Source organism: Balaenoptera physalus (genome assembly GCF_965194825.1).
Source record: "Balaenoptera physalus genome assembly, chromosome: 10".
NCBI lineage: Eukaryota > Metazoa > Chordata > Mammalia > Artiodactyla > Balaenopteridae > Balaenoptera > Balaenoptera physalus.
Window position 1 is genome coordinate 11,948,777 of NC_138889.1, and position 72,089 is coordinate 12,020,865.

The 72,089-nt window shown below is 40.0% G+C and overlaps 2 long non-coding RNA genes across 2 annotated transcripts; both read right to left on the bottom strand.

The window, feature by feature from the left end:
* Positions 1–7,454: 7,454 nt before the first annotated feature.
* LOC309637025 lies at positions 7,455–26,844 on the bottom strand. The gene is made up of 2 exons (XR_014250376.1): positions 21,657–26,844; positions 7,455–21,573 (listed from the first exon to the last, which is right to left on the bottom strand). It is a non-coding gene; the product is annotated as an uncharacterized lncRNA (long non-coding RNA).
* Positions 26,845–26,850: 6 nt separating this feature from the next.
* Positions 26,851–59,456, bottom strand: LOC309637027. Its single transcript, XR_014250378.1, has 3 exons — positions 53,532–59,456; positions 44,152–53,084; positions 26,851–28,258 (listed from the first exon to the last, which is right to left on the bottom strand). It is a non-coding gene; the product is annotated as an uncharacterized lncRNA (long non-coding RNA).
* Positions 59,457–72,089: the final 12,633 nt, after the last annotated feature.

Below are 72,089 nucleotides of genomic sequence, written 5' to 3' on the forward strand. Positions count from 1 at the left end.
TCCCTAGGTCTGAAGTGGGTCTCTTGTAGGCAGCATAGACATGGGTCTTGCTTTTGTATCCATTCAGCCAGTCTGTGTCTTTTGGTTGGAGCATTTAATCCATTTACATTCAAGGTGATTATCGATATGTATGTTCATATTACCAGTTTCTTAATTGTTTTGGGTTTGTTTTTGTGTGTCTTTTTCTTCTCTTGTGTTTCCTACCTAGAGAGGTTCCTTTAGCATTTGTTGTAAAGTTGGCTTTGTGGTGCTGAATTCTCTTAGCTTTTGCTTGTCTGTAAAGCTTTTGATTTCTCTGTTGAATCTGAATGAGATATTTGCCGGGTAGACTAATCTTGGTTGTAGTTTCTTCCCTTTCATCACTTTAAATATATCGTGCCACTCCCTTTTGGCTTGCAGAGTTTCTGCTGGAAAATCAGCTGATGACCTTATGGGGATTCCCTTGTATGTTTTTCCCTTGCTGCTTTTAATGTTTTTTCTTTGAATTTAATTTTTGTTAGTTTGATTAATATGTGTCTTGGTGTGTTTCTCCTAGGATTTATCCTGTATGGGATTCTCTCTCCTTCCTGGACTTGAGTGACTATTTCCTTTCCCATTGTTAGGGAAGTTTCCCACTATAATCTCTTCAAATATTTTCTCAGACCCTTTCTCTTTTTCTTTTTCTTCTGGGACCCCTATAATTCGAATGTTGGTGCGTTTAGTGTTGTCCCAGAGGTCTCTGAGATTGTCTTTGGTTCTTCTCATTCCTTTTTCTTTATTCTGCTCCTCAGCAGTTATTTCCACCATTTTGTCTTCCAGCTCACTTATACGTTCTTCTGCCTCAGTTATCCTATTATTGATTCCTTCTAGTGTATTTTTCATTTCAGTTATTGTGTTGTTCATCTCTGTTTGTTCTTTTGTTCTTCTAGATCTTTGTTAAACATTTCTTGTATTTTCTCAGTCCATGCCTCCATTCTATTTCCACGATTCTGGATCATATTTACTATCATTACTCTGAATTCTTTTTTGGTCTTGTAGGTTTTTACCTTGCTCCTTCATCTGTGACATATTTTTTTTTGCTGTCGCTCTCTTTTTTTTTTTTTTTTTTATGATTGGGATTGTGTTCCTGTCTTACTGGTTGTTTGGTGTGAGGTTTCCAACACTGCAGTTTGTAGGCTGTTGGGGATAGCTGGGTCTTGGTGCTGAGATGAGGACCTCCAGGAGACTTCACTCTGATGAATATTCCCTGGGGTCTGAGTTTCCCTGTTAGTCCAGTGGTGCATACTCAGAGCTCCCACTGCGGGAGCTTTGACCTGACCCCCGGCTCATGAACCAAGATCCTGCAAGCTGCACGGGGTGGCAAAACAACAACAATAACAACAAAATAAACAAACCAGTAACGAAGTAAAAAATAAAATTAAGCTAGGAAACACTAACAGATGTATTAGAAAGAATATAAGAATAAAAATATAGATGAAACAATAACCAGAAGGTAAAACAGAACCACAATAGTAAAAGAGGAGGAGAAAAAAAAAGAAAAAGGTGGAAAAGACCTTGGCTGTGGAGGGTGGGGCCTAAGCAGGGGTGGGGTTTGGGCAGTTAGTGGGGCCTATTCTTAGGACCAACAGGACTGGAAAAAGCCCTGGGTGGTATGTGGGGTGGGGCTTAGGCTCAACGGGGCCCAGGCTTGCCTCCCACCTCTGGTCTCAGAGGGCAGTGGACCCCACCTGGGAGCTCAGCAGGCTTCCCAGGCCTGAGTGGGTGGGGCAAATGCCCTCTGTTCCTTCTCCTTCTCAGGTCCTGGAGGGCCCCTCCCGCCTGCCTCTCCTGTTCTCCCCTGGTCTCTCTCCTATGCCCCCAGGACCAACGTGGCCAGGAGGGGGCCTCTGAAGGCATAGGACCCAGCCCAAGAGCCAGGCAGACTTCCCTGGCCGATTGGGCAGGGGAAACGCTGGGCATGCTGCCCCCTGATCCAAGCCCCCAAGGGTCCCTCCAGGCATGGGAACCCCTCCCCCTTCTCAGCCACCCCTCAGGGGTCCCGGTCCTGTCTGTGATCCAATTCTTCTCTGCCTTTCAGTCCCCCCATGTTATACTGGTTTGCTTGGGAGTTTCTCCTGTCTCCTTGGGCATCAAGGTCCCCCACCAGCATCTGGCAAGCACCCTAGTTGTGGGGAGACACGAACTCTGAAGCTTCCTGCACCGCCATCTTGACTCCGCCCCCCAGATATTGTATTTTTCAACTCCAGAATTTCTATTTGGTTCTTTAAATAACGTTTATCTCTTCATTGATATTCTCTATTTGATAAACCATAATTCTCATATTTTCCTTTCACTCTTTAGACATTTTTTTTTTTTTAGTTCTTTGAACATTTTAAAAATGGATGATTTAAAATCTATGTCTGCTAAGTCCAACATCTGGACCTCCTCAGCAGTATCTATTGACTGCTTTTTTCCCTGGGTATGAGCCATACTTAATTGTTTCTTTCCGTGTCTCATAAATTTTTATTGAAAACTGCACATTTTAAATAATAGAGTATGGCAACTCTGGAAATCAGATTTTCCTTTCTCCAGGGCTTGTTGTTGTTTCTGCTTGTTGTAGTTGTTTGTTTACATACTGTTCTGAACTAATTTTATAAACTATTATTTTTTATGTGTGGCAATTGAAGTCTCTACATGGCTAGCTTAGAGGTCACCTAATAATCGGATAGAGATGTCCGTAAAAGCTGTCTGTTAGTTTTGTATGGTTGTATAAAAAGTTACCACAAACTAGGTGGCTTAAAACAACACACATTTAATCTGTTATAGTTGTGGATGTTATAATTGAAATAATTTTCAGTGGGCTGAAATCAAGGTGTTAACAGGGAACAGGGTTGCAATCTCTCCAGAAGGTCAAGGGAAGAATCTGTTTCTCTGTAATTTCCAAATTCTAGAGTTGCATTCCTTGGCTCATGAACCTTTACCCTATCTTCAAAGCCAGGAGTGTAGCCTATTGCCTTAGTCTTCACATTGCCCTTTCCTTCTGTGTCAAATCTCCCTTGATCTCCCTCATATAAGGGCACTTTTGATTGCAAAATCAAGGCCCATTCAGGTAACCTCCCCATCTCAGTATCCTTAGCTTAACAACATCAGTAATTCTCTTTTGCCAGGTATGCTAACATTCGAAGGTTCCAGAGATTAGGACTTGGACATCTTTGATAGCCATTATTCAGCCTACCACAGCCAGGAACCCATAAATGTCCTAGTCTTTGCCAAAAGACTGTGTGTGTGTGTGTTGAGGAACACCTGCAACACTTGACAACTCTGCCTTAGCCTTCACTTCCTGCCAAGCAAACTCTCTTACCCCAGGTTTTCCTTTTAAGACTTTTGATTTATCTGTTGTTTGCCCCAATCATTGTCCCCCACTTCATGCCGCTACAAAGTTAAAACACCTATCAGTGACTTTTTGACAAGGGCTCCCTAGAGAGAAAGCTTTTCATATTGGACAAGTTCTATGTTAAATAAAATACAGGTGACCTTTTCCCTTTCTTCTAGGGAATCACCATATAGGTCAAATAATAGTAATGCTTTGTGCATGAGGTTCTGCAAGAGCTTTGGCTTTATTCTGCTCCTTACAGTGGCTGCCAGGCTGCACTAGGAATGCAGGCTATTATTTTTCAAAGTTACTACATAGTTGGTGAATAGGACACGGGAATAGGGCAAGTTAAAAATGTTATAAAACTTACTGTTCTTACCAAGATTCAGCTGTTTTTTTTGATTAGATGTTCCCTGGATTGCTGCAAGCATCTGGGTAACTCCCAGAGTTCCTAAAATGTGAGTCTGACCACTTTTGCCAGTTTTGTTCATTGTTTTTATGGAAAATAACATTTTTGAGGTACTCCATTATTTTTGTTGATGTAACTCATCAAACTGTTTTTTTTTTAAATGGTTGTACCATTTTCTGTTCCCATCAGCAGTGTTTGACAGTTGCAGTGCTTTTGTATTATGTATTCTGTATGATCGTGCTTTTGTTTTAGATATTCTAATAGGTGTGTACTGATATCTCTTTGAGGTTTTAATTTGTGTTTTCCTAATAAGTGGTATGCTGAATGTCTTTTCAGATATTTATTTTCCATCTGCTTATCTTCTTTGGTAAAACGTCCTTTCAAATATCTTGTCCCTTTTTTCCATTGCTTGTTTATTTTCTTATTATTGAACTTTGCAGGTTCTTTCTATATTCTGGGAACAAGTCCTTAATCAGAAATGTGATTTGCAGGTATTTCCTAATGTGTGTCTTTTTATTCTTTTAACAATGTCCTTTGAAGAGCAGAAGTTCTTAATTTTAATGAAGTCCACTTTATCAATTTTTTACAGTATGGATGATGCATTTGGTGTCATATATCACAAATCTTTGCCTAATCCAGTGTTCTAATTTTTTTTCTTTTAGAATTTTTATAGTATTGGGCTCTTACAGTTTTTTTAATGTATAATTTTAGATTTTTATTGAAGTCTATGATCATTTGAGTTAATTTTTGTTTATACAAGATATGAATTGAAGGTTTGTTTCTTTGCTTGCTTGCTTACCTACCTGCATAGGGATATATGATTCTTCCAGAACCTTTTGTCAGAAATACTGTTATTTTTCTACTGCCTTGTCTTGCACCTTTGTCTAAAATCAGTTGACCAATTTAGGCATTTCAGGACTCCCTCTTTGTTCCATTTATCTATTTTTAGGCTATCTTTATAGCAAAACATTCTTTTGATTCTTGTCGATTCAATTTTGGACTCAAGTAATGTAAGCCTTCCCACTTTATGCTTTTTTTAAAGTTATGCTATTTTAAAGTTGTCATGGCTATTCTAAGTCATTTATATTTCCATACAAAATTTAGAATCAATTTGAAAATTTCTATAAAACATATATTTTGGGAGAATTAATTTCTTAGCAATATTGATTGTCCTAATCTATGAAGACAATCTATTTCAGTTATTTTCTAATTTTTGATATATGTTTATAGTCTAGAATATCTCTTTTGGTGAATATTTGATGTATTCTTTAAAATGAATGAATATTCTGTTGTTTGGGTAAAAGCGTCTATAAATATCACTTAGGTCAAGTTAGTTGTTCAGGTCTTGTATTTCCTTACTGATTTACTTCTATATCCTTACTGAGAGAGGAGTGTTGATTTCTCCAACTATACCTGTGGATTTGTCTATTTTTCCTCTAAGTACTATCAATTCTTGTTTTATGTATTTTGCAGTGTTCTTGTATTATCAAATAGTATAATCTTTAATATCATGTAATATCTGTCTTTATCTGTAATAATAGTCCTTGTCCTGAAGTCTCCTTTGTCTCTTGTCTTGTATTAATAAAGCCATTCTAGCTTTTTAAAAACTGTTTAAATTAGTAATTGCACGAGATATATCTTTCGTCCTTTTACTTTTAACCTATCTATGTTTTTATATCTTAAATGAATTTCTTATAGATAGCACATAGTTGAATCTTGTGTTTTTAGCCAATATGACCATCTCTCCCTCTTAATTGAAGTGATTAGAACATTGATATTTACTCACTGCTATGATTCAGTTTAAATCTAATACCTTGCCAAATTTCTATTTGTTGCACATTTTTTGTTGTTCCATTTTCCTCTTTTCCTGCTTTCTTTTTTTATTAATTGAGTTTGATTCCTTTTTATTTCCATCATTGGCTTATTAGTTATAGCTCATTTTTTTTTAAAGAAAATTAGTTATTGCTTTAGAGAAGTGGTTCTCAACAGCGGGAAATTTTGCCTTATAGGGGACATTTGTCTGGACACATTTTTAATTGTCACAACTGTGAGGATTCTTATGGCATCTAGTGGGCAGAGGTCCAGAATACAGTTAAATATCCTACAATATGCAGGGTTGGTCCTTCACAGCAAATAATTATCTGTCCCCCAAAGTCAGTAGTATCTAGGTTCAGAAATGCTGTTCTAGGATTTACAGTATACATATTTAAAGTACAGTAGTCCACCTTCAAATAATATTCTATCACTTCAGGTATAACTTAAGACTCCTAGAGTGGTTTACTTCAACTTTCTCCTTCCCATACTTCATGTTATTGTGTATTAGAGTCTGGCTCCATCTTCAGTGTCTGACTACTGACAACTTTCAAGCCTCACCACTTCCCTTTCTCTTTCTACCCCACCCTGGGTGTGTTGATGAGAAAGCCCAGGTGCTCTCTTCTTTGACACCAGTGTGCATTTCAAATTATGCAAGCCTTGGTCTCTATATAGAAATTCCCACCCCAGTCCCATCCCCTAAACACCATAAAACCTAAGCAGGTCTCTTTTTCCCACTTTCCTAAACCAATTCAGGTCAGCTTAAGAGCCCTCCATGCCCTCCTTATAAAGTTTCAATATGTGAGTAATAAGCTTTTTTAAACCCTCCCAGTATGTGACAGGTGTCATTGGTCTCAACATCCAAACCAAATTTTTGACTTCTCTATCTCTTGACAATGGGTCATATTTTCCTTGTTGTTGTTTGTCTCATAATTTTTTGTTGAATGCCAGGCATTATGTGTAGAAGAACAGGAAATATAGAGGTAAATAGCATTTATGTCCAGAAATGGTCATGTCTCTACTGTCAAGACATTCGTATGTGTCTATAAAGGTGTTTTATCTCAAGGTTGTCAGTAATTGGACTGGGTTTGTATTTCGCTATTGCTAGCATAATCCTCAGCACATGACAGGCTTCACATTCCCCTGGTTGTGGGCTTCTGTTGGTTTGTGGGACCTGTGCATGCGTTTTTCTCAGTGTTCCAATTCCACCCTTAGCTTTCAGCTATCCTCATGTCTATGCCATAGAGGAGGTCTCTTTCCATGTTTTTGCCCCATCTCCAGGGTAAACTACCATTGTGTTACTGCTAGCTCATGGTGGGGTAAGGGGTTGGTCTTCAGTTCTGGTTCTGACTATTGTATTTTGGCAGTCTTGTTTAACATCTATGACTAAGATTATTTGATTTGACTGTTCTTAAACCTATCAAGATGAGAAAATAAGTCAAGGAATTTCATAATATTAAACAAATTTCAGTAAACCCCACTCAGTCATTGACATTATTTAAAAATTTTTCCACCAGCTTCTTACAAATATTTTACTTCGAATATTTGAAAAACTATTTGTAAAGGATATTGGTTTGTAATTTTTCAATGCAGCATTTGTCCAGATTTGCTTGAAAAATAACTTGAAAGTTAGTATTTAGCTTCATAAGTTAATTTGCAAGATTTCCTTTTTTCCCCATTCTTTGGAATAGTTTAAATAGCATTGGAATTACATGCTTTTTAAAGTTTTGACAACATTCTTCTGTAAAACATGCTAGGTCTGGTACTTTTTTTTATGGATGGGTCTTTTCAGGGGAAATTTATTCACTTAGACTTTTTATTTCTTCTAGGGTCAGGATTGGCAAATCATAGTTTCCTAAAATGTACTTGCATAAAATTGAACAAAGCCCTTTCTTAAGAGTATTTTAAATTTTTCTGCTTATGTGATTTTTTTTTTTTTTTGGTTTTTGCTTTGTTTTCCATTTACACTTTCTCCCTGTTTTCACTGATTAGGTTAAATTGTATTTTAATTTTTTAATGAAAGTGCTGTTTTTTTTAATGTATTAACTTGTTTTCTGTTTTCCTGTTTTCTAACCCCTTAATATCTAGTTTTATCTTTTAAAATTCCATTCTTCTGCTTATGTTAAGTTTATTTTATGGTGCTTAATTAGTTTGCTTTAAATCATGTTTCATTTTTATGTTTTATGAACTATTCTATATTTCTGTAGTGTTTATTCTTCATTGTGCTTCTTATAATTTTGATTTTGTGTGATGAAAATTTTCCCTTTATTCTTAAGTTCTGTTAGCTCATATTTCATCTCCTCCTGTTGTCTCTTCTCTGGATTCTTTTATCTCTGCCTTGGGGTCTCCCTTTTAAAGGCAGTAGTTCCTTTAAGTTGTTTTGTCTCTTTTAATTCATGGCCACATGCTTCATCTGCTCTGTTGCAGCATTGGCTGATGAGCGTTCTTTGTCTGTTGGCAAAGTCTTTTGTTTTTTAGATATATGATCCATCTTAAATTTATTTTTGTGTGTAGTCTAAGGTAGAGTTCCAGTATCATGTTTATTTTTATTTTTTACATATGTTTATCCAGTTGTAACAGCAAAATTTGTTGAAAAGACTTCATTTCCCCATTGAATTGCCTTAGCACCACTGTCAAAAACAATAGACTATATATATGTGAGTCTCTTTCTGGACTCTATTCTGTTCCATCAGTTTCTGTGCTCATTATTATGCCAGTGCTACACTATCTTGATTATTATAGCTGACTATTAAGTCTTAAATTAAATAGTACAATCCTCTAGCCTTTTCCTTTTTCTTGAGATTGGCTTGTTTATTCTTGGTTCTTTGCATTTCCATATTAATTTTAGAATCAGCTTGTTGATTTCTGCAAAAAATACTGCTGGGATTTTTATTAGGATGTGTTCAATTAATAGATCAATTGGAAGAGACCAAGAAATTTGAGTTCTCCAGTCCACAAACATGGCATATCTCTCCATTCACATAGGTTTGTGTTTTTTATAATAGGTTTATGTTTTTTGTGGGTAAGCCTTGGTATTTTCCCCATAGATTTTTATTATAGCATCGTTCTCTCAATGGTCTTCCAGTTTCTTTATTATTATGTATTATTGCATGGGTTGGATTTTCCTAGACCTGCTCTTTGAAGGAGTTTCCTGTAGAGGGAAAGATGATAGGGGAGCCTTATAACTGGTACAGAAACAGATTGGTTCCTACAGGTATGATTGATTGTTTTATTCTTTATATAGCCCTGACTTTTCTGTTTAGTTTGTTTGTATTTTAGTTATATTGGCTTCAACCAGCAAGACAGCCCACCCTAGTTTCTGACCCTATTTGGGTAAACAATGGAGCTGGTCTCTCCCCTTTGAGAAGTATATTTTCACAACCCTTTTTTCCTGAGATTTGCCACTCCTGGGCTACTCTTTCTATGCTTTTTTTCATGGCTTCATCCCAATATTAGCACCTGTTGGCAGCAGTCCTTACACAATTTTTCCTATCTGTATATTATATTTCAATATAGTTTCATTTAGAATGGAGTTTCAGAGATTTTCTTGGTGGTTTTGTATGAATTCTAGGGGGAAAAAAGGGAAAAGATACTCAGTTATGTAGCTATGTTAATGTAAGAGGTCCAAATTTTAATTTTCAAAAATGACATTTAAAACAATATATCAAACTTCCTAAACAAACTTATAAAGTAAATTCTCTATGTAATAAAATTAGGAATTATCTCATAATCTTCTCAGTGTAGAAGGAATTCTGGATTTCCATCACTTAACCAAGAAATATCCATTTCCAAAATATATTTCTTTAACTATAAAGGCCTATATTATTACAAAGGATTAAAACTAAATCTGAGCAATTAGCTAAAGCAAAACTCCTTCAATATTTTCATTTCTCTAAGACTCTTTTTAAGCTCTGTTCTCTTAGATTCATAGGATTTTAGAATTTTAGAGCTGGCAGAGATATTAGAGTTAATTTGGCAGGAAATTGAAATTAAGGGCCTTGATCTAGATGCCATTGCTGAGTGGCAGAACCGTAGCATTTGTATAATCCAACTCTCAGCCATTGGTCCTTACTCTGGTTCCTACAGGCCCTTTTACTACTTATTTCTGGTGAATTTATCTCTTAAACATTTATTTCTAATAAATTATCAAAGACAATTTTCTTTCATGTAGATGTGAGAGAACAGATTTGAGTTGGATAAGTCTGTATACTTTTGTTAATAACAAAACTAGGACTAGAACCCAGGTCCACTAAAGTAAGCATCTCAATTATTCAGAGAGCCAAGTATTAGAATAATCAATGGAAATCCCTATTTCCTCCCAATATATACATTTATTTCTTCTTTGAGAGAGCTATTTCAGAATAGCTGCAATTGCTTTGGTTTTGAAACCCTAGGAAACAAGAACCTGAGTGTGCAATGCATTAAAAATGACCCAACAAGCCATCTCATTGGTAGCTGCTCTAAGAGTGCTTTCTAATGGTTTTCACCATCAACAGATCATGCTGAGAATAGTGTATGCTTTGGTGCTCCACCTTCCTTTTCTTCCTTCCTGACTCTCCTTGCCACCTTCCTCGGGTATCCAGCTTCACACAAGACCAGGAGCAGTTGATGCTCCCAAAAAAGCAGTTGCAAGCCAAGACTACAGGAGGTAGGACGAAGTGAAAGACATTACATAAGGACAAGGCAGGAGTAGGAAAGACAAAGGGGGTCGTAGGAACTGGGAATTAAGAGAAAACTGGGGATGCAGAAACAAGAGACTCACAGAGCCTGCATATAGTCCAAGGCTGGGAAGATCAGGAACCAGGCAGGCGGCAAGCATAGCAAACCCAAAGCACTAGCAGCAAAAAATGCTTGAAACTGAAGTAGATACCAGTCTTAAGGAGGAACTAGCTTGGAGCCTGTGGGCCGCCATTTTGTACAACTCCAGGGAGCAGCATTCTTATTACCTGCTGTGAAGAGCAAGTCAGCTACGTTAGGGAACTGGCCAGTGTCTTTAAAAGGTTAAAGATGAAAGATGGGATATAAGTCCCTTCCTGTGACATCTACTATCGAATACACTCTGTAGAAAAAGACTGAAATTCACCTAAGGTTCTGTCTCCCCAGGACAGTTTGGACATTAGCAAAATCAAAGTAATAAGCTAAAGGACTAAACCTTCAAGTGAGGGGAATGTTACGGGCAGGGGGTGATCTGGGCCATTCCTGGGCTCCCTGACAGCCCTGAGTGGGTGACCTGCTGCCTGGGAGCCTCGGTACCAAGTCTGGTAATTGCAGAGTCCTTGGGAGGGCACCCGCACGCAGCGCCTCAGTTCAATACACATGCCTTTAATTTGGTGTTTTTTAATTCAGCTCCAAGGCTGTCGTCAGCCATTTCTCCCTCTTTCCTTTAACACTGACCACCTTGTTCCCTTTTATACCCTGAACAGAGCCAAGCAGTGTGCATTGAAATCCAACATCCTTTGTGCTGTTTGAGAAATCTGAGGCTGACATCTCCGGGGCTTTTTTGTTTCTCTTGCCTCTCTCTGCCGTGACCTGCCAACTCCTTTTGGCTCTCCTGGGCTTTCGTCATGTCCCGTATCGATTGCGACCCTTTTCTTTGTTTGTGGGATGCTAAGGATGAACCCTGCAGCACAGTGACGCTGGCTTCGGACATGGTCAGGTCAGCCTCCAACCCCGGGCATATAGGTCCAGTGATATTTCACCAGACCAGGGTTGTTGTTGCATCAGCAGCTCATAAAGGAGCCAATTGATTTTTTTTTTTTTTTTCAGACTGCTATTCTGAATTCACAAGGTCTTTTCTGGGATTTCACTCTGCTGCTTTAAATGCTCTTTTTTCTGCTTCTTTCCCATCTTAGACCTTGTGATCCTCAGGTACCCGGTTTGCTAATTACCCCCAGTGCTGGCACCTGACAGCAGGTGGCCACAGTTCTGTTAATTATGTCCCCAGGCTGAGGAACTCTCTTGCAATGACATCCAATCATCTACCTCTGACTCGTGGGCTGAAAGCAGGTTGCAGACATGCTTCTCTTCCCCTGAGCCCTTAAAATCTATTCTTCTGGCCTAGCACCTTAAGATTCATATGCTGTGCCTTGAAGGTATATGACAGAATAGCCAGCTCCATGCCTTCTATGGCATCCAGTGCAGCACAGGTATTGTAGGCTCACGTGAAGGGGGATTCCAGACCCAGCCTGCACCTCACCATTTACCAGTCGCACAGACTAGCTGGGAAAGTGTTAGCAGAGGCATTCTGGGTAGACCTGTAGTAGATTAAGGCCCTTAAGGCCCTTCTCTTGTCTTCTTCCATGCCCCTGACCCCAATGTAAACTGTCCTTTAGCCCAGAAATTACTGTTTTCCATAAAGAGTGTAATAAAGATTAAAGGGGGCCATGGTGAATTCCTTCCTATGGAAATGACAAAGACTATGGTATAGGATATAAGAAGCCTGGGTTTCCAGAGAAGTAGATTCTAATCAGTTATAACATTCATTCCATGAGTGACTGGGACTCTGTTTTTCATCCCCAAAATGGGGGAAATATCTAGTCCTTCTCTGGAAGTGAAGTTGGAAGTGCGGCCAAGAGCATTAATTGTGCAATATTTCCAGAAGGCTTGGTTTTCCACGGAGACAGGTGCTGTGTGCATACATGTAAACACACAAAGATATGTAGATATAGAGATGATTCCTCACTGATTATTTCAAGATACTGGAAGAAATGAATTGTGGGTAAGGAGAACTGTTGAGCAGGGAGTTTTAATCAATGTGTAGGTACTTTAAAGCAATTGCGATGGATGTGGGAAAAGAAATCAATGGAGAACTATCAATAGGGATTTCACTGTAAATACAATATCCTAACAGCCTAACTAGTCATCAGAAATACTGCCTATCTGTAATGTGGGCAAATTAAAAAGGTCAAATAAGATCTTTGCATATAAGTCATAAAAATAAAACAAAACGTGCACTTTGCTTCACACATGATGAGGCAAATATGGGGCGAAACAGATAAAGTTGGTCCTGGTCCAGGTCAGAGATGCCTTATCCGGTCTACAGTTACAATCGCAATTTTCATTTGCATAAAAGACTTTTATGTGTTGTTGCAATTGACTCTCATAAATAAGAGAGTAGGTCAGGTTCCCTTTTTATATATGAGGAAACTGGCTCAGAGAGCTCACCCAGGATCACAGGATGTACACACAGGAATGTTCAGACTTAATCCCAGGTCATTCTTCCCGAGCTAGGGCGCTTTCCACTCGTCCACACTTGCTCTGGCAATTAAGTATTTTCTTTGAGGCCTCAGTTCTGTCCTAATACACTGTTCTCTCTCTTCAGAGAATCTTCTTCTCATTGATCTTTCTTCAATGACTTGGTAACGTAAGCCCACTTAATGCCTGTTCTCTGGAAATAAGACCTTCCTCTTGAGTCAGCAGATGCCCTTGGGTTGCCCCGAATGCCCCGATGTATCATTTGGCCCTGGCGGGTCTCCAAACCCTCTCTTCAGCTGATTCTACCTGAGCAGCCTCCCAGCCTGGAATTTCTGGTCATTGCCTAGTCAAAGGTAAGCCCACAGAAAGACGGTGATAAGAAGGAAGTAACTGGGGAAGCTCCCTAAACAAATGCACCCTACAATTCCTGGCAACTCTGTAGTCTCCCCTTCCAACTACGGGCCGGCCCCGCTTCCAAATATTTTTGATTTTTCTGCACTGATAAAATAACTCTCAAGAGGAATTTTTAATTTGCGCTCAGTTTGGTTGGGTCTCTTCTTTCATGCGTCCATCTCTAGTTATTGAACTCTTTGCTCTCTCTCTTTCTCTCAGGTTGTTTGAAATCCTCTCAATCAATGAATTCCCCCTCTCCTACTTGCCAATATCTTTGGGAGCTTTGACTCTCAGACAGATCAGGGAGGCACATGAAGGATGCTGTTAAATGTGCAGGCCAGTAAATACACCTATATGATGACCATTGTGTCCATTCTTTGTATTCAGTTGGCCAACCCAATACTATGGTTAGATCTAGGGAAAAACTGTCACCATGTTAGGTTCCGTCCATCCCATACCCATCATAATTTTTCCTGACCCCTTGGAGACTGAGAAAAGGTAGCAGTGATAAGGATTTATTGCTCTTCCTTGATATGTGTGAATAAATTGCACCCTTCCAATGAGATCTGGACTCATACAACAGACTCTCCCTGCCGGCTTGGCTGTGTTCTCTGTTCTGCAGACAACAAAGGATGACAGGTTGTTAAGTTTCAGCATCAGAAGAGAGCAACTGGCTTCCGTTGGCAACCTCACTTGTTAACTGGCAGCTCCGAGAAACAAGACTCCCTGGGTCATCTAAGGACAGGCAGAGGTTGATGAGTTGTAGAAGTGGCAGCAAAGAAGGGGGAAGGGGTTGATGATGATTCTGTAGCACAGCAGTGCCTTGGTCCCCCTCTCCCCCTTCCCTTTCCTCCTCTCCAGAGCTCTCATCCCATCTCTCAGCCCCACCCTGGTAGTAGGGTCAGATTGTAAGAAATATAATAAGAAGCACCCCCATTTCCTGAATAGGCTTCATGGAAAGGACCTCAGCCCAGCCTTTGTGACTACAAAAGTTGTCTCCCCAGTAAATGCCTTTCTATACTCCACAGCAAACCTAGCCAGCTGGAGAGCATCTGATCCTAGTAAGGAGTAAAGTAAACCTGTCTGATATTTTTTCACTGGAAGACTCCCAAATGCTTAATTTTCATTCAATATTCTAAACCCTGTTAGGTCATAAAATATTTTTAATAAATGTTCTGTCAAAAAACACTTCATTTTGGAATAATTTTAGATTTACAGAAAAGTTGCAAAGATAATACTGAGTTCCCATATGCCCTTCACTCAGTTTCTAGGAGACCAATTTTAATACTTAACTACATTTAGTACTTAACTAATGCTTTAAATAGGACCAAACTGGACTTTTAGAACCTTTTAGGCCCGTCTAATTTGCAGCAACATCTCTCTTCCTCATAACTGGAGTCCTTAACTCCCACCTACTGCCTCGGTCCCTTCTTGGGCTCTGGGCTAAGCCTGACCAGCATAGGAGGAATTTGCACAGACCCAGCCACGTATTCTGGCCCTCAGCTATAAGTTGACCTTGTGGACAGGCCAGCCAGCCCTTGGGTCCCAGATGTGAGCAAGCTGCACATTGAACATTTACCTCATTCACAGGAGGAGTGTCCCCATTAAGCCTCCATCAGGATCCCCGAGTCAAGAACCATGTGCTTACCTCCCAGCTTAAGGAATAACACAATCCCTTGTCCTTTCTATGGCTTCCGAGGCCCTGTCCAGCTCCTGCTACTTGTCTGTAGTTATTCTGATGCTGTCTGTGGGCCTGGGTCACTACGTACTTAAAATCAGGTCGCACTTTTCAGATTTTGTGTCGTGGCTCCTGGATGCTGGACTAAGCCTTCTCTTGACCCCTGCTCTCTCTAATGAACTAATCTAGGCCCACACCCACACTCTTCTGGGGCTTCTTCAATCTACTGAAACTGACCAGGCCATGCTTGATTACATCATGAGTTATGGTACTACTCACCTTATTCAGTCATTTTTGTGCAAACACTTACAGCCTGTCATTTTTTAGGCTCCATTACTGAGGTTTATGGAGATGAATAATAAAACCTTACTTTCAAAGAGCTCATAATCTAGCAGAAGGGACAGGCGAGAAGAGTGAGGACTGCCGTAGAGCAGAGTCGTTGCTATGAGAAAGCTAGCCCAGGGTAAGTGAATAGGTAGGACTCAGTTCCATACAAAGGGACACATAGGAAGGGACACATAGAATAGCAGGTTTGAAGAGAACAATCAACAGTGTCATTTTGGGTATATTATATTTGAAATAACAACAGGACACCCAGCTGAAGATGTCCATTATGCATTGGAAATAGAAGGCTGGGAGAGGAGAGACATGTGGGCTGAGCTTTTGGGGTTATCAGAATACAAAGGCAAATTGAATTCTAAGACCACTCAGAGATCATGGATAGAAGGAAAAAGGTGCTAAAAAGGGGACCTGGAAGATATCAATACTTAAGGGATAAGAGGGACAATATCAAGCATTTTCAAAAAGCATCCCTCTAACTTGAAGCCTTCAAGGCATGGGGGAAGGGTGTTTATTCACATCCTCTCTTCCCTGCACCTTAGCTCTCTTCCTGTTGTGTAATCTACCCAGGCAGGCAGCCACTGGATATTACTGTCTACTGTTGCTGCAACAAAGAGCAAGAAAGCCAAGTGTCATGGCCTCTGCTATTAAGACATCAGAATACTTATTCCTCTCCAAGTTGTTCTGGATATTGGTGAAGTTGGAGAAGAAGCCGGGGAAAAACTGGGTACATCCACAGTCCCTGAATAGATTTCACTATTCTTGTCTATAATGTGGGGATAAGACATGGGTCATTAAGTGGCATTCTGAGAAAGGCATTCTGTGCTCCTGAGACAGAGATTGCCTAGGAGTGATTGGAACCAAAGAGTGATTGGAACTGGTAAATGTTCAGGTTCCCAAAGAGCTTCCAATATAATAAGGACCCCAAAAGAGCCTAATGAGTAAAGGATAAACTCTGGAGTCTGTACTTGGGAACTAGAGAATCAGGTATATGAACTCTGTATCCAGCAAGACAAAAACAAGATGAAAATACATAATTGTAATGATAGTGCCCAGAAGTGTAACAAACACATTGAAGCATCCAACTTACTACTTGTGTTGAATTAACTGATCTATGATTAATAGTGAACATTGTTTTCAAGCTCCGGATTATGGAAAAAGTAGCATTATTATTATTGTACTGTGGATCCTGTTGGCTCCCTGTTTTCAAAGTGAGTCTACAATATATATGTGAACCCTGGTTGTTTCCCTGAGAAATTTGAGAACACAATGTGGGTTCCTCTGGGATCTCCTATCTGAAAACATTTCTTTAAAATCTCTTAAGTCTCCAGCAACAGATCAGTTTTTCTCACTGGGCTCTCAGGCCACTTCTGTCCATCTGACCTGGAGGAGGTTCTCATAGAGGTATTTTTAAGTAGCACAGATGAGTTATTGTCTGGTACCGGGGTATCTAAAAACTGCAAGTGAAGTCTATCCTTATCCCAGAGCCTTGATAAGGCAGCCTGTGTCTATGTGACTAGATATCCTGAAACAAGTTCACCTAGAGACAAAGTACAGGAACAGGCCAATTCCTGCTAACAATGGGACCCACTGATGCTGCAGATTGTGGGGAGAAAGCTGGAAACTGGTACGAAGTCTGAGAACTGTATGCAAGAATACCCCTTCTGGAGTGCAAACTTTTTCTCACCAGTCTGGAGAGCTGCCACATTATTTGTCCTAAAACGCTTCTGCAATCTTGTGCCCTTAAGGAAAGAAGATTCATTATCTAATTTGATCTTCTTAGCATTCCTATGGAACAGATATCAACGTGCCCAATTTTCAGAAGGGAAAGCAGAAACTTGATTTTTTTATCTAGCAAATATCTACTGAGCACCATTAAGTATCAACATCTACCGTGTGATGAGTATAAGATATGATATTTGCTCTTATGCAGATTGCAAATCTGAGAGAGGGAGAAATAAGCAAATAAACGAAATTTCAAAATTTTAATCATGCTAAAGGTGAATGGACATTGTAGATTCTATTATTTTTTCAAATTCTTTGCTGTCCCTCTTTCTTGTGATTTCCTAGGGGACACCTCCCTGATGCTTTCCCTGTAGGAAGTGTATTCTTACCTCACTGAGATCAAGCTTGGATGTATGATGTGCTTTGACCAATGAACCGTGAGTGGAAGTGATCTATTTCACATTCAGGCAAAAGTTTAAAGAACCTCTCTTGGTTTTGCCATTGCTTGCTTCTCTCTGCCTCAAGAATTGAGTGTCGCAGATAGAGACTGCCTTTTCTGCCATTCCCTAAATGAAGACAGCACATGGAAGAGAACCTCAGCCTTGAAACAGCCAATGTGAGTGAGACAAGAATGAGAAATGAACTCTTTGTTTCTGGAAGCCACTAAGATTTGAGGACTGCTTGTTACTACAGCATAACCTAGTGAAATCTGATTAGTACAATGAGTATGTTCATGGGTTGGGGCAAGAGACAGAAGGAGGCTTTGGGGATGGTCTCTGAAAGTTTGCTCAGGACCCAACATTTTTTTGATGGGTCTGAGGTCACTGTGTACCCAACATAGTAACTAGGTTTCTCCAAGTCTGTTTAGGCCACTTCTCCGCAAATGACACGGTGCAAAAGGGCTGGATTCTGAGCGAAATTCACAGAGCACATAATGGAAAGATGCATAACTGAATTTCTGTGCAGATTTATGAAAATTTCAAACAATTTCTCAAACATTTATGTTTAGATTAAGTCTAAAGCATGTTTTGCCTCAAACTCCTTGTTCCTTAATTTTAAATCTGTATGGACCTTCAGGAAAATGGAACCCATATGGTTCTCATTCATTTACCCTGACCTCATCAAAATACAGTTTGAAAGAATCACTTGATGTTTTAAGCTCTTGAAATCATATTTTCCTTCCCAAATTGGGAAGCTGCCTTTCCTGTGGTCGGCACCTCAAAGGAAGAAAATATGTTCATCCTTTTGGGGTGTGGCGAGGTCCCCAGGTCAGACTACTTCTCTCTGTTGGCCAGAGTGAAAAGTCCTGCAAATGTGGCCTCTATTATCATCACTACATGGTAATCTGGCAAACTAAATCACAGTGTCCAGCCATTGGAACAAGACATATTTCTCTCAAGAAGGTGAAATATTCAAAGCCAAGAGTCCAATGTGTCTCCAGGCATCTACTCTTTTCGTTGACACAATCCTTTTCTTTGCAACCAGGTCAACGTCAATACTTTATATCTTATTTCTAGCTAGTAAGAAAAGTAATTTTGGAATTTCCCTTCTTTACTATTTAAGAAACTTTAAACATTTTTAGCATGGCATAACTAGCCCTTTGTCCTTTATCCTACCTTGTTATTTTAATCTCTCTCCCTCAACATCAAGCCGCTTGTAATTCCCCAAACAAGACCTGTTTCTGCTGCTGTACATATGCTGTTCTCACTAACTGGGATGCCATTATCTCCCTGGTCCACCAGGTGCCTTCCTACTCTTCCTTCCAGATTCTGCTGAAAAGTGTCTTGCCCTGTGATCTCCGTGCAATTTCGTGCTTCATCTCTAGTGCTCTCACATGGCCATACACATACTTCCATTAACGTTTATCTCATGGTGTTATAATTATTTATATGCAGAATAATCTCCTCCAATAGATTTTGTCCTATTTGAGGGCAGGGAACAGGTTTTATTTGCTTTGTTTCCACGGCATTGCCAGAATAAGAGGCCTCAATCACTGTGCACTGGTTGAATATAGGGTTAAATATATTCTGGGTTGGGGAAGTGGGATTCAACATCTCACCATAATAAAAAAATCAGAATTTAGTATTTTTTCAAATTATTACAAAAAAAAAGAATACATCTGCTGAAATGAAAAAGTAGAAAGAGAAGAAGAGAGCCAGCCAATTATCCGGAGAACTCAGACAGTGTAGCCTGGAGAGGGTGGGCACTCAGTTCTCTGCAGCTTTCTAGGTCTGCAATATTCCACATTAATTATGCTTTTATAATATTTCTGAGGTTGTTTTTTGTTTTTCTCTCCCCTGCTTCTCTAGGCCTTGCTGCTATGTTTCAGAAAGTGCTGAATTTTCAACAATTGAAGGCAGAGTTTCTGGGGGAAAGTAAGGGGAAGAGCAGGCAGATTTTTTCAGGACTCTTCATATTAAATTATATCTATATCTGGGACTGCCCTGGCAGTCCAGTGGTTAACACTTTGCCTTCTGATGCAGGGTGTGCGGGTTCGATCCCTGGCTGGGGAGCTAAGATCCCAAATGCCTCGCGACCAAAAAACCAAAACATAAAACAGAAGCAATATTGTAACAAATTCAATAAAGACCTTAAAAAGGGTCCACATCAAAAAAAAATTTTTTAAATTATATCTATATCTATATCCATATGCATGTGAGATATATCTATATCTAGATATACTTATATCTGTGTCACATGTATATATAGGTATACATCATATGTATATATAGATATATCTCACATGTATATGTACACACATAAAAATATATATATTTTATATATGTGGCTATACGTATATAAAGAGAGAAAGAGAAAGATGTAATACGTGTGTTTCTGCATGTGTGTCCATATTCATTTGACCTTGGATGTGAATATATTTTCAGGCCAATTTAAATCCCAACTGCCTAATTACCATGTTGCCTTAAAGGAAAATTCTAGATTCACATTGTGTGGAAGACAAAAAGTATTTCATGAATTAAGTACCCATTATTACAATAATAAGAAGCACAGTAAAAGCTGGTTGGATTCTGGCCTTAATATTTTGAGCAGCAGAAAGAAGAAACAGATGATGAGAAGCTAAGCAAATAATTCAAGTAAAATGCGTGTGTCTCTTCTTGAAACAATGAAAAGACTCAATCGAAAACTTCCTTCCCCACCTCTCCTTGCCTTAAACCTCTGAGAATCTCTTGCAGAATGTGTTTGTTTTGTTAAAACCATGGATTGAGGAGCAGTCAGGGGAGAACTAGGGGGATAAACTTCATTGAGTATTTCAGAGTCGGAAAATCTTGACTCACATTAAAACTGTGGGCACTGGGAAGTATGAAACAGTGATTCTTATCTCCTAAAGAGTTTTACCGTCATCAATGCCCAGAGTAAGCTGATGAGCTGAGAGTGGGTGACCTTAATAGACATAACTGTGTATGGGTTCATTGTACCATGAAATTAAATTTTAAATCTGAATTGATGAACAAAAATGCTGGTTTGATATTTCTGAACAATAGTTTTAATAGTTTTGTAACTCTTTCCCTTCCATGAGAATTGATCTGAATTTGGGACTGTGCAAGGAAGCTTCTTGTTTCTAAAGACTATATCTGAGTTCTACCACTAATTGGTGAATTATAATTATTCAAGTAAATTGGCAAATCCAGTGGCCTCTTCCCAGCCCTCTAGCTACCTACTCTCTCTTGGAATTGGCCATTGTTAACCATTCTCTTCTTCTTGAGTATCTCCTCTCTGGCTTCAGGACAGAGGCTCCTCCTACTCTTTGGTTGACTCCTTTTTCCAATTTGCTGTTTCCCCCATGTTACCCAAGTAGCCCTGATCTTACTCCACCACACCCCCTTTATCCCCTCAGCAGTCTCATCCTTACCCCTGGCTTTCACCATCACTGCTTCACATGACTCTCAAATCTATACTTTCTGTTTGGCTTCTCATCTGAGCATTCACCCCATATTCTTATTTACCTTCTAGACATTTCCACATGGATGTCTTCTTAGCATCTCAGATCAGCATGATTAAAACCCAAATCATCACCAATTTCTGTGTATTTCTTTTTTAATAATTTTTATTAGAGTATAGTTGATTTACAAGGTTGTGTTAGTTTCAGGTGTACAGCAAAGTGAATCAGTTATACATATACATATATCCACTCTTTTTTAGATTCTTTTCCCATGCAGGCCATTACAGAGTATTAAGAAGAGTTCCCTGTGCTATACAGTAGGTCCTCATTAGCTATCTACTTTACATGTAGTAGTGTGTATATGTCAATCCCACTCTCTCAATCAATCCGTCCCCCTCTTACTCCCCGGTAACCATAAGTTTGTTTTCTACCTCTGTGACTCAATTTTTTGTTTTATAGATAAGTTCATTTGTACCCTTTTTTTAGATTCCACATTATTATATGATATTTGTCTTTCTCGGTCTGACTTAAATAAGACATAGTCTCTGACTTCAAGGAATTTCATAGTAAGAGACAAAAATTGCATAAAACTTTCCAGATGCTAATAGAAACATTTGAAATTTGGGATACCAAGTAGGAGATGGTCAGTATCATTGAAGGGAGATAAGTTCAGGAAGTCTTCAAAAATAGGTGGCACGAGACACATCTTAAAAGATGAGTTGGTGTTCATCATGTGCACAGGCCCAAGATGCTGCATGAACAGGCACCAAGGTCTGAAACAGCACCCCGTCCTGTAGAAGCAGAGGGTGGAAGACACTGCGAGTTGGAATTTAAGAGGTAGGCAAGGCCAGTTGGTGAAGATGCTTGTACTCACCATGCATAGGAGTGTGAGTTTTATCCTGAAGTCCTCATGGAGTCACTGAAGAGCCTGAGTTGGGGGGTTGCCAGCTGGGAAGGTGCAGTTTTGTCTTCTCCTTGGGCTCCTGCTACCAATTTTAGTATTTATTGCTCTGGCTTTAGTCTCTGACTGAGGAGAGAACAGCCTCCCCTTCTTGCTTCTCCTCCTCCAAACTCTTGAAACAGCTGCAATAGTTTCCAGTTTTCAAATAGAACTTTACTAAATGCGAAAGGGAAATAAAAGGAAATTGTTGCAGAAATGTCATCTGTAAAGCAGTAGTCTAGTTTCCTAAGTACAGATGTCTGAGTCAACCATTCTGCTAGAAAGAGCAAAGACATTTACGTGGTTTCCAAATCTCTCTCTACAGTTCATACTACTCTTGCCACCAGTGTTATTACTTCTACCACTGCCACCATTACTGCTGCTTCCATCACCACCACATATATGTTAGCACTTTAGCAGCTCACATACGTTATATATCTTATGCCAGTTGCTATGCTGGTTGCTTTATTGATAACGTCGCCTTTAATCTCCATCAAAAATAAATGGATGAAATATTTGTCAATATCCCATTTTATTTATTTATTTATTTATTTTAACATCTTTATTGGAGTATAATTGCTTTACAGTGGTGTGTTACTTTCTGCTTTATAACAAAGTGAATCAGTTATATATATACATATATACCCATATCCCCTCCCTCTTGCGTCTCCCTCCCACCCTCCCTATCCCACCCCTCTAGGTCATCACAGAGCACCGAGCTGATCTCCCTGTGCTATGTGGCTGCTTCCCACCAGCTGTCTATTTTACATTTGGTAGTGTATATACGTCCATGCCACTCTGTCACTTCATCCCAGCTTACCTTTCCCCCTCCCCGTGTCCTCAAGTCCATTCTCTACATCTGTGTCTTTATTCCTGTCCTGCCCCTAGGTTCTTCAGAACCTTTTTTTTTTTTTTTTTTTAGATTCCATATATATGTGTTAGCATATGGTATTTGTTTTTCTCTTTCTGACTTACTTCACTCTGTATGACAGACTCTAGGTCCATCCACCTCACTACAAATAACTCACTTTAGTTTCTTTTTATGGCTGAGTAATATTCCATTGTATATATGTGCCACATCTTTATCCATTCATCTGTCGATGGACACGTAGAGAAATGGAAATAAAAACAAAAATAAACAAATAGGACCTAATGAAACTTAAAATCTTTAGCACAGCAAAGGAAAACATAAGACGAAAAGACAACACTCAGAATGGGAGAAAATATTTGCAAATCAAGCAACTGACAAAGGATTAATCTCCAAAATTTACAAGCAGCTCATGCAGCTCAATATCAAAAAAGCAAACAACCCAATCCAATAATGGGCAGAAGACCTAAATAGACATTTCTCCAAAGAAGATATACAGATTGCCAACAAACTCATGAAAGGATGTGAAACATCACTAATCATTAGAGAAATGCAAATCAAAACTACAATGAAGTATCACCTCACACCAATCAGAATGGCCATCATCAAAAAATCTACAAACAATAAATGCTGGAGAGGGTGTGGAGAAAAGGGAACCCTCTTGCACTGTTGGTGGGAATGTAAATTGATACAGCCACTATAGAGAACAGTATGGAGGTTCCTTAAAAAACTAAAAATAGAACTATCATATGACCCAACAATCCCACTACTGGGCATATACCCTGAGAAAACCATAATTCAAAAGGAATCATGTACCACAGTGTTCATTGCAGCTCTATTTACAATAGCCAGGACATGGAAATATCCCATTTTATAGGTAAGGAAACTAAAACTCAATTGGAAGTAAAGGAGCATCTCCAAGATCACAGGCAAGTAAGTGATAGAACAAGTGGTCCATATCAGCTGGTACCAGCAGGTTCGAGGAGTTTTTGCTGTCATGCTTGGCAACCAGAGGCATTCATGCCAAGGTGCCTAGCTCACTGTGGCTCACACTAAATACTTGCTGGACACACCCAGTCTCTTGTCCTTTCTGCTGCTAAGTGTCTTCTCTTCTCTTTAGCTCCTTTGCCCAATAGAGTACTTGACTGGGATGGTAGAGTAACTGCTCTCATCAAAGCACTTCCCCAGAACCAAGACTCTTGTCATTCTCTCACACAGAGCATTCTGTGGGGAAGGATGGGTGGGAAAAGTGTTGATCTGACACGTGGTCACTCATATGTGGCCCAAAGAAAGACTAATAGATGAGATTCAAATGTGTTTCACTCCTTGTCATTCTCTTGGATTAAGGGTTTGTGGGGTAGAGGAAAGTAGTAAAAAGACAACTGCATCCATTTCTTGTGTGGTTTTGAGAGGATTCTTCATGCATTGTTGGGGTTTTTTTGTTTTATTTATTTCCAATAACTGAACCAACCAAATTGTCTTCAGATGTAAAATAAAATAATCTATCAGTTCTGGATTTAGTATAACACAGTGCATGGGATTTCCAGAAGCCACTGACTCTCTCCAGGATCCACTTTCAGGGGACTTGAAACTAGAGCTGAAGGCAGACTGTCTCTTTCCTCAGAAAACAAAGATTATGGTGACACTTTATTATCATCATCAACGTGTATAAAGTCTGTGCCATGTCCTAGGCACATCTTTAAATATTTTATACATCTCACAGTAACCCTACAGTATAGGAATTATCCTCATTTTTGTGTTGAATACACTGAAATTTTGATAGTTGGGTAGCTCACTCAGTGTCACATGTTTAAGAGGCAGAGCTGAATTTCAACTAGGTCAGACTAACTTCCATGCTTCACATCAGCAAGTCAATACATAGGGCTACATGACCCTTCCTTGATATCCAAGATCCAGGGATGCTGTTTCCCATCAATACACCTGTACTTTGTCTTCCTCTCCTCTTTGTGGTCAAGTCCCCACCCACCACCTGCTGTGTCTTAGATTTAGACTCTGTCTGTACCTTCTCATGTGACTTAGAATCTCCCACACAGACTTCAATCCATTACCACCTCTTTATCAATTATTCTCTGCCTCTTGTTTATCTTTCCAGTTTGACCTGAAATTAAAAATGTTGACTCTAGCCTAACACTCTGAATTCATGAAATCACACAGCCTCTCTTTCTACACAAAGCTCCACATTCTCCAGCAAGGACTCAGTCTTGTGTTCTGTGCCACCCACCATACCCACCTTGGAACCATTTCTTGTTTTCCTGCCTTATTCAGCAGCCACCCATTATTGGCCCAGACAAAGAGACTAATGAAATGGACAGTGTGGCAGTGTTAATGAGAAATTTTTAAAAAAACCAGACATTTTGAAGAAAAGTCACAATGATAAAGAGCTGTCAACAGTTTTGTTCCAGAGGCAATTACTTCACTCGTAAGCACCAGAGCCACTCAAGTTGGAAGTCTCTTTCCTGCTGTGTGTGTGTGTGTGTGTGTGTGTGTGTATGTGTGTGTGTATGCATAATTATTTATTTGAAAATAGAAATGGAATCTTTAGAGGAGAAATTACAGTGCAGAGCAGATAGCTCTTCCTTCCTAAATTCAAATGGTAATAGTGCAGCTATTGCAAATAGGCCCATTTTCCCAGATCATCTCAAAGTCCCAACTTTTCCTTGGTACTCAAGTGCAGGGCTGCTCAATGAAGATGAAGTATCCACCCAGTTCTTTGCCAAGGGAACAATTATTTATAGCCCTAAGAGTTTTCTGAAGCACAAGCAATAATCATGTTTTATATCATCATCACCACCATCACGGTATCATCTTCTTTGGCACTTTGCAGTGTGATCACAAAATCTTTGCACACCTAATTCATCCTTGGATCCTTATTAAAACCACCCTGCGAGTTAGGTATTGCTGACCCCAATTTTATATAAGGAAATGGAGTCTCAACGAGGACAAACTACAGAGAATGAAATCTGTGCTAATTCCCAGGCCTCCTGACTTCTAGGCCAGGCTTATTACATCATGTCTTATTGGGTAGTCAGGGCTAAATGATGCTTACAGGGGCAGGCAATGTGGCAAAGTGGTTAAGACCAATAATTTTGGAGGTCGATTCCTTAGGGTTCAAATCTCAGCTTAGGTGCTTGCTATTTGTGTGGCCTTGGACAAGTTACTTGAGATTCAGTTTCATCATCTGTAAAATGGAGCTAAAATGACTATTCACAATAGTGAGGTGAAGGTTGAATAAAATCATGCCTGTAGAGTACTCTGGCTCAGTACAATGCTTGACACAAAGCAGGTGCTTAATAAGTGGGAGTTTTTTTTTTTTAATTACATGACGTCCACAGTCTACCGTCTTTCTATTCAGAAATATGAAAGCTCTGAAAAGCTAAATTTTCAAAAATAACTTATTTCACTGCACAACTCAACCTAAATAGACCTTAAGTTAATCTTGTATTTTTTTATCTTTTAAAAATTGTTTTTTACTTGGTTTATCCACCTTAGTGTGAATATTTATGCATTTTGGTGCAGAAATATTACTGCTTTTGCTGCCACAGACCCCCGGGTATATTACATAATATTCAATATCACCTCTTTTCTAAAATTTAAAACATTCTATATTCTGAAACATATACTCTGAAACCTAACATATATTCCGTGAGGGTATTGGCAAATGACTGTGCATCCACTCTTGCAAACTGGTGATACTGGCATTAGGAGAGGCTACCAGTATTTCTGTTATTCCTGATTCCTTCGGTATTTGTTTCTTTTACCAACGGGGGTTGGACTGTCTTGCCAGTCGGTATAGAGTTCTGAAGGCCTGGAGCTGGAATGGAGAAGACAAGCTGAAAGCATTAGCCACAGGGATGGTTAGACCAAGGTGGATTAGGGAGAGGTGAGGCTCAAATGCCTGAGAAAGCAAGCAAGGATACTGAGTGCAGGGGCCAGAAAAGGGAGCTGTACCAGCATAGGCCCTCCGAGAAGCAGGTGCCAAACAGAATTAAACCTGCAAGAGATTTTTTGGAAGAAGCACCTGTACATGATAAGGCAGCACGAGTAAGCAGGGAAAGGGTTCAGATTGCGATGCTGGTCTGACACCTGTGAAAGGAGAAAGAGAAGAAAGGAGGGTGGGGTAAGTGAGGCTCTCAGGTGGTAGCAGAGCACAGAGAACGTCTCAAGCAAGCTGATGGGAGCCCTGACCACAGGTCCACTAGTGGAGAACTGCACTGGGCAGGAGCAGCCCTTCTCTGTCACCTCCCGTGATCGGTCACTGGCTGGGAGCACCTCGTAGAGACTGTGGCCTTGGCACCAACACTGCAGAGGGTCCAAAGGTGCGGCATCTGGAGGTTGTCAGGCAGATGCTGTCCTCACAGTGATTCTCTTAAAGGCAGGTCTGAGCAGCAAGTCTCTGTGGCTGCCGCAAAAGTCAGATTTTGTCAGAGAAGGCATTCGGAGTCTGGCAGAAACTCAGAATCAGAGCAAATTAGAAACAATCAAAGGGAATGGGAACATGTCATAATAATACTAAAATTCTAAAACAATTTCTAAAGACCTCAGAGGATAGTCACAACATTACCACTCTGGCTAATGGGTTTGTGCATCAGCCCACCTAGCTTGGGTGCCAGGGCAGAGTTCCTGAGGCATTAGGAATTGTGTCCGGTTCATCCCACCATACCCAGAAAAGAAAAATTATTGAGTCATCCACCTAATTCCCTGTGGTCAACTAGGGCAATCACCCCACAGTTCCTCCTTTCAGTCCTTCTTCAGAATTCTGCTCATGGAATTCCAACACAATGCCCTGCGCACAGCAGACCCCCTGCAGGCACGGTCCAGCGTCTAGCACAGAGGCTAAAAATTGTTGCTTCCCAGGTCTGATAGCTCCATTCAAGGCAGAAGGCCATCTTAGTCCCTATCTCCGCTTTGGGCTTTTCCACCATTTTCTGACTTCAACAGAATGCTCATTTAAGAAGAAATACTTTGGGGTCTTATTCTGAGCTGAAGATTTTGGAGCTAGCCATTACATAGGGCAAGGAAACCTGCTGGAGTTGGTAGACAATACAAGTCAAGGGACCGGAAATCTGAGTCAATAGGTGTTTTCTTCAGAGATCAATACTAATATATTTAGTGCTATTGAGCATCATTAAGTATGTATTGGTTCTTTTTTTTTTCTCAGCTAAAAATCATTCTAAGTGTATTCTGCATGCAAATGAGTATTTAGAGCGGATGCGTTAATGCCCTGTCTCCAAGCATGGGGTGTGCGCCCAAGCTCAAGTTCATTCACAGAATGAGGAGCCAGTGAGCTGTGCTGAGCTGTCCTCATATGGCTTTTCACAGCTCATCATGGAATCAGGAATCTCTCCTGTTGACTGGGTAGTCACGTGCCCTTCTAATGCCAGGGGAAATTGAGAATATGCATTGAGTATGAGCTATGGTATCCTATAACCAAGAGTAGTATTTGGACACTGTCATTTTGAGACCAGAAGGACTTTAAGAAGTGAAACGCAGCATGCACTTCTACAGACAGCCCCATTTGGCTCTCCCTACAGCCTATGTCTGGCCCTCAGCTCCCTTTTCAGAGTGGCTCAGGTCTCCTTGGGCTGAGGAAGAAAGAGATGACTTTTTAATTCCAGAAGCGAGGCCAGGTAATAAATGTATCTGTAAACTAAAGGAGATATATTCTATCATCTTTGAGATCTCTTTTAAGGCAAAAACCCTAAGAGACTCGTAAGTAGAAATTTAGAGGGTAATTATATTTTAAAAAAGAAAAGACCAAGTTCAAGTTGTTCAGCCCCTGCCAGGCTTCCATCAGTGGGTTTACAGAAGTTTCAGCTCTACATACAGAGGTAACCATTGGAGTTTTGATTGGAAAATTCTTTTCTGGTATAGAGTATGTAATAACTTCTGTCCCTATAAGACAAGGGAGGCGTGTGCCTATCAAGCTCTAGAAGACTTCATGACACAGCATGAGATTTGGAGTCACAGACTTGCAATCAAATTCTGCCTGCCCCACATCATAGCTCTCTACCTTGCTGCATCTATAAAACAGATGCAATGAATATGGGCCTCTCATGGCTGATATGAAGCCTAAATGTGAGAACTGAAACAAACTGCTTGCTAATAGAATGTGATAGAAAAATGGCAGTTACCCCCATACCCAAAGGCCAGAATCAGAACGGATTCTCTCATCTTTGTGATTCTCCTTAATCAAGAGGATGAATGAATTGGGCTTTATGGGGTCATGGGAGACACAGGTAAAACCAAAGTAGAAGAGATTGGAGTTCCCTAAGTGTGTGATGAAATCCCAGAGAATAACATGCTCAAAGGTAAAAATCAACACCACTCTTCTCCAGCGTGGCACACCTCTCTGAGAGAGAGAGCAGGCTTTGCACACAGCAGGCAGAGAAACATTCTCCGCATACATCCGGCAGCTGCACTAACACATGGATCCCAGGACAGGTTACATAATCCCAGAACCAATAGCCAATAGTGAGCATCAGCTCTGAGAGATAGTCACATAAATAACAGTAAAGTTTAAGTATCATCATACTCTCTCTGGAAGAATGTCTGTAAACCCACATGACAGCATAGAAGGCGCTAAAATACAACAAGTTTTAAAACTGCATTATGTTAGTCATCTATTGCATGTCACAAATTATTGCAAACTCAGAAGCTTAAAACAGTAGACATTATCTCACAGTTGATGTAGTTCAGAAATCCAGGAGCAATTTAGCTGTGAGTCTCTTGTGAGTTGAAGTCCTGGTATTGGCTGGGGTCACAGTTAACTCTAAGCTCGAGTGGGGAAGGATCCACTTCTCACATCACTCACATGCTTGCTGGCAGCCCTCACAGTTCTCTATAGGCCGCCCGAGTGTCCTCACACCATTGCTGCTCAGGACAGGGCAGCTGACTCCTCTCAGAACAAGTGACTCAAAGGGAGGGTTGGGGGGGGTTTGGAAGTGCGCCCAAGAGAGAATCCACAATCTTTTTATAACCTAATATTAGAAGTGACATCTCATGATTTCTACTCTGTTTGACTCACCAGAAGTGAGTCACTAAGTGCAGCCTACACTCAGGGGGAGGGGAAGGAAGGTCGACCTCTTAAGCAAAAGAGAGTCAAAGAAGGTATAAACGCATCTTTAAAACCAGCGCACGCATTTAAAAGAAGAATTCAGTTCAGAAATTGAAGTGGTGGTCATGCAAAGATCTTGGAATGGAAAGTAGACAATAAAATCTGAATGGATTCTATGTTATCCATTCCGAATAAGCTAGTGAGATCCCAGACTGTCTGGATGAGCCCGCTGTGCGCATAGAGCAGATTTCCTTCTCCCTCTGGGCACAGAGCTACAGGCTACATTTCTTAACCCCCTTTATAGCTACTTGGGGCTGTGAATCTGAGTTCTGGCAAATGAAAGGTACAGAAGAGATAGCCTCCCTTTCTAGGCCTGCCCCATAAAAAACTTCTTCCACACCCTTTTTCCTCTACTGAATGGAAATACTGATTGGAGATGATTCAAGGACTTAGTAGAGGGTGGAGCCATAAGAGAAAGGAGCCCAGGTCCCTAAATGAGAGATTGGAAGTTTGCCTGACAAGCACATCTGATTTGAATCCACATGAGCAAAACTACATTTTTATTTTTTAAACCTTTGGAGCTTGGAAGGTTATTTATTACAGCAGCTAGCATAACTTATTCTAATTCACTGTCGTTTAAGAGAGGTAGTTCAAAGGTAATAGATGAAATAATGTTGAGTCTATAAGATCTTCTGAACATGAATTAATACAATTATGTTAATCGAAGGGCTTTTAAAAAATTCAAGAATAAATGTATAAAATGGTTATTTAAAACATCTGCTGTGCCCTATGACTGATAAATTGTTACTTTGATTCTTGGAATAAAACCTGGGAAAAAGACCAGTAAATTTTGCTGATTATGATATGGAATCCATCACAGAGCATAAACTTACTAATCAATAAAACATATATAATCTACTTGGCTTTGGGGAAAATTGGCTAGTAAACAACATAGTATAATGGATAAAGGTGTAGTCTCTGGAGTTACACAGACCTGGTGTCCTTTCTGTAGCACCACTTTGAACTTATATAATCTTAAATTTCTTACTCAATTTATTTAAGTTTCCTAATCTATAAAATGAAGATGATGAGGAGGAGGAGGAGGTTGATGATAATAATAATAACAATTATATCATTTACATGATAAGATTGCAGTGAGAATTAACTGAGATCTCTGTATTTACATAGAAACTACACAATAAAGTGTTCAGAGAGTGTTAGCCATTATTATTATCATTGTTGCAATTTTGTTATTTTGGGGAGGGAAATTAATACTTTGCTAGTCTCTTTTGCTCTTTGAGGAGAGATAAATAAGGTTATGATTAAGATAGAAGTAAAGATTATAATTAATTGAAGAGTCAAAAAGACCTAATTTACTAAGGCTAATGACAACAGTCTCCTACAGGTCATATGAGAAGATTTTACTGTGACAGGTGAATTTTGTAGGAAAGTATAAGAAACAATATCCCCAGAACATATTTGCCAGATACAAGAATTTTTAGTCAAAATCTAGGAAAGGGATAATCACTTAGATATCCGTATCACTTAGATTTTCCTCTGGAGACAGCTGCAGTCATGAAGTGAGAAGCTCAAACAATGTGGATAAGAGAGGTGAAGAGAAGCTCCAGGACCTGGTGATGTGGCCTGGCTGCCACAGCTAGCCCCAGAAAGAGCAAGTGGTGGGTCTGTTGTATTCAGAGGGAATGGACAGCTCAGGTGTGTGTCATGCAGGTATCACACTGAGGACAGAGAGTGGTCCATCTTAACAGGCAGCACAAGCTCGAGAAGAAATTGAGGTACTTCTCAAAGTTTTGTTGGCAATGTTATTGCAGGAGGTCAGTCCAACAGGCCAGGCCAATGCAGCAAGCTGTTAAGACCCAGGGGCTCTAGCCAAGCAAATGTGGTGTGAGGCATGGTCAGACTTTGAGCTGAGGTTGGAAGGGAAATTGAGACAGAAGGACAGTTGTATAGTCTGGGCCAATGGGGATGACTGAGGTTGGGGAGTAGGGAGTGGATATTAAGAAATACTTTGACTGCCTTGCCACACCAGGAGTCAGATCAAGTTGGCAAACATCTGTCAGAGCTAGGGAGCTTGATTCACTTCTTTCAGAAGCCAGAATTCCCCAAGGCCTATAGGTAAGCCTCATCAAAAATAGATACAGCTAAGGAAAGCTAAGAAAGACTAGGATAAGGGAAATGGTCATACACTAACCGTTACCTGAAAGGCTCTAAACACATTGAAGAGGACACATCAAGAGCTACAATCCACAATGAAGAATTCTGCTGACTCTCTGTGCACTAAATAATGCAGCTTCAAAATTCAGGAAGCAAAGTCCACAGAAATTACTAGAAACTCATCAGTAGAAAGGGACTTATTAGGCCTCTCTGAGTTAATGATAGATCAAGAGAGGATATTACAGACAACATTCTTTGATCAAAAATGTAATAAAATTAAAACTAGGAAAAAAGAAACCTACCATCTAAGAAATTCAGAAACTTTAAATAATTCTTGAGTCAAGGAGGAAATCAAGGTAAGAATTGATACCTATGTAGAAAATAATAATACCAAACTCTATGTGATACAGTTAGAGCAAAGCTCAGTGAAATAGTCATGGTTTAATATTGTTTACATTAATAAAAGAAAGATTTTTAAAGATTGAATTAAGTATGAAACTCAAGAAGTCAGGGAAAAAAAGTAATCCAGAAGAAAACAAAAATAAAAGCAGAAATTAAAAAGGAAAACCAGACAGGGTAGAATAAATAAATATACTCAAGACCTTTAACATACAGTACTTGTCTTTCTCTGTCTGGCATTTCACTAAGCATATTACCCTCCAGGTCCATCCATGTTGTTGCAAATGGCAAAATTTCATTCTTGTTGATGGCTGAGTAATATTTCACATCTTCTTTATCCACTTGTCTGTTCATGGACACTTAGGTTGCTTCCATATCTTGGCTATTGTACAGAATGTTGGTATGAACATTGGGGTGCATGTATCTTTTTGAAATAATAGGGGAAGGGGTAAGATAGGGGTAGGGGATTAAGAGGTATAAACTACTATGTATAAAATAAATAAGATACAGGGATATATTGTACAGCACAGGGAATATAGCTAATATTTTATAATAACTTTAAATGGAGTATAATCTATAAAAAAATATTGAATCACTATGTTGTACACCCGAAACTAATATAATATTGTAAATCAACTATATTTTAATTTTTCAAAAATAGACCTTTAAAAAAGTAAAATAAAACAGATAAAACATTGGCTAATCAAAGCACAGGTATATAAAAGAAGAAATAAGAATAAAGAAATAACCACAAATAGAGAAGAAAATAATCTTTAAAAACGACTTTGCTCAGCTCTTTGCAGACAAATATGAGAACGTAGTTGAAATGGATACTTTTCTAGGAAACCATAAATTGCCAAAGCTAACCCCTGAAGAGATCAAAAGTCTAAAACTACCAATATTCATAAAATACAGACAAATTTGAAAGAACTTAGGCCTAGATATTTTCACAAATGAATTCGACCAAACTTTAAAAACAGACGGTTTCAATGTTATTTAAAGCCTTGTGATTCGGAGTGGTTGAGGACCAGCATATGGGCATCACCTGGGAGCTAGTGAGACATGCACTCTCAGGTTCCACTGCAAACCTGCTGAAGGAAAATCTGGTTTTAACAAGGTTCCTTGGAGATTGCATGCACGTTAAAGTTCGAGAAAACTGATTTATACCAAGGTTTGGCAAACTATGGTCCATGGGCCAAATCCAACCCGCCTCTTCTTTTCATAAATAAAGTTTTATTGGAATACAGTCACACTCATTTGTATATGCTTTCCCACTACACTGGTAAGTTGAATATTTGGGGACTGAGACCATCCAGCCCACAAAGCATAATATACTTACTGTCTGGCCCTTTATGGAAAAAGTTTGCCTACGCTGATTTATACTGCTGCAGGACATAGAAAAAGTGAGAAAAGCTTCCACTTCTGTTGATTACAGAAACATCAAGTAGGTCACAATAACTTCAGACTTAGCCAATATTTCACAAGCAATAGATAGCAAAATAAGATCACTCTCACTTATGAATATTAATGCAAAAATGCAACCCTGTTAAATATAATTCAGCATAAAAATCATAAGATAATACTCTTAAGTATTGTAAAGGAAATTGACAAAGTTCAACATCATTATTGATTTTTAAAACACTTAATAAAATGGGACTCAATGAATAGATTTCCTTAGCATAATAAAATTCATGAATTTAAAAATTTTAAAATTCATGAATTCATAAATCTGGCATCAGGCTTGATGGGGAAACAATAAAGTGATTTTTTAAAAATCACACCATTATCATTACCTGCAGACAATATCGCAATCCTTAAGTAACATAAAAGGATCAATTGAAAAAATTATGACAATAGGACAGTTCAGGAAGATACATGTATTAGTTATCTCTTGCTGCTTGACAAATTACTGAATCACTTTGCTGTACACCTGAAACTAACACAACATTGTTAATCAACTATGCTCCAATATAAAATAAAAAAATTTTTAAAGTCTCAGAATGGAGAAGTGTTACAAGTCTCAGAATGGAGAAGTGTTACATCTAACTCCACTTTTTGGCATGGTAAATGAAATATAAATAAAATTTAAAGATTGACAAACCAGGGGAAAATATTCCCATATTCCAAAGGGCTTGTCTCTTTAATACATACAGACTTCCTTGTTAAAAGTCCTATGACCAATAACCCAGAACAGTATTAGACTTAAGTCATGAACTGACAATCCACAGAAATATAAATAGTGTTTAAACACATGAGAAATGCAAGTGGAAACCATGAAATAATATGTTTGCCAATTAGACTGTCAAAGATGAAAAGGCTGGTGACAGTGCGAGGAAGGAGTCGGTCTTGTGTGTTTGCCCAAATTGTATGGGAGGGTTTGTTGTCAGATTGTCTACAGAGGGGCGTCTGTAATGATCTATCAAAATGTAAACAGTCCACATCCTTTGACCTAGAAATTCCACCTCTATAAATTTTTCCTGGTGATATACTTGCACATGTGTGAAATGATTTATTACATTGTTTGTAATTGCAAAAAAATGGGAACAAATTAAATATCCCTTGATAGGGGCTTGGTAAAATAAAATATGATACATTCATGGAAGTGAATACTAGGTAGTGGTTTTAAAGTGGGGTCATCTCTCTGTGTATATTGAAGAAAGATCCGTAAGACAAATTGCAGAGCAGAAAGTGATGTGTGGAATAGTGTGTATGCATCCATTTGCAGAGGGGGAAAAAAGAATAGTGTACATACACGCTTATTTATACATAGAAAATTCCTGAAAGGAGAGGAATGGAACTAAGAACAGTGACTGCCTCCAGTAGTGTCCTGGTCGTATGAAAGAACCTTGAATTATATTAAAAAAAAACAAACAAAAATAAACAAAAACAAACTCTGAAACTAAGAAGCTAAGACACCTGATCTAATTTAGCACCGAGGTATAAATTGTAAAATCCTCGGTGCTGGCCATTTGAAAATAGAGAAGTGTTGCTGATGTGCAATTCTGGACCTAATTACTTTCTTGCTAACCACTAAACATTTCTCTCCAAAGGTCCTGCTACACAGCCAGTCAGAGAGAGGGAGAGGGAGAGGGAGAAATGCGGCTTGTTATCAATACAGCCCCACAAATCCAATCAGCATCCTAGAACTGCTTACCTTGTGCTTCCTGAGTCATTTCTAATGAGAGATAATGATAGCAAGGTGGGAGGTCTCAGGTGGGTGTCAGGAAGGACGCCAAAATGTAGGCCAGGTCAATTTTGATTCATTGCACATCAAATGTTTCACTTTTCCTTCCTTTGCACATTTATAGCTATTAGTGAGGAATTTGGGCGCACTGCAAATACAGGCCAGTCAGCAAAATTGGCTTTAGATCCCTCGTGTATGCATTCTGGAACTGGAGATCTAGATGGAGAGAAACAGGGGCCATCCTCCAGGAGATGCTATGGGACATGCCTGCTCTCAGGGATACAGGGGCACACACTCTGGGATCAGGGCAAGGGCTCGAGGGTGGGGAGGGAAGACAGAGCAATCCTTACCAAAATATATAAACATAAAGTTTGCCCATATGTTTACTGCATAGTGAGGGAAGTGTAAAGTGAATAAAGCTGGGGGAGGCTCATTAGCAAATGTTTTGTGGCTCTGGAAACTCAAGGGAAACTATGTGATTTATTATATAGTCAGTAGAAATGTTGAACATGGAACTTCTCTTGAGTACTTACAATAGGCCTGTCACTGTTGTAGGTCTTAGGGATATGTCAGAACAAAATGCAGCCTTGCCCCTCATGCTGATTACATTCTAGCGGCCAGGGCAAGGGGCTGGATACGGGAGATGATACATAAATAAGTAAACACACCTATGAGATAATATTAGGTAATGAACAATCTAAGGGTCAATTTGCAATGGTAAGGGAAGAGAAAGACAAGGGGTAGTAAGAGAGTATTTTAGACAAGTGTTCAGGGCAGCCTCTCTGATAAGGTGTCTGATAAAGTGACATTTGATTAGAGACCTGAGGCAAGTTAAGCAGCAAGCCATGAGGATATACAGGGGAAGTGCAAAGGCCCTGAGGCTGAAGCATGACTTTCCCCACACAGGTAAAGTATTCAGAAAATAATGATAAGAAACAATTGAAACAAAAGCATACCTTCCCTATGATTGTGTATGCATAGAGATATATATCAGGAAAGACTATTAAAAAATATAAATCCTTATAGTTCTTCAGTGAAGGGATAAAGACTATTTCTCAGGGCAGGCAGTATCTTCGAATTCCTCGTGTCTGATCCAGCCATGCTTGGTATATGTAGAATTTTGGTAACTGTAGAAACAATATCTGATGACTAAATCAATGATTTTCTTTGAGAATATTTTATTTATCATTTAAAAAAAGAAAACAAAGTGGCTGTTTTTGAAAAATCAAGTTTGTAATAGCACATTGCGTCATAGAGTTTCTCAGAAAGACCTGACTTTAGCTCTGGGCCAGCCCAGGATGTAATTGGGGAAGGGGACGGAAAGCTAAATTTTACTGATTACCTAACAACTGCTGTATATTTGTATGTGCATTATCGTGGGCAAACCTCAGAACACCCCAAGGACAAAGGTATAGTTGTTCCCATCTTGCAGTTTAAAACAATGAGGCCAGGGAGGCCAGAAATTCAGTTTCTAGCTCATGGACAGAAGGCCCGTAAATGGTAGAGCTGAACAGCAGACCTTCTGCCTCCAAGTTCAGACCTCTGATGACCACAGCTATGGGGGGCGGGGGCGGGGGAGGGTCTACTCTAGACCTCCTCCCTCATGCCCAGTGGTTTTGAGTACCACTTCCTGGTCCCCACTATTCTCCGTGCTCCTTGATTTTCTCAAACCCTCCCGGTGAGGTACTTCTTGGGAGCTGTTCTCTCTGCCATCCCCATGTCTGATCTTTGTGTCCAAAGCTCACCATTTCGCTCTTACTAGCGGTGTGACTCTGGGCAGGTCATTTCACCTCTCTGAGTCTTATTTTTGTCATGTTTTAATGGACATAACTATGTGTTGGAATTGTGGTGCAGAGTCAATGAAATCATTCAAAGTCTTTGGACCAGGGTCTGATATATATGGCAGATACTCAGTAAATACTGGGTGAGTCTATTTGTGACCATCTTGGGTCTGGGTCCAGCTAATGATTGACTAACCTGATGAGTGAATCCTGGATTAGCTGCCAATGATGATAATAGCATAAAATAGTGTGCCTCCCCAATAACATTTTCAATTTAACATGAATTAATTGCTGATGGTGTGAAGGCCAATCACAGTTGCCAGAGAAGACCTCACTGACTTTCCTTACCTTGTCGTTCAGTGGGAAAGCAGCACATTTGTTCAGAATTCATTAGGCCATGACTTAGGCTCAGAGTAAATTTAACATGTAGATTGATTGTCATAAATTGAATGAAAACCTCCTGCTAAGAAGACACCAGTCTGCATATGTAGCCCTCAAACTTAAGGTTCAGAAAAAAAAAAAGAAACTCTTTAGAACAGTCTAGAAATAAGTCTAGTGAGCCCTGTTTTCTGAAATCTAGGATTTGTCTTTTTATATAATAATTTTATTTTCTTAATCATCTTGACTGACAGCAGGAGAAGGGGATACATAGACAGTCTAACAGGTGAGCGTCACAGTTTGCTAGGGCTGCCACAACAGAGTACCACAAACTGGAGGACTTAATGACAGAGATTTATGATCTCACAGTTCTAGAGGTTAGACGTCCAAAGTCAAGGTATCAGCAGGACCATACTTCCTCTGAAATTTGTAGGGGACACTCCTTCCTTGCCTCTCCTGGTTCCTGGTGTTTGTCTGCAATCCTTGGCAATCCTTGGCTTGCGGATACCTCAGTGTTGTCACATCTTCTCCCTGTGTGTCTCTTCTCTTTTGAAGGACACCAGCCATATTGGATAAAGGGCCCACTCTGCTCCAGTCTGACTTCACCCTAACTAATTAGGTCTGCAGCAGCCCTATTTCCAAATAAGGTCACATTCTGCACTATTGGGGACATATCTTTTTGAGGAACATAATTCAGTCCATAACAGTGGGTCACTAGCCTTCCTTGAAGTATAGAGGGATACAGGGCTGGAGAGCCAGGCAGGTGATTTTAGTTGCACACTTTTCTAACCACACTTTTGTCTCCCACTTCAGAAAGTATCCTGGAAAGGACATGAGGGGCTACACCTCATATCCTAGAGCCTGTGATGACATGAGAGGGGTAGAGGTTACCTCTCCCCTTCTTTCTCACTGTAGGAGGCTTGCTTCTGCAGATGCCACAAGTCTCAAGCTGGGTTACCCCATTCAGATGACTTGGAGCCACAGATATATAACTTTGGGAGCCAAAGTGAATGACCCTTTTCTGTTTCCATTTTAATAGCCAGATTTTTCAATCCTATGTGTGAGAAAAACATATTAACTGTGCTCAGCACTGCTGATACCACTTTTATTAGGTTGAATCATATAAAGTTTCCATTTTTATAGACAAAAAATGGTCAAGTATTGGCACTCTCACATGGTTCGACCTATGTATTCCATTAGATGCTGTCATGGATGAGCCCTACTTGGCCCTAATTATTGAAATTGATCCCAAGCCTTTGAACTTTATACTGGGCCCAATCCTACCCTCATGTCCTACAAGGGAACCACTGAGAATATGTGTGCCCTCCCATGCCCAGCAACCCTATGAGAGGCACACGCTCAGAAAAGAAGCAAGGATTTGGAGTTTCAGAAAGATCTGGATTCAAATTATTCCTGTTAGTTCTAGGATTTGACTTTAGAGGCCCAGTTATGTAGGTTTCTTAGTGTCTCAGAAACCTTATTTGTGAAATGGGTATAAAACCTTGTAGGATTGTGAGGATTACATTATATATGTATTTAATATATATACTACCAACACATAGTAGATGTTCAACAAATTTCGATTCCCTATACTCATGACCTCCATAACCTCTACTATAATCCCTCATAATCCCAGGAACTGCTCAGAGACAAGCAGAAGCAATGGGAAGATCTGCAGGCCTAATTAGGATAACTAAGGATTACACAATACTGGGACAAATAGACTACTTGGCATGTACCCTGTTCTTCTGGATCCTACAGCAAATACCGGTCTCAAAAAACACACCTTGAAACCCAGTTACTGAAAGACATCATCATTATGTAGTCTTTTCTCATCTCACAATGAGTAAACTCCATTTGAATTGCATACATGATGTGCCCGTGTTTACACCAAATGTCATTTTCCAGCATAGTAGTTCTCAACCTTTTTTCCGTTGGGACACACATGACATGGACATAAATTAGCATATATGGCACTCTCTTTGGGGGCGATTCAGAGATTCTCTAATTCCCTATAACCACACTTTTCTCTTCCATTTCAGAAAGCATACTAGAAAGGACATGATGAGGCGGCATTCTAGAGATAACCTCCTTCGATATTTTCCAATTAAATTTTCTACAAACTTGAGCAAATTATCCACAAGTACTATGCTTATAACCCACCTGAAACTCGTGTGTGGTACGATACTGAGGTTCAGAGTCAGTCTTCTAAGAGACGCTATTATCATGACCATTCAGAATGGTTCAAACACGCCGAAGCCACTAGACAATTCAGATCCCAGGAGACAGTTGCAGTCTCCTACATCTCATTTAGATACTTCTAGGTGCTCTGACCCAGAGTGAACACACGGAGTCAGGAGAATTGCACACACTGAACAAATGGATCTTTTTCAATGACAGTGTGTTGGCACGAGTGGTACTCCTGCCTCTGTGTCACGGAGGCAAAGCAATGAGGTAGAAATAAAACCACCCCAGGCTCCTTGACTTCCAGCATATTCTATATATGCAGTATTGCTACTGATATGATCAATGATATCTAACCACCAGAAGCAGTGTGCCCCATCTTTTGGCACTTAAGCATTCTGTTCAGCTAATCTACTCTCCCCTTTGGTCAAAGCCATTTATTACCACTTGTAAGTAATGTGACTATGGGGGATGCTATCTGGGGCCACTGGAAGCTGCCATGGTTTACAGCCCTTGGAACAGACTCAGACATTGTAAGTTGAAAAAAAAACCCAAAAAACACAACAACTCTTTAAGCCAAACCCAAACCTTTTACAATTGAAATTATAATAAATCACACATCCTAAATCTTCCTGGAAGCAGGACTCAGGAAAGATTTCCCCTCTCTCTCTGCCAAAGAGCCCCTTAATAAGGGAGAAAGATCACGAAAAAGCACAATGGTGTTTCAGCTGTGCTCAGGGCTAAGATAGGTAGTCTAAGATTGGGTCAGTTCTTAAGACATGGAGGCCGGGCATTGGGATAAGGATAGATAGAAGAAAAGGGAAAGGGAAATGGGATCATGTTACTTCCTAGCTTTAACCATCAATGGCTCCCAATCACCTCTAAGATACATCCACACACTGAGCATGACGTATATCAAGGCCCTCCACGTTCTACCCACGCCTGACATGTCCCTCTGTGACAGCACTCACCTCTCTGTACTGCAACTATGTGTTTGCTTTCCCTATTAGACTGTGAGGCCCTTGAGGTAGGGAGCTTGATTTAGTAAACTTTAACCCTTAGTACCTAGCCAGAAGCCCAGTAGGTGCTTAATCAGTTCTGAATAAATGAGGAAATTGACCCTGGGCTAAAGCTGTACATAAGCTAAAAGGGCCAAGTCGAGAGAAATGAGCCTCAGATTTTGCATAGTCTGAAGAACTCATGGGCATGTCCTTCTCTTCTGCCAGGCACTATCAGCTATTTCAGGGAAGGCTGTTATAAAATGTGACCATGAAATAATGTTTTACTCTCTTCCCCACAAATGTATCACGATCTGCGATTCCTTCTAAGTCCTCTCCTTGGGAGGCTACATGTATATTTTTAAATGGCTGAATTTGCTCAAGACGCTTCTTGGCCTCTTGGAATTGTGGTCAGATTCAGTTTATATGCCATACAAGAAAACCAATCTAATTCCTTTATAGGCACATTATTTCCAAAACAATATTCTCCCAGCTTGATTGCCCACGATATTCATGGGACACAGCTTCAGGGCAACTTTTTTAGTAGCTTCCCACAACAAATCCACCCTCTGAAGATGAAGAGGTGCCACATTTGAAGATATTTAAGAGAGAGTGCCAAGAGTGTCTACACACGATTCTAAAGAAGAGTTCCAAAAATGCTTTGAGCAATTTCTCATTATCTTGGAAATAAGCATACATCTATCAAGGAGAGTACGTTGAAGGCCATAAGGATTGTCTATTCTAATGTGTGCCATAAAAATAAGCAGAACTTACTGAGCGTTTATTATGACTGAGCAGTGTGTGTGTGTGTGTGTGTGTGTGTGTGTGTGTGTGTGTGTGTTAAGGGTTCTTTCACTTTAATCCCCATTTTATAGACAAGAAAACTTAGGTTTAGAGAGAAGTGACCTTCCTAAAGGTCACGAAGCCAGTAGAGAAAACCTGAGATTCATGTACAAATTTGTCTGACTTGTTCTTAATTACTGTGATACATGCTGTGTTATAAGCTCTGCTCTTAACCACTGTGACATGACCTCTGCATTTTTATTAAAATATTAGGGATGCATGTAATATATATCTTCATCCTAACTCATACTTCTTTTTAATCAAAATGTTGCCTAGTTCAGGGCTCAATAAATACTAGTTGAATGAATAAACCTATGTCAGTGGCGGTGATCCAACCAAGACCAGGCAGAAGGGCAAAAAGAACAATAGGCCAAAGTGATACAAGATGGTCCAGCTCATCTCATCCCCAAACTAAAGCTATACTCATAGCAAAGAGCAGTGGGTGTCAGAGAAAGTGCCTGGATGGCTTCCTGCCGGCTGCAGCATGCGGCTTTGTGAGTTGTTTGCTGTTTCATTCCCAGTAAGCCCCTGCAGGGCCCTGGTCCTCAGTCCCCTCATCCAAACATTGGGAATGGGTACATTCACCTCTCTTCTTCAGCCTTCCCCTATGCATATTTATAAAGGACTCTAGAATCCTGGTATCCCATAAAAATGCAAAGTATGATTATTATTAATGATACAGTTAGCAAGAAGGACATTTGTTATTTCTACTCAATTGGTTTCCCCCGGGAGCAGAAACAATTTTTTTTTTTTGGCATAGTATTAATGTGCCATCTTTGCAACTTTGATCATCTGTCATTTGCTTTTGGAGAAAGTTGTGCCACTGTTTCAGGCAGCACCCTGCCTTTTCCTCTGCAATGTGGACACTCTCTGAGCACAAGCTGCTTCATGGTTTAGATGAAACTAGGGATCTTTATTTGATTTCTGGTATCAGGAAACCATTTATTAGGATCAAGGCAGTTAGGCTACGAGACTTCCTTTCTTGCCTGGGTAGTCACTAGTTGAGCAGGCAGCCTAGGCTCATAAATCTAGTTTTATTTCCCCATCTATTCACCTAGAACTAAGTGATTTTTTTTTTTTTTTAAGGCAAAGGGGGAACACATTTCCTTATGTAAGCACTCTTCCTCCGGCTCGTAATCACCATTGTTTCTTAGACAAGCTAGTGAGCAGCTGAAGCAGGGAGCCATTTCTATCCCGTGTATCACACTTGTGTTTTCAGAGTTTACAGAAAAACACTGCAAACAATTTGGGATTTCCCTGTAACGATCCACTTCCTCGAAATAAATCAAAATGGATTCAAATGTGCATTTCAGAGACAAAAGGGCTTTCTGCAAATATGTCTTTTCCTAGGCCCTTCAGAAACTACCTTGCCTCTCTTTCGGGCCTCCATCCCCCTCTCCCACCCTCCCGCAAGCCCCCCACCCCGCCTTCCCCTCCTTCTTAAGAAGACTTTCCCAGGTCCCTCTTGGCTGTGGTTGAACGACGTTGGCTCCTGTCCACGCTGCAACAAAGACCTGGCATTCCAGCTGTCTGAGTCTAATCTCCAGTGTCAGCTCTCGTTAATGTGTGAGCGTGAAATCAGAGGGGGCAGAGCTGCACGGAATATTAAAACCATGATCAGAATTCCACTGAAATGCTGAGAGTCTGCAAGCACCATTAGAGGAGGCTGTCAAATCAAGGCTTCGCATTAAATAAAAGAAAAGATTTCTATCAGAGGAAAGTACAATCAGTGAATCGCTGAGCTAAATTAGCATTTTTTCAATTGGAGATCGAAGTTGATTTATTGTTCTACACGACATTAATGTAACTATGTGCTTGACCTGCTAAGGCAGCTACTTTTTCATTTAAATGGTTTCTTTCCTTCCCCGGTGCAAAGGCTGCAATCATATTTCAACTTTGCAGAGTGATCAGAAACGTCGTGGAATGCTGCAGAAATGTCTTAGGGCGGCCTTGCCTCCCCTCCCCTCTCCTTCCTTTCCTTTTTCCAACTCTAGCGCCTTCCTCCTCCCCTCCCCTTCCCCCCTTAACCTCATGGCTGGTGGTCAAGGTCACAGAGGAAGAGTAATCTCAAAGCCACCAACTTCAAAGCTGCCATCAAAGAAGCCCCTACGTAGCCACTGAATTAAAAGGGAATGGGGGAGGGAGGGCTCTGGGCACTGGCGTTCATATCTGCAAGAAAGGGCCCCTTAACTGCCCCGTTGGTACAGCCCAACCTGGGGCGCTCTACGTCCAGTTCTTCCCTGCCGGCCTCTCAATACGGGTCTCTTCTCATCCTCCCCAGTCCCCCTCCCCACACACACATCGCCTGAAGATAATATACATTTCCAATTAGCAGAGCATATTGTAGTCATGTTCTCTTTTACTGCCCTAACTATCTTCCTTTTGCTAAAAAGCTGGGCCGTCATTAATGAAATCCTGCAGTTCTGTTAATCCGAGATACAATGCTCCTTTTCTCTCTCAGCCTCTCCCAAACATAAAAAACTACAGTTACTTCAGCTCCCCTCTTCTGTTTAGATTTCTTGTCATTTGTCTTTCATTACATACCTGATGTAGCACAGTAGCGGTCGAAGTTCCTGGACATAGAGGGAAAGGACGCAATTATGTTCCTTTTCCAATGCGCTGTTTGCAAAGGCAGCTGGCATTTTCTGGTTTTGTTTTGTTTTGTTTTTTTTCTTTCTAAAGCGCACTGATTTTAATCTCTGGAAGTTGATGAATATGTTTAGGGTACTTTCGGGGCCCCAACATTTAGCAAGCTTGTTAGATTTTAAACTAGCTGGGAGCCCTGGAAGAACCCTGATAAATGAGATTTCAGTATTTATCTGCAATGCCTCTTATGAATTACTTCATTGTATCCCGCAGTGAGAAAAAGGCAGGCCTTGGAGGTGGGTGGTGAGGCTGGCATTTGCCACCCTTTACCAATAGAAATACTAACTTTTAAAGCAAAACAGACATTGGACCAATAGCTAGTGTTTATATTTTATCTTTCTTCCCCCGACCACCAAACATCCACCTTCTGAAATGATCAATGGAGTAAAGGTCTATATCTGGGGGAGGCAAGAGGGCATTGTCAGCCCCGTAGATCTGCAGGACCTTAGGGTATCAGGCAAAGGAATAGAATAGTCACCGCACACAGGGCTGGCTATGGCCAGATGAGGTAGAGCGTAGCCGCCACTCTCCAGCCCTCTGGCCTCTGACACAGATGGAGCCACTCCAAGGGTCAAAGGCCTAGAGACAAAGTCCCCTCCCACTTCCATCACGACTGGACCTAATTGGCGCCCCTTGGTCAGGCTAGAGACCGCGGAACGAATGGTCAGGATGCTGCCCTTTGCTCTCACCCAGTGAGGGGGCCTCTGTGCGGCCAAAGGTGAGGGTCTTGGCAGAAGACTGCTTAGCTGGCTGCTGAAGCCATGCACCACTAGCCCTGTGTACCTGCTGCCATTTTGTCCAAGTTGCTTACCCTTGCGCATCTCTTACGCCGTTTAGAAAGGTACCCTCTCTTATGGGTATATATGTATATGTATAGCTGATTCACTTTGTTATACAGCAGAAACGAACACACCATTGTAAAGCAATTATACTCCAATAAAGATGTTAAAAAAAAAAAAAGTTACCCCATCTCTTCACCATGTGGATTATCACTCAAATCAACCACTGTACAAAAGACGTGTGGATTTCATTGTCCAAAGGCAATAAGAGTGTGGTCACTAAATACAGAAAAAGCTTCAAACCGGTCATTTGCATCTCTCCTGGACGGTCCCCACAGCGGTTCTCTAGCGAGAGCCAGTGTCCTTGACCAGGGATTCTCGTGTCGCTTGACAATCCACATTCATTAGCCCTCAGGTGGCGTCACAGCACGTGCCTCTCATATTTCCCACCGACAGGGCGATCATACGACAAAGCCAGCCTCCTGAAGGACCCAGATGCAAAACTCAATGATTTCCTGTGCTCACAATTGCCATGGTCACTCGTTCCCCAAACATGATGCTCCTCTCCTTTACATGACAATCTCCTTCTGAATATAGCTTTATTCATGGAATTAAGGACCTTCAGATGATTTGGGTCACTTCTGCTTCACTAGTGCACAAAATAGAGCCCCAGCCAGCCCCCAGAAGAGAGAACGCAGACACTTTGTCAGTCACCCCACATGGCCTGCAACACCTTGGGAGCCCAGCAAGCAACATGCACCTCAAAGGCTAGGAGGGACCAGGTCCGAATGTCCTTTAGGGCAGGAAACACAGGAGGAAAACCAGTTTGGTAGCAGAGGCAGACTCTGCGGAAGGTAGCCAGACTGCCGAAGACACTACGGTCTAAGAGCTTGGCTCAAGAAACGCTTAGCACCAGAGACACAGCCCAGTGGGCACTTGGAAGGGGAGGGCAGGGCAAAGGATGAGGTCATGAGATCAGCCCATTCCACACAAAAGCTCAACACGCCAAGTCTACCCCAGGGAGAAGAATGCTGTGGCGAGTGAGGCAACAGCAGAGGCCTGCCAACAGCTGGGTTTTGGGGAGAAGGCTCAGTCCTCAAGGAAAATGAAACTGCTACCAGAATAGATGTGTGCAAAGACCAAGAAGCACATGCAAAGCAGCAGCCCTGGCAGGAAAAGCTGCCCTCATCTGCTTCCCCATCCTAGAAAAGGGGTCCTAATGGTACTACCGCACAGGGCTATTGTGAGGATTAAATGCCTTGAGATCTGTATCCACACCTGTGTGTGTGTGTGTGTGTGTGTGTGTGTGTGTGTGTGTGTGTGTGAGATCACACCCGCACATGGAAAGCCACAATGCTCATTCGGCACCATCAAATACTCAGGGCTCCTCCCAGGTGTATCATTTAGTTTTTTTAACAAAAGAATGAAACAAACATTTATTAAGACTGTCACACAGGATGCTAGACAATTCCATATGTTATTTACTTAATTCAACCTCACAACATTCATTCAATCATCACAGCAACTCTGTGAGGGGCGTATGATTACCTCTCCTTTTTATGTTGAGGAAATAGAAGATTAGGAAGGCCTGAGTAACTTCTCCCAGGGAAGACACCTAATCATGGTAAAAATATTGAAACTCAAGTTCCAGGATCTAACTCCGAATGACTCACTCTTCAAAAATACTAGAAGGATTTGAAGCATCTATTCTCAGCAGTGGCTTTTTGCAAAATTGAGCCTCAAAGCCTTACGTATGATTAGAAAGAAACATCAGTGATGCAATGCCACAGTAAACTCAAGGTAGGAATTATTTTATTTGGAGAGTAATAACTAATACCTAGCATCTCTTGAACAGGTGTGTAAAGTGCCATGCAGTGTTCCACATATGTAATTGCAGGTATTAACACATTTAATCCTCACACCGACCCTATAAAATATGTTCTATTACTATCCCCATTTTAAAGATGAGGAAACCTAGGCACAAATATATTAAATAACTTCCCCAAAGTAACACATTTAACAAATGGCAGAGTGAGGATTTGAAGTCCACCAGATCTGGGCTTCGAATTCCACACTCCTAGCCACCACGCTGTGCTGCCCTGGAGAAGAAGGAAGCATAATTCCTTGTCATCATTCTAGTTCATTACGGAGTTTTGAGAAAAGCACATTGGAGCCCTGCAGCTATGTTTGAGCCAGAAGAGATTTTCAATGCAAAAATTACAAACTTAATTATAAAGCTCCCTTTTATGAGGTTTAGGCCACTAATAGACTTCCTCCTCCTGTTAGAATTCTCCCAGAACTAGGGAAGATCTGGTCCTACAAGCTTTGGGGAGGTGGGGGGCAGGAGAAATAAAGGCAGGAGAAATAAGGTGACAGCCAGCACTTGGATCAAATACCGACTGTGGAACTTCAGACAGAGTAGAAGCAGAGTGCTTTTGGAGCACTGGAAAAAGTGATTCATTCTCACTGTGGGAAGGCACTGTGGGAAGGCATGGTGAAGAAGTGAAAGGAAGGGCTCCCAAACTGGCCCTTCAGGAATGGGAGGGATTTCCATGAGGAGAAAGCAGAGTGAGCTCCATCCCAGGCTGAGGGCCATGCGTGAGCAAAAGCAGAGAAACTAGGAGCTCCTAGAAGACAGGCTATACAGAGGGCTCACCCCTGTGTCCTTCATAGCCCCTCCTCTAGTGCCTGGCCCTGCCTGGATCACAGTAGGTGCCTGATAAATGTTGAGTGAGTCGGACAGACCATGCTTTCACGCATGCATGAATGAGTGAAATCGAAGTGCAGGCCACGTCCAAATAATAGCAAGTCATCCAACATGGCTGACATTGGTCTCCCAGTGCATTTCTGTGGATCCCAGAGAGTGGTTTAAACAATGAGCAGATCTGGTTCCTGAGGGCCTGGGTCTCCCGTCTCTCGCCATGCCACCGCATCATTGCGATGTGTGAGAGATTTGTTTGGAGTGAGGAAAGCATATTTTTGTTTGCATTTGCTTAGCACGTTGATGTCGCACATTTTGCTATGAGATGTAAAGTCATCTGCATGCACCGGTTGTGCAGTAAGAGAAAAGTCAAAACAAGCGTCAGGCGGGGTGTCAGCCACATGGCCCAGGCAGACTGTCATACTTCTTTGCCCGTGATTGCTGCCACCTTCTCGCTCCTCTTCCCCCCACTCTCTTCCTTGTTCCTGAATCCCCACACCTGCATGTACAGTTCTAAGGGTCTAATTTCTAATCGGCTTAATTATATGTCAGACAGTGTCTACACATACTGCAGATCCAGGATGGCAATGCCCGCACCATTCACCCCTGTGGATAAACAAACTTTGCATCAGTCTTGACTGTAAGTAGGTGCGGGTTAAGAATCCTCAGGAAGCCATCCTACCCTGCATCATAGTATCACCTAAAAAATAAATTTAGCAGTGTGCACAGGCCAAATGATAATATTTTCTTTTTATCATCTAGAAATACCCCCATTCTTTCAGCTCCATTTCATCCAGGTCAACATCAAGACTATTAATGTCCTGAAGAACATAAACTCATGTTACCAATAGAGATAGCTGTGATACAAGGGGTATCTGTGTAATCTGTGAAATTTTGGGTCAACCACTTAGTTTTCCCCAAACTTATAAGTAATATAAGAATGATAATAACATCACAGGGTTATGTGATGTCATTATAAAAGTAAAGGCCATTCATACTCATTCATTTATTCAAAGAAACTTTAGTTAGTGTTCATTTTGTGCCGGAGATGACACCAGGCTTCAAGATGGAGCAGATAGCAAAGCAGGCTTCGTTCCCGCCCTCGTGGAACTTAAAGCCTACAGGAAGAACAGAGCATCCTCAGGTGTGATGACGGCTATGAAAGAGCTGTACGGGTACTTGGAAGGGTACATTAGCCAAGAGGGAAAAGAACATGGGAAGGTTCTGTGCCACAGAAAGCATGATGCATTCATGGAGATGAAAAAAGCCACGGATGGATGAAGGATCACAGATAATGAATGTGAGGGAGCTTAGTAAACAGAAAAGTACTGTGCAAATATGAGGGATTTCATGCTAATAGAGATAATATCTTTTGGAAAAGATCGTCTCCAATGAAGCTGCTGGTAGATTGGTAAAGGAGGTGTTTAGAGACAAAAGAGACCATTTCCGCTTCTTCTCAAGCCTCATCTTGTAGGCAAGCATCTATTTGATCAACATCTGAGGCTAGATCCACAGAAGAATAGATCAGGAGCATCCAATGATTATAAGAATGATAAAGAGGAAAGCTTGTACAAATGCCCACTGCCTTCTGGATGTCCTCTGGCAATATTCAGGCCATTCACGCCCAAGTTCACAGGCTGGAAGATTTCATTCCATATACGTTTTCCTGCTGCCACATCAAGATCCTGCCATCCAGCACTCATACTTGTCCATTTATTTTGCCTTTGTTTTAAAACACTGAACCTGATTAGAATTAGATTTGCTCATATACGGTGTACAAGGACGCATCAAAAGTCACACACCAATAAGTGGTTCACAAGTTCCCCCTTAATCCAGGACTCTCACAGCCTCTGGAAGATGCTGATTGTAGGCGTTGGCCATCTTTGGGTGCTACTGGAAGGCAATCATGCCTGGTTAATCGTCTGAGTGTTAGGAAGTTCCTTTCTACTTCCAGAGAACCAGAGATCCATGGAAAAGACTTCCAGGGTCTTCTAGGAGCCCTCTTACCAGTTCAGGTGTCTCTTCTGCAACAGACCTAACAGCTAGTCAGGAAGTCTCCTAATGAACACTTCCAATGACTGGGGAGCTCACTACCTTGCAAACCACCCACGCCATGGTTGAGCCACAGGTCTTCACACTGGCTGCTCCATGCGTTGGTCTTAACTCTTCCTCTGCTAACCCAGAGAATAACTCTGTTCCTCCATTCAGCATGCATTTATCGAGCATGTTCCTGGCTCCCTCTTATGTGACAAGATTCCATACAAAGACATGTAGAACAAAGCTTCCTCCTTAAGAAGTCTACCATCTAATGAATTTGGTACACTCCCTGTGTTAGTTTGCCAGGGCTGTCGTAACAAAGCACCACTGATCGGGAGGCTTAAACAACAGAAATTTATTTTCTCACAATTCTGGGAACTAGAAGTCTGAAATCAAGGTGTCAGCAGGGTTGTTTCTCCTGAGGACTCTTCCCTTGGCTTGTAGATACCATCTTCTTTCTCCCTGTGTCTTCACCTGGTCTTTCTTCTCTGCATGTGGGTCTGTGTCCTAATCTCCTCTTCTTATAGGGACGCCAGTAATGTTGAGTTAGGGCCCACCCTAATGACCTCATTTTAACTTTACTTTTTGAAAGACCTTATGTGCAAAGACAGTCCCATTCTGAGGTTATGGGAGTTAGATCTTCAACATATGAATTTGGGAAGGAGGACACAGTTCAGCCCATAACACTCCCCTTTGCTTGTGCAACTCTTCAAACATTTAAAAATAGACATCATATCCTTCCGCTAAGCTGCTTCTTCTTGAGGGTCAACATTCTCAATTTCTTTGACTTTTTATTCCACTGTATGGCCACCAAACCCATCACTGACTTGGTTATTTTCCCATAGAGACACTTTTGTTTATGATTGTATCCACTAAAATGTGGGGTCCAAAAGGGCACAAGGCAATTGGATTGTTGTCTCCCCTGAACTGGTGACACTAAATAACTATCGATTTAGCATTTGGTTAGGTGTATGTTTCAGTAACCATCTTGTACATTAACTCATACTGACTTTGAAAACAACCAGAATCCTTGGATGTTACAGACTATTGTTTGTCATATAAGCTTCTGTTTTTAGCAATAGTTTCTTTGAAGCAAAGTATAAAATTCTGTGGTTATGAACGGGTTGACCAGGGTAGGGACATGAACAGTCTGGAAGCAGGCAACTAGAAAAAATACGCCCAGCTTGCCAGCCTTCTATTAATCAAACCCTTTGAAGACAGTGGTTTAATCAGGCAAGAATCTACCTAATTGCATTACCATTAGGTCCATATTACTGCATGTTACCTTGGAACCAATTATCAAGTATCTTAAAATTCAAATATGTATCTCTGTGGCAGCATTTCCCAAAATGTATTCCAAGAAACATTTGATCCTATGGAATTCTTCAATTAAGGATGATCAAAAAATTGTTCAAAGCAGTGTGACTATTTCTTCTCGAAGATGTCTAAGCTACATTGTCATATAAAAGGCTATTAGGTGTTCTAGGGGAAAGAAACCTATTTAACTTTATATAACACTGCTTCATAAACTTATTTGAACGTGGAACACTTTTTAAAGTTAATACATAGGAACATCAATAGAACTCGTTTCTGTGCAGTGTACTTTGGGAAACATTAGTCTCTCAGGCAAGCTAACTTTTACCCATAGAGTTTTTATTTTCATAGATTTCACTTAGCCTTCTTATAGCCAAGCAAATGCCAAAACATTCCCTCTACAGCTCTCCCTGTTCTCTGAGCCTGTTTTGGTTTTTTTTTCCCCTCTATTTTTCCTCTTCTCTCCTTTTTGCACATATGTAGCACTTCCACCAGTTTCCTTAAAAACATGCAAATAGCAGATCATACAGGCTAATGGAACTCAACCCTGGGGCCGTGTACTCCACGTGGGGTCTTGAACAGTGTCAGGTGAAAGGTTGTGATTACAATTTAGAGGATGATCAGATTTCTGGGAGCAGCTGGGGCTGGAGTTCAGGCAGAACACAAGGCATGGCCAAATTGCCAGTGCCGCAGGGGTGCTCGTGGGTTATGAGTAAGGAAGGGAGAGAGAAAAGTCCAGCAGTAATGCTTCATTTAGTATTGGACATTTGCTCTGCACTGGACACTGTACTGTGTTCTGGACATTACAAGCAAGTGATCCATATTCCCTTAGAGTTCATTGTCCAGTGGGAGAGACAAACAGGTAAACAAATAATTATAAGTCACGGTAATAAATATTATAATAAAAGTGGGTTTAAGATGTTATTGGAGCAAAGGAGAAAACTTATGAACCCTGCCCAGAGAGTCTCATTCTCGCCTCCATTTTCAGCCTTAAATGTGCAAGGGCATTGACACTGTGTAAGTGATTGGGACTCCATCAGAAAGGGTAAGAGATTCAGGTTATTGGGCATCTCCAGTGCACTCCAGCGTCCCACCTGAAAACTTTGTGTCCGAGTCAGGGAGAGTCAGGAAGCACAGAATCAAGGGACCAGCCAAGATAATGTCATAAAGCCCCTAAAAACAAAGACTTCCTGGTTTGATGACTCTGAATAATAGTTTTGCTCAATTAACTGTCAGGTCTAGTACCTGGCCTTTGAGCAGCCCTTTACAGTTCACAAACTGCATTCACACCTCTTACTCTCAACAATCCTGTAAGGTTCTTGAGATTGTCCCAATTTATAGATGAGGAAAAGGCAGTTCAATGAGACCAAGTCATATGTACTACACCCACAGTAAGTGGAAGGAAAGAGAAATTAACTCCCCACTTCTTCAGACATCAAGTTCAGTTTTCTTTGAAATGAGGAAATTTCTGAGAGTATAAGAGAAATAGCAGAGGAAAAACCTGTTTAGCAATATTCCCAAAGGTAGATGATGAGAAGGGGGCCAGCCAAGGAACACAGGGTGGAGACAGTCGTTAACCTGGATAGTAAAGAAAGAACTGCACGAGAACTTTCCCTTCCGTAAAGTTCAAAGTGATTAAGGGAGAGACATATCCCAATAACAGTCCCCAAAGTAAGGAACGTCCCTGCCTTTATTTTACGGGTGAGAAAACTGAGGCATAAAAAGAAAAAGTGAGTTGTCCAAAGACAGTTTCTAGGCTGGAGATAAACTCCGTCTTCCCTGCCATGAACACAGGGGCAGTCACGGGCTACCAGTTCCCACTCACCTGCTGTGACTCCCTGGGTAGATATCCTTTCCCACCCAGAGCTGAGTGGTCCGAGGAAGAGAAGACATTTCTTCAAAAGAAGTCATCCTTCACACCACGCCACTTTTGATAGCAAAGAGAAGCCAGGATGTGAGTGCCTGTGGCTGGTATCTCAGGCTCAATCAATTCTTTTCATCTTATCATTGAGAAAGATATAAAAGGAAAGCGGGCACACAATAGGGATGAGTTAACGTAACCTTTCACAGCCTTTTGCCTGCCCCGTCTTCCTCCTCCCTCTCATATTCTCTGTGTTCTTGGCATAATTCTTTCCCAGCAGCTCCCTTGAGCACCTTTCTGCTCATTACTTTACTCTACGTGCCTAGATAAATCTCCAGATGATTCACTCCCTCCAAACCCACCTAATCTGATATGTCAGGGGATTCCTACAAAGAACAATCAAGCATTTGCCTGGAGGACTAGTGGACTAGATTTCTTCTGTTTTAATTTATAACATGAAAGAAGGAGCTTAATCTACACCAGGCCCCTGGGAACCCTACTTAATAGACTGTGCATCAGGGAACTTTCCAAAGACTGCTTTGGAAGATATCTTCCATCCTACTGGAATATTCTTTGATCAACTAACCAATTGCTAATGTCTATTTCATGTCTCAGTGGCTTCTTGTTGTTGACCTGGGTTCGTCCTTTCGTTCACCTTATTGACCACTTTTTATGAGACAGGTTGTTATCAAAAGGCTATATGCACCTTCCTCTTATCAGAGGACAGAAGGAAGTATCTAGGAAGGGCATATACAACTCATCCATTTCTCTCACTCCTCAATATTGTGAGCAGTTGCTCAGAGACATCCATAGAAGGTCTTGTTCCAGTGATGTGGCCAGAACATCCTGCAAGAAAAAGTGAAAGAAAATCATTTCCTCCTCCTTAAATATGATCCAGTCTAGTCCCATCCTTCGACTTCGAAATTCACTGAAATTAGGAAATGGTGCTTTCGGTGGATAGCCCTTGGAGATATAGATAGAACGAGTGTAGTCAAACCTGGGAAAGACACAAGGTAATCCTCCAAAGCAGTATTTCTTCAACTTGATCAGTGTGTGAATGTCTTTTTAGAGAAAAACAACTGTCATGTAGCCCCATGTTGACTTCATTGTATTTTAATGTTTCTTAAATACATATAACCATTAAACTAGGCATAAACTCCTTATGCATATTAGCCCTTAAGCAATACAGTCAAAATTAATTTGCAAATAAACAAAACTAAAAAATTAATACTGGAATTATTACCATTAATTTAGTATGACATACGACAGCTTGGTAAAAATTAATTTTTGCTCAGAATGTGAGTGTGATTCCAAGCGCTATGGTGTATGTACTTGCTTTTGAGTTTGGTCTTCCTCTGCTGTCACCTGCTATGCAATGACTCCAACCCTTCAGTACTTCTCTTTATGACAATTCTAAGAAATCACCGTTTCTTCAGTACACGTTGAAGTCCTCTGGTTTTCACTAGAGTGCAAGTGAATTCTACCTCACCCCTCTTCTCATTCGTGAAACGTACTACTTGGCCGTAACGCAAATGCAATTGGAGCGTTGGAATCATGTGGCACTTGTCAGTTACGAGGTCTTCCAGATGCCCCAGAATATGTGCATATGTGTTTTTAAAACCATCGAACTGAAAATATGACATAGAAAACTTCTCATCAAAAACTTTTGACTCTCCAAGAATATGCCTCTAGCCTCCCATGGGGGATCCACATATTCCTGCTTGACAAATATGACCAGGGAACCAACCGAGCTTCTTCTGTCAGAGCCCATAATGACAGGGGTCCTATATCACTGTCCAGACAGAGCTGGCCATGCTGCCATCACAGAGATGGGGGAGATGAGGAAAAAGGCACGGCTGCTCAGACTCAGCCATCTCCAGAATCTTCCAGATGGAAATCAGGCAGAAACTCAGTTCATTTGGAATATTTTGCACTTGCCACAAATGGCTGAGAGACTATTATGATCTAACCCTGTGTAGGATGCTTTTATGGGATGTTATAAAAGAGAAAATACACACACACTGGCTAGCAAGAGAGCCGGGATGACATAATGGCCTATTTCATCTATAATTTCAGTGATTATATAGATGATGAATAAAATCCAACTACAAGTGCTTTTTTATTATCTTCTCGATGGGGTAAGATCTGAAAGCTTGACCCCTGGAAAGTAATAGCCTCTTATAGATGTATCCAGAGCTGGAATAAACCTGGGAATCTGGACTTTGACCTGAAACTCTTAAAGAGAATGTTGCTTATCACTCCCCTGGGGACAGAGAGAGTTTTACAATGAGATCATCTTACACTGGAGCAATAGTATAGATGACTCTTAAAAGTCAAAGGAATCTACCCCAAAATGGCTTCTATTGGGGGCAGCTGAGATATCAGATTGGCAGTACTGAGCTGTTCACCAGGGGCCTCCTACCTTGACTAGGATAGAGGAGAAGGGCAGAGGTCAAGCTGCTGATATTCGTGACAAGGAGGCAGGGCATTCTATTTCTGTATTGAGGTCACTAGATAGAGCCAGACCTGAGTCATTCTCCCAAAAGGTTTAAGCTCAGATCAAGTCCCTAAAAGCCAGCAAACCAATTTCTGGGCAAACTACCTAACCATACATCACATTAGCTGTCCTCTAGGCAGGGTGACCAGAATCTGGGTTCTTTCCAATAGAGTGAAATCTCTGGGTAATACCCCTGATGGTCTAGCATCCCTGGGGGAAGTACTTTGGCATGTGTGGCTGAGGTTGTTTACACCTGTTGACTGTCAGGCATTTGTAGTTGGAACCAACATCACTTGTAATGCTACCTGATTGAACCAAGAAGATTTCTCCTAGTAACTTCTGCCTATCTCAGAACTCACTAACCATCCAGATAACTTGGGGCATTATTCCCTATCAGTGGGTTCAGCTAATGTGTGCTGAAAAGGGAAGGCAGATCAAAGCAGCCCTTCTGGGTAGAAGTGGGCAGTTGAGAGAAAGGGTCTCTCACACCTCTGATGGCGATACACAGTATCCATTAGAGAGATACCTCATCATCTGTAGCTGTCAAATCCAAACTGTCCTCTTTTAAGAGCCAATTTGTTTTCTTGCCAGATCAGTGCTCTTATCTGTAATTGTGTGGACCACAAGCAACAGCCAATAACCAGTTAACATGCAATTTAATTTCAGAAGAAAAGAAATGTCTTAATTCAGACATTTATTGTACAAGTGTGAAACGCCCTTAGTGAAATTAATGGAGGCTCAGAGACTATAACTTATAAATCAGTTTGCCTGTGTGGAGCAAAATGACAGAAGGGAATAATATAGCTTTTGGAAGAGACAAATGCAGCTTTGCTCAGTCTTGGTTTTTAACACTGGGTCTGCTGTCGTTACTATACTCTGATGATAATGGTTGTCAACATGCCTAGATCTTAGCGAGTATAATAGCTGGAACAACAGTGCAAGTTTCTAGTGCTCCCACTGGTCATAACTTCTGATCAGATGCCCATTAATCTATCATTAGACCCCATCCTCCATTTTTCATTTGAAATGGACACAAAGAAATATTTCTACTTTTTGAGACACCCTTGTGTCGTACAGAGGCTGTGCTCTGATTCACACTTTTGTGTATAGCCAAATCTTATCTGCCTACCGTGGTCCAATACATTTGCTCATGAAGCAAAATGTCACTGAAAAGTGCTCAAAGCAAGTAGAATTTTCAGTTGAGAGCAGAGCATAGCTAGCTGTTCACTAAGCCTGTATGCTCTTTTTCCTTGCCACATAGCTAGGCCATACCCTTTCCTTACTTTTCTGTTGGATGTGGCCGTGTGACTGAGCTCTAGCCAGTGGAATTTGAGCCTAAGTGAACACAAGTGAAGTGAAGATGGGCTTGAAGTCCTGGCCCTAAAAAAAATCTTTCACATACCATTCTTCATGTTCTTTCCTCTTCCATTAACTTGACACAGATTGATGATGACAGTTTTGGAAGCCAAAGTGTTGATGATGGAGTAGTAGGTGGAAGAAACCTGGGTCCTTGAATCACCATTTGGGGAAAAGCTGTGCATCAATCCAGAACACCTATTTTATGCTTTATCTGAGAGAAAAGTAAACTCCTTCCATGTTTGAGCCTTTATATCATTTGGGGTTTGTTTGTTACAGTAGCAAGTGTAAAGGCCAATAATACAATGTGTTCTCCTGAATATAATGGGAAAGAACAGTCATATTTCAAGGTTCCTAACAGTTTTAGGATGTTTTTCTCCCAAAATGAGTGTTTTAAAAAGACGACAGCATCTTCATTTGCTTTGAGATTCAAGTTCCTTGTCTGAGAAAAAAAAGAGAGAGAATTTTGGACTAAATCTTCATGAACCCATATTGTGTTACTATTTTTTTGCTCCCACAGTCCTCTTTTTTTTTTTTTTCCTTTGAGAAATAAAATGGAAAACGTAGGACCATACAATGAAAAATCTCCTTTTTCCAAGTAGGATGGAGAAAAGTAAGGAGGCCGAGTCAATGTAGAAACAAATAAATACAAAATCTATTAGAATTAAACCAACGAGTTACACCTGGCTTTAACATTGCTTTGGGGCTTTTTATTGCTGCATAGAAGTATGTAACACAATGGTATATTATGAAGGGAGGGAAGGGTAGAGGGAAACATGGAGGAAGGAAGGGAGGAGGACAGATACAGCGCTGAAGCTCAAGTAGGTAACAAAGCAACATTTAGCATTCATTCCATGGCTCTCTAGCCAGTCATCTCGGATAGAATGTGACCCCACCTGTTAACGAAAAGAGCTATTGTTTGGTTCCTGCTTGCTCAACTCTTGCTCCTCCAACAGACGAATCTCACATGTACCTCACATGTACGTAGACACATACTCCCACACAAGCACACGTCCAAAAGCAGGTCATAATATCCTTCAGCATTAACTCTAAGAATTGCTACACTGTTAAATTCTGTCTTCCAAACAAACTTAACCTTCATGTGTAAGTGATTTGGCATTACATCTCTTCCTATTAAGGAAAAAAAAAAAAAAATACAACACACAGCTTCTAATTAGTCATCCCCAGTACGAGATGTAAATTACATTAAATGTTTAAAATATTTCTGGACACACCTTAATCCAATAATCCTTTCTTGACTCAAGAAGGGTCTTAAAAAATCGACGGCCATTTATCAACCCAAGAGAGCTGAGACCCACAATTCAACAATACGCTGTTTTCATGAGAGGCTCCCCTGGTTGGCATGATACTGCAAAGCACTGTGGAATGCCAAGCACCCAACTCTTTGGATTAAAAGCACAGTAATTCCATGAAGTTTTTTGTTCTGAGTTGAGAGAATGGTTGTGTAGTGACTCACATTTCTTCAGACTTATCAGAGTAGCATTATGTCAAGTATTTCATAGAATGATCTTTTCTCTCTCTCATGAGAAAGGGCAAATTTAAGGTGGTTTGTGGATCTTCCCTTCAAACTTTCATAGCTAAAATTTAGTTTTAATCTGTAACATTAAAAAGATTTAAAAAAAACCAAACAAACGAACTGAACTTTATGGAGAAATGATCTGCCTCAATCTGGTCCATAGCTAAAAGGGTTTCAGTAAAAAGAAGGGTCCTCTTACTTGGTCCATTCAACACTGAGCATGATCAAGATTCCAACCACACTTCTGGGCATAGGAAGTGGAGAATGAAGATGTAGTAGGATTTGCCCATGCCTTCTCTCTCAAATGTCACTGCTTTTTACCCAGCACTGGCATAAGGATAAGGACTGCAGCTCCCAGGAGCTCTGAGCTTGACCGTCAATGGCCCATGAGCATTCTCTCTTGAAATGTTTAATCAGACACAGAAGAACAAGTCTGACCTCAGAGTGGAAGGCTCCAAGGCCATGTTCTGGACTCAAACTGAAGAGAATTGAGTATGAAAATCACTTAGGACATACAATTCACTTATCTTCCCATTTGCCTATTTGTTTAGTCCTTTGTTTCATTCCACAAAGGATTGAAACAGATCTTAGGGTAGGGAAGGGGAGAAACCATCAATGTAAAGTTATAAAATAAAAATCAAAAATCAGACTGAAAGAAAAAGGCAGTACAAATATGTTAGCCATAACATAGATGCCGTGACACAGTCATGTTTGGTCCTGGCCAAAAGAAAATATAATCAGGAATATTCTTCAAGCTTTTGGTCTGACTGAGGTTCTCGAAATTTTAGAATATGAAGAAAAATGTAAAAACAATTTTAAAATAATTTGTAATCCTATTACAAAGAGATTTAGAACTGTTAATATTTTGGTGTGCTTCCTCGTAGTTTTTTCTCTTTCTCTCTCTAGATATACATATATAAATTATATCATGTGCATTCTCCCGTGTCATTAACTACTTTATGCAAACATGATTTGTAATGGTCTTAAAATGTTACATCATATTCCAGACTCCTTATTATTAGATATTTTGATTGCTTCTAATAATTTGCTACAATAAACTCATGATGAAGAAACTTATACATGATCTTTTCAGACATTTCTCATAATTTTTCAAGGATATATTTTTACGAGTGGAGTTACCAGGACCAATGGTAGAAACTTCTCTGTGGTTCCTGATAACTATTGTCAAGTCAGTTTCTAGAACATCTGTAGCCATTTTCATTTTAACAGCAATTGACAAGAGCAATTTCTCAACATTCTTTTAAACAATATTATTTTTTAAAATTTTATTAATTTGATAGGTGGAAAATAGTATTTCGTTATTTTTTCTTTTCTTTGACTTCTAATGAAATGGAATACTTCTCTTCTTATATTCACTAAGCATATGTTTTCTTTTTTGGAGGATAGCCTATTTATGTGCTTGGCCAGTTTGTATTTAATTTTTAATATGTTTTTATTGGTTTCTATTTTTCTGTTTTTTAATATAAGCTTTTCACATATTTTATTATAGTTATTTATACTTATATTCTTGCTATGCTTTGAGTGGATGCTTTTATTCTTTATATTTTCTAAATATTTATAGTAGAAAAGTAATTGAATATCATATATGTGCTTTGTTACCTACCACTTGATCCAATGCTAAATTATTCTAAATTATTCTAAAGTATTTTGAAAATTATGAGTATTAAGTTTCTTCCTTTTGAATAATTTTATTTCTGTTTCATATGAAAGGATCTTCCCTCTCAACTCCTGCCAATTTTAATGAGCTTGATATTTGTAATTAGCAAGATATAGACTATTTTTCATATTAAGAAAGAATACTGTTTGTCCTACTTCACTATGATTTTCTTTTTCAGTACTGGATACTAAATTTTATCAGATGTGATTGATATGATCATGTGGCCTTTCACGTTTTGACTTTTTGAGAGATAGATTTTTTTTTTTAATAAACTTGGATTGTTTTATTCAGGAATTCACTCTTCTATGTCAATATGGTTTTTTCTAAACCATACTGTTTAACTTCATTTATTGGTCTATTTAGTTTACTGCTTATTTATTAGTGTTTTATTTTGAATTTTTAATATCCACATTCATAAATTCAAAATAGAATTCCATGGTATTATTATATACATTATAGGTAAGATTTTTGGTATCACTTTTATATTAAATGAATTAGATATGTTCATTTATTTATTAAATTTATTTAGGTTATTATTTCATTATTTAGTTTATTATTTACTTTATTAAATGTATTACATATGTTCAATATTTTTCTCTGCTCTTATACTTTTTACAGTTCATATTACTTTTAGCATTTTAAATAATTTAGTGGAAATATCTGTCCCTAAAACTTTTATCTAATAGAATAATTGCTTAATAATCCTTTGAAATATTAGCCATATTATTTCATCTGTTCAAAATTTCCATTTTTGTTCAAATCAACTTTGATAATTTGTAAGTTCCCTAGACATTTACCACTGTATTGTGTTTTTCAAAGTAGCATGAAGTTTCACTTACAACATTTTCATTAAAATTATTTTAATAATACATAGTACATATACCGCATTACATATTTTTTCATTCATTCTAAATGTGATGAATTTTTTATTTTCTGATTAAAATTTACTCATTTTTTTCTTTCTCTAATTTATTTATTTCCATTGTTTTCTTTACTATTTTATTCTTCCTGCTTTCCTTATGTTGATTTCAGTTTTCTAGCTAGTTGACAAAAATGATTATATATTTTTCATAACTAAGTCATTTTAGGCAATGAATTTACTTCTAATTAGAACTTTGGCCATATCCTGTAAGTTTTGGTAAACAGTTTTCATTGTCATCATTTATAAACAGACTGCAGTTGTAATTTTTATTTCTTTTTTGATATACTCATCCAAGGATGATTTACCATACTTTTGTGAACCACCTTCCCCCTAAATAAACATACAGCACTCTTTGGTCTTTGTTAATATGACCTGAACTTTAGAAATATTTTTCAAGAATATTTTCAGAGAGATATTCAAGATGGCAGAGGAGTACGTGGACATGGAGTTCATCTCTCTCCACAGATGCATAAGGAATACATCTATAGATGCAACAGTTCTCACAGAACACTGGATAAAAACTAGCAGAAGACCTTGGACACCAGAAAGGACTATAAAGATCCCTTCATAACTGGGCTGCCCCTCCAAAAGCAGAGGCAGCCAAAGGACGTGTGTGCACCGGTCCGCATGGGGAAGGAGTAGGGATGGAGCCCGGCACCACCTCCTGGTTCTCCCTCCAGGGAAACCAGGAAAACAAGAAGTAGCAAGAGCTTGAGAAACACCTGGCTTTGAATTGGAGACCATTCACCTGCCTATTGCTTCATTCCTGGAAACTTCATCGCAACTAAGTAAGATAAAAAATACCTGAAAGAAAGAAAACAAAGAAAAAATGCCCCAGAGTTCCTAAAGAACAGGTCTTGGTGCTCTGGCAAGGTGTCAGGCCTGAGCCTCTGAGGTGGGAGAGCCGAGCTCAGGACATTGGTCCACCAGAGACATCCCAGCTCCACGTAATATCAAACAGCGAAACCTCTCCCACAGATCTCCATCTCAATGCTAAGACCCAGCTCCACTCAACGACCAGCAAGCTCCCATGCTGGACACCCTATGCTAAACAACTAGCAAGACAGGAACACAACCCCACCCATTAGCAGAGAGACTGCCTAAAATCATAAGTTCACAGACACCCCAAAACACACCACTGGACATGGTCCTGCCCACCAGAATGACAAGATCCAGCCTCATCCACCAGAACACAGGCACCAGTCCCCTCCACCAGGAAGCCTACACAACCCACTGAAACAAGCTTACCCACTGGGGCAGACACCAAAAACAACAGGAACTACGAACCTGCAGCCTGCGAAACAGAGACTCCAAACACAGTAAGTTAAGCAAAGTGAGAAGACAGAGAAATACACAGCAGATGAAGGAGCAAGGTAAAAAAACCCACCAGACCAAACAAATGAAGAGGAAATAGGCAGTCTACCTGAAAAAGAATTCAGAGTAATGATAGTAAAGGTGATCCAAAATCTTGGAAATAGAATGGAGAAAATACAAGAAACGTTTAACAAGGACCTAGGAGAACTAAAGAGCAAACAAACAATGATGAACAACACAATAAATGAAATTTAAAATTCTCTAGAAGGACTCAATAGCAGAATAACTGAGGCAGAAGAATGGATAAGTGACCTGGAAGATAAAATAGTGGAAATAACTACCATAGAGCAGAATAAAGAAAAAAGAATGAAAAGAATTGAGGACAGTCTCAGAGACCTCTGGGACAACATTAAACACACCAACATTCGAATTATAGGGGTCTCAGAAGAAGAAGAGAAAAAGAAAGGGACTGAGAAAATATTTGAAGAGATTATAGTTGAAAAATTCCCTAACATGGGTTAGGAAATAGTCAATCAAGTCCAGGAAGTGCAGAGAGTCCCATACAGGATAAATCCAAGGAGAAACACGCTGCCAAGGCACACATTGATCAAACTATCAAAAATTAAATACTAAGAAAAAATATTAAAAGCATCAAGGGAAAAGCAACAAATAACATACAAGGGAATCCCCATAAGTTTAACAACTGATCTTGCAGCAGAAACTCTGCAAGCCAGAAGGCAGTGGCAGGACATATTTAACGTGATGAAAGGGAAAAAACTACAACCAAGATTACTCTACCCAGCAAGGATCTCATTCAGATTCGACGGAGAAATCAAAACCTTTACAGACAAGCAAAAGCTAAGAGAATTCAGCACCACCAAACCACCTCTGCAACAAATGCTAAAGGAACTTCTCTAGGCAAGAAACACAGCGAAGGAAAAGATTTTCAATAACAAACCCAAAGCAATTAAGAAAACGGTAATAGGAACATATCGATAACTACCTTAAATGTAAATGGATTAAACCCTCCAACCAAAAGACATAGACTGGCTGAATGGATACAAAAACAAGACCCATACATATGCTGTCTACCAGAGATCCACTTCAGACCTAGGGACACATACAGACTGAAAGTGAGGGGATTGAAAAAGATATTCCATGCAAATGGAAATCAAAAGAAAGCTGGAGGGGCTTCCCTGGTGGCGCAGTGGTTGAGAATCTGCCTGCCAATGCAGGGGACACGGGTTCGAGCCCTGGTCTGGGAAGATCCCACATGCCGCGGAGCAACTAGGCCCATGAGCCACAACTACTGAGCCTGCGCGTCGGTAGCCTGTGCTCTGCAACAAGAGAGGCCGTGATAGTGAGAGGCCCACACACCGCGATGAAGAGTGGCCCCCCTTGCCGCAACTAGAGAAAGCCCTCGCACAGAAACGAAGACCCAACACAGCCAAAAATAAATAAATAAATAAACTCCAATCTCTAAAAAAAAAACAACAAAAAACAAAAAGAAAGCTGGAGTAGCAATTCTCATATCACACAAAATAGACTTTAAAATAAAAACTGTTACAAGAGACAAAGAAGGGCACTACATAATGATGAAGGGATCAATCCAAGAAGAAGATATAACAATTGTAAATATCTATGCACCCAATATAGGAGCACCTCAATACAGAAGGCAAATGCTAACAGCCATAAAAGGGGAAATCGACAGTAACACAATCATAGTAGGGGACTTTAACACCCCATTTACACCAATTGACAGATCATCCAAAATGAAAATAAATAAGGAAACACAAGCTTTAAATGATACATTAAACAAGATGGACTTTATTGATACTTATAGGACATTCCATCCAAAAACAACAGAATACACTTTATTCTCGAGTGGTCATGGAACATTCTCCAGGATAGAACATATTTTGAGTCACAAATCAAGCCTTGGAAAATTTAAGAACATTGAAATCGTATCAAGTATCTTTTCCAAACACAACACTATGAGGCTAGATATCAATTACAGCAAAAAATCTGTAAAAAATACAAACACTTGGAGGCTAAACAACACACTACTAAATAAACAAGAGATCACTGAAGAAATCAAAGAGGAAATAAAAAAATATCTAGAAACAAATGACAATGAAAACACGATGACCCAAAACCTTTGGGATGCAGCGAAAGCAGCTCTAAGAGGGAAGTTTATAACAATATTATCCTACTTCAAGAAACAAGAAACATCTCAAATAAACAACCTAACCTTACACCTAAAGCAGTTAGAGAAAGAAGAACACAAAACACCAAAGTTAGTAGAAGGAAAGAAATCATAAAGATCCAATCAGAAATAAATGAATAAGAAATGAAGGAAACGATTGCAAAGATCAATAAAACTAAAAGCTGGTTCTTTGAGAAGAAAAACAAAATTGATAAACCATTAGCCAGACCAATCAAGAAAAAAAGGGAGAAGACTCAAATCAATAGAATTAGAAATGAAAGAGGAGGAGTAACAACAGACACTGCAGAAATACAAAGGATCATGAGAGATTACTACAAGCAACTATATGCCAATAAAATGGACAACCTGGAAGAAATGGACACATTCTTAGAAATGCACAACATTCTGAGATTGAACCAGGACGAAAGAGAAAATATAAACAGACCAATCACAAGCACTGAAATTGAAACTGGGATTAAAAATCTTCCAACAAACAAAGCCCAGGACCAGATGGCTTCACGGGTGAATTCTATCAAACATGTAGAGAAGAGCTAACACCTATTCTTCTCAAACGCTTCCAAAACATAGCAGAGGGAGGAACACTCCCAAATTCATTCTATGAGGGCACCATCACCCTAATACCAAAACCAGACAAAGATGTCACAAAGAAGGAAAACTACAGGCCCATATCACTGATGAACATAGATGCAAAAATCCTGAACAAAATACTAGCAAACAGAATCCAGCAGCACATTAAAGGGATCATACTCCATGATCAAGTGGGGTTTTTCCCAGGAATGCAAGGATTCTTCAATATACACAAATCAATCATTGTGATACACCATATTAACAAATTGAAGGATTAAAAAACATATGATCATCTCCATAGATGCAGAAAAAGCTTTCAACAGAATTCAACACCCATTTATGATAAAAACCCTCCAGAGAGTAGGCATAGAGGGAACTTACCTCAACATAATAAAGTCCATATATGACAAACCCACAGCCAACATCGTTCTCAAGGGAGAAAAACTGAAACCATTTCCACTAAGATCAGGAACAAGACAAGGTTGCCCACTCTCACCACTATTATTCAACATAGTTTTAGAAGTTTTAGCCACAGCAATCAGAGAAGAAAAAGAAATAAAAGAATCCACATCGGAAAAGAAGAAGTAAAGCTGCAAATGTTTGCAGATGACATGATACTATACATAGAGAATCCTAAAGACACTACCAGAAAACTCCTAGAGCTAATCAATGAATTTGGTAAAGTAGCAGGATACAAAATGAATGCACAGAAATCTCTTGCATTCCTATACACTAATGATGAAAAATCTGAAAGTGAAATTAAGGAAACACTCCCATTTACCACTGCAACAAAAAGAATAAAATACCTAGGAATAAACCTACCTAAGGAGACAAAAGACCTGTAGGCAGAAAACTATAAGACACTGATGAAAGAAATTAAAAGTGATACAAACAAATGGAGAGATATAGCATGTTCTTGGATTGGAAGAATCAACATTGTAAAAATGACTCTACTACCCAAAGCAATCTACAGATTCAGTGCAATCCCTATCAAACCACCAGTGGCATTTTTCACAGAACTGGAACAAAAAATTTCACAATTCGTATGGACACACAAAAGATCCTGAATAGCCAAAGCAATCTTGAGAAAGAAAAATAGAGCTGGAGGAATCAGGCTCCCTGACTTCAGACTATACTACAAAGCTACAGTAATCAAGACAGTATGGTACTAGCACTAAAACAGAAATATAGGTCAATGGAGCTGGTTAGAAAGCCCAGAGATAAACCCATGCACATATGGTCACCTTACCTTTGATAAAGGAGGCAAGAATATACAATGGAGAAAAAACAGCCTCTTCAATAAGTGGTGCTGGGAAAACTGGACAGCTACATGTAAAAGAATGAAATTAGAACACTCCCTAACACCATACACAAAAATAAACTCAAAATGGATTAAAGACCTAAATGAAAGGCCAGACACTATAAAACTCTTAGAGGAAAAAATAGGCAGAACATTCCATGACATAAATCACAGCAAGATCCTTTTTGACCCATCTCCTAGAGAAAAGGAAATAAAAACAAAAATAAACAAATGGGACTTAATGAAACTTAAAGGCTTTTGCACAGCAAAGGAAACCATAAACAAGAAGAAAAGACAACCCTCAGAATGGGAGAAAATATTTGCAAACAAAGCAACTGACAAGGGATTAATCTCCAAAATATACAAGCAGCTCATGCAGCTCAATATCAAAAAAACAAACAACCCAATCCAAAAATGGGCAGAAGACCTAAATAGACATTTCTCCAAAGAAGATCTACAGATTGCCAACAAACACATGAAAGGATACTCAACATCCCTAATCGTTAGAGAAATGTAAATCAAAACTACAATGAGGTATCACCTCACACCGGTCAGAATGGCCATCATCAAAAAATCTACAAACAGTAAATGCTGGAGAGGGTGTGGAGAAAAGGGAACCCTCTTGCACTGTTGGTGGGAATGTAAATTGATACAGCCACTATGGAGAACAGTATGGAGGTTCCTCAAATAACTAAAAATAGAACTACCATACGACCCAGCAATCCCACTACTGGACATATACCCTGAGAAAACCATAATTCAAAAAGAGTCACGTACCACAATGTTCATTGCAGCTCTATTTACAATAGCCAGGATATGGAAGCAACCTATGTGTCCATCGACAGATGAATGGATAAAGAAGATTTGGCACATATAAACAATGGAATATTACTCAGCCATAAAAAGGAACGAAATTGAGTTATTTGTAATGGGTTGGGTGGACCTAGAGTCTGTCATGCTGAGTAAAGTAAGTCAGAAAAACAAATACCGTATGCTAACACATATATATGGAATCTAAACAAAAAAAAAGTTCTGAAGAACCTAGGGGCAGGAAAGGAATATAGACACAGATGTAGAGAATGGACTTGAGGACACAGGGAGGGGGAAGGGTAATCTGGGATGAAATGAGAGAGTGGCATGGACATACGTACACTACGAAATATAAAATAGATAGCTAGTGGGAAGCAGCCGCATAGCACAGGGAGGTCAGCTCAGTGCTTTGTGACCACCTAGAGGGGTGGATAGGGAGGGTGGGAGGGAGACTCAAGAGGGAGGAGATATGGGGATGTATGTATATGTATAGCTGATTCACTTTGTTATATAGCAGAAACTAACACACCATTGTAAAGCAGTTATACTCCAATATAGATGTTAAAAAAAAGAATATTTTCAAGGATAATTCTTGACTTCTGCCCTCGATTTTATAACCAAATATATTACTAATGATATCATTAAACCCTGTGTTCTACTGTCTAAAGATGTAAACTATAGTGCATTACTTAAAAGAACTATTCTTGATCCCATCATATTTTAAAAATTAATAGTTCTAATATAACCTTTGTCTCAGTGCTATTTGGTTCTGTGAAATAAACGATCAGAGTGGTAGCACTGAAGTAGTCTGTCTAGGAAACAAGTTTGAAGTAATGTTCTATAGAGATTCTAACTGTAAACAGCAATGGCTATTACATTGGCATCATAATTACCAATACAGTATAATTTTACCACATTTGACACACTTTCCCTTTCATCAAGTTAACTCCAACTTTTCCTTCAAAACTCAGAAAAAACCCCCAAAAAACCTCAGCTAAAGTTTCTCCTTCTCCATAAAGCCATCCTTAATTTCCAGGTTTCTTGACTGTCCCCTCAGGACTTCCCAGAAGATCCTATACACATTACTATCCCAGTTTGTGTCCTGCTGGTTTTCTATGACTGCTTCTTTACTAAGCATTTTGGGGGCAATGCCTAGCACAGTGCCTGACAATTTATAGATGGTTAATGAAAGTTTTGTTAAATGAGGTAATTTAATAAAAGGAAGACTTGATCGATCAATCAAGCAAGTATTTCGAGTGAACAGGAACTATTATCTATTTGTCCCTCTCTTTTGATTGGCTCTTCAGTCTTAGTGTTGCCAAGAGAAAAAGTTGGCATGAGACCTCCCTGTGAAGTCAGAAAGGAGAGCTGGGCTCAAGGAGAGTAGTCACCTACTAAATTAGTAGATGTGTCACTCTTCGCTCTGGGGACAGTGGCCATAGTCCATTGTGAGATTGCTGGGAACTTTGTAACTGCCCCCATATTGGTTTGCCCTTTTCCATTATTTCCCCAGTTTTCAGCAACACCCTCATCTGAGAACAGTCTCTTCATACTTCAAGACTAGGTTCACGCTCCAGCTCCTCACCAGTCTTCCCTGACAACTGCCGTGGGAGTGACTCTCTCCATCTCTGACCTTTTTCCCCACATAATGACCCTACCAGATGCTTGGCTTCTAACACTTACTGCTTACTAATATATTTTTCCTCATTAACAGAGCTTGAGAGCTTTGAGGATGGATGGAAATCTATTTTTTCATCCCCCAAAGTTTCTAGCAAGACACCTTGCACATTGTATATACAGAGTAAGCATGTTAATGCATGCGTGTGTATACATGGGCATGTGAGTGTGTGTGTATAGAATTATACACCACACAAATACCCATTTCAAAACCTTCCTCCCCAAACAAAATCAGAAGAAAGGGGATGTGGAGAATTTTTGTGCAGGAAGAGTCAAAAATTTCCCCAAACACTTTCAACCTCATTTCCATCTACTCTGCCCTAAAATCCAGAAACAATGTTCTGAAAACTTTACCTCTTCTTTTTCAGGAAAGATAAACACAATCAGTTATTATTTACCAAAATATTTCTGTGCTTCCTCACAGAACGTTTCTGGTTCCTGAGGAAAGCTTAAAACACTCCCTAAATCATCAATAGTTAAGAGAAACCCTCTGAGCATTTAACCCCCTACTTCCCCCACATATATTTATACATGCAAGTCATTGTCTGGAACCAAGAAGTACATACATAAGCCCAGGCACACATGTGTGCCCACACCCGTGCACACATACATGCACATTCCTCTTACTGACTTGGGAGAACCCTCCCCGACAGAGTAAGGATGGATCTTGAGGGCTCTTGGAGCACAGTAAGTTTCTAACACCAGCTGCCATCAAGCACTGGTCCAGACAGGCAGAAGGACCATGTGGCTGAATTTCAGGGTAATTAAGAATGTAAATGGAAGCCCTGAGTGCCACTGGGCACTTAGCAGCATGTGCAAAATTCTCCCAGCAGGTACCCAGGTGGGCATGAGGCCAACAGTCTTTTCACCCCCTGCCACTTTTGGCAAGTGAGGCTGAGCCTGCTCTGGGGAACATAAATGGAAGAGCAGTGGTGGCAGGGAAGATTCTCATTAGTCAGCCAACACATTTTGCTCTCCATGCTGTAGTATCAGTTGCGTGCCGTTCTCCCCTTAATCCGTCAGCTCTCCTTAAGTCTGTTGGGGTAGTTCCCTCTATTCCTGGCCAGATTATCTGCACAAACAGTTGAGAGGGAGACGTGGTCGGTAGCAGTTGACCTCTGACTTCTCATTAACTGATCTAAGCCTGTTGCCATGGCAGGCAGCTGGTTATTCTAGGTAGGGCGTTTCCCCCGGGTCTCCTTTACCTTTTATCACTTCTGTCCCTCAATTTCTTTTTTTTTTTTAATTTTTATTAGAGTATTGTTGATTTACAGTGTTGTGTTAGTTTCTGCTGTACAGCAAAGTGTATCAGTTATACATATATATACATCCACTCTTTTTTAGATTCTTTTCCCATTTAGGTCATTACAGAGCATTGAGAAGAGTTCCCTGTGCTATACAGTAGGTCCTTATTAGTTATCTATTTTATATATAGGCGTGTGAATTTGTCAATCCCACTTTCCCAATTTATCCCTTCCCCACCCCCTGCTTTCCCCCCTTGGTAACCGTAAGTTTGTTTTCTACATCTGTGACTCTATTTCTGTTTTGTAAATAAGTTCATTTGTACCATTTTTTTAGATTCCACATATAAGCAATATCATATGATATTTGTCTTTCTCTCTCTGACTTACTTCACTCAGTATGACAATCTCTAGCTCCATCCATGTTGCTGCAAATGGCATTATTTCATTCTTTTTTTATGGCTGAGTAATATTCCATTGTATATATGTACCACACCTTCTTTATCCATTCCTCTGTCAATGGACATGGAAGCAACCTAAATGTTCCTCAACTTATGATTCGGCTTCATGGTCACAGGACCCTTCCCCAGCATCAGAGAACAGCAAAACTTGGGAGTCAGTGATTTTACCTCTTCTTAATGTCCCTTGCTTCTCATCTTAACTCAGAAACACCTTCAATAAGAATTAATAAATATGTCATTGATGGTAGAATTTTAGGTCTTGTGATCACTGGACAAGAGAACAAATTTTAGAAGGCAGTCTTCCTGGAGCTACTTGATTATTTGTAGGGTTCATTCTGATATTTTTATCTCTTTTCCCAGCCCCACCTCCTTAGAATTGCCTTGGTCCTCAGTTTCCCCACAATATACCAATAGGTATGAGGCTGCTTTAAATTCTGTGCTTATATAGCTAAGTGATGGCTAAGATACTCTCCTCTTCTTATTCTTTGGAAAGAACATTCTAAGAGAGGCTGAAAGAGTCAAGATTGTGACCACAGCAGAAGAGACCTTTTGGTATCAGGCTTCTGTCTACCTTTTCAGCTTCAGTCTCAGGTTCACATATTACACTTCAGCCATGCCAATGAAATTCCTTGTAATTCACTGCCTCTATGGCTTTTTACCTGCTATTTCTATCACCCAGAATGGCCTTTGCCCAGTCTCTCCCTATTTACATGTCTTCATCTCAGAGCTTCCATGGCACCCTATGCACAAATTTCCTATAGCACCAAACTTTAAGAACACAAGGACAATCAGCTGGTCATTTAGTGTTTTAAGACTCCTCTTTGGGAGAGAGTATGAAAAGACAATTTTATAGAAACCAGGAAGGAAATGGGAAGTGGCAAGAAATGGGTGGGTGCTAGCACTTTGTTGTCTACTCTATCAGTTAGGATGATATTGACAGAAAATGGAAAAAAATTGTTAGTGGCTTATACAAAGTATTTTATTTCTGTCTCATAAAGAAATCACCTCAGGCTGGCAGTCCAGGGCTAGTATGGTAATTCTGTTCCAACAACACTCCCAGGGTCCTTTCAGTTCATGTTATATGCTTGTCCTCATATACTGTGGTCCAAGATGGCAGCATCCTTACTCTAGGATGCAGAAGGAGAAAGGGCAGAGAAGAATTGAGGGAGGGGTACGGACTAGTCACCTCTGTGAAAAATCTCTAGAAGCTGCCTCACATTTTGACTTACATCACAATGTCCAGTCACCTGTGCATAAGGGAATTGGTAAAGGTAGTCATTATTCTGGGAGAGCATATACTCAGCTAAAATCCTATTACAATGAAAGAAGGAAAGAATGGGTATCAGAGTACAACTACTACAGTATTACCCTAGTTTTAAGGCAACCTCACTAGCCAATTGCATCTGATTATGCTAGAATATTTCCTTTAAAACCACACATATATACCCCTCCTATTCATTATACTGGAAGTCCTAGCTAGTGCAATATGACAAGAAAAAGAAATAAAGGTATTTAACAAATAAAACACACATACATTTGCCTAACCAATCATCAAAC